The 72089-nt window shown below is 38.9% G+C and overlaps 1 protein-coding gene across 2 annotated transcripts; it reads right to left on the bottom strand.

Annotated features, from left to right (window-relative positions):
- Positions 1-32901: 32901 nt before the first annotated feature.
- Positions 32902-66963, bottom strand: GXYLT1 (glucoside xylosyltransferase 1). Of its 2 annotated transcripts, XM_064655891.1 has the most exons (8): positions 66678-66963; positions 57017-57109; positions 46898-47072; positions 45796-45921; positions 44688-44939; positions 37161-37284; positions 36668-36840; positions 32902-34792 (listed from the first exon to the last, which is right to left on the bottom strand). In XM_064655891.1, the coding sequence occupies exons 1-8, from the start codon at positions 66875-66877 to the stop codon at positions 34631-34633; spliced, it is 1305 nt and encodes a 434-aa protein (XP_064511961.1). In that variant the 5' UTR covers positions 66878-66963; the 3' UTR covers positions 32902-34630. The 2 variants fall into 2 exon arrangements, with proteins under 2 accessions (XP_064511961.1, XP_064511962.1); XM_064655892.1 differs by lacking the exon at positions 57017-57109 and having other exon boundaries at positions 66678-66962.
- Positions 66964-72089: the final 5126 nt, after the last annotated feature.

The following is a 72089-nucleotide window of genomic DNA, read 5'->3' as shown; positions in this document are numbered from 1 at the left end:
GGTCTTGCTGCTGCACCAAATACATCATAGGACTGTTTGGAGAAAGAAATTACAAAGAAAAACATTTAATTGGAATTTGCCAAAAATTCCCCAGTATAACAATTTTTCATAGAATTACTCAAAACCAACAGATTACTGAAGGTTTGAAAGGCATGTGCTCCTGGACAATGGTATTAGTGCATCGCATTGGCAGCTGCTGTGTTAGAGCAGCTGGTTTATCACTTCTCTTGCCCCGTGTCAGTTCAGTGTACATGAAGAAAGAGATTTTTGAAGGACATTTTCTTTTAAGTTACTGCTCATCAGAGGCTCCAGAATAGGAAACTTGCATTGCAAATAGAGATCACACTGCTGGAGATCCATCCTTTCCACCATGTCTTCCACTGCGATGTTCCCTCAGCCTACACACTTACTGTTCATCTCTTCTATTTGCTAATTTGCCTGCCAGCCTGAGAGTCATAAAAATTTCATTTGCACTCTTTGAAACATGCACATTCAGAGTTTTCTTCTTGCTGGGCAATGAAGTTCTCTTCCTAAGCTAAGTACACGCAAGCCTTTTTGTTCTGGGTCAGTGATCATATCTGTGACAGAGAGATCAGAAATCTTATCACTCAACCTTCTAACTCTTGCATTGCACCAAAAGGACAGTCAGCAATCTTTTCGACAGTGGATTAAGAAGTAAGAACCTGAAGAGAGTCTCAGAACATAAATTTCAGTGCCCTGCTAGTATGCTTTGAAATAGGTCTCAGTGTATGTTTTCAGTCATATATTTTTAAAAATTCAATACACATGGAGTGGTCTCTTTGCCCTTTCCTTACACACACGTGTTTATCTTCTGCTAATGGAAGTAGCAGAGGCATGAACAACATCTGTGCTGCAGGCACTAGGACTGTTCAGAGTCCTCAGCACTCCCAGCTGCATTACCGTTTTAGCACACTGCCAACAAAACCTCAGAGAATATTTCCACTTCATTCTGCACTTTTGCTTCAGAGGTGTAACGAACCTTCTTTCAGTCAAAGCCAAATATTTTACTGTGGATGCAAATTTTTTGCTAATGAATGAATAGCAGACATATATTTTTCATTTGATAAAGACATGCACTTAGTATTGTCATTTAAAAAATGTATATTCATATAGCCTTTTAAAAATAAGTGGCACCATTGTCATAGTTATCTTTTCATATGTTCAGCAGTGCCAGCAATTAACTATGAATGTAAATGTAATCAAGCACACTACACACTTCTAATAAATAAGGCAGCTTCTGTAACTCTATTGTGCTGAGAATGCTCTGTGGCTTGCTCCTAAAGAAGGTAAGGGGAGCCTTTTCCCAGCTAACAAGTGTGTTGATTCACTAGTGTACCACATTGTACTGTCTGCTGAAACTCATGGGGCAGATTGGCTCTAAAAAAAGGCATCCAACTACAACTACTGGAAGAAAAATGAGTATTTGTATGCATCCTCTCTCACAGACTTGGGGAGTAGAGGAATGTCTGAAAAGAGTGTGCAAGAATGGATTTCTTATTGCAACCTTTTATCTAGACGTCCCTTTCCCTGACCTCCTTGGTTCAGCCTTCACCTGTCAGATGAGACAGACTTTTGCTAATGATCTACGTGCTTAAGAAAAAGCCCTCATAACCATGTGCACAATAGGAAACAGGACATACAAGCAAACCACAACTGACCATGTCTTGATGATTTCACTTTGATCTCGCCCCAGTTTCCACCTCTCCTCATCTCACAGTGCCTCTTGCTTCTCTCAGGTTCTCACCTCCAGGGAGGAGACCACAGGTCTTCTCAAAACCCCTGAGACTGTATATTGGCAAAAAGATACCAGAAATATACAAGGTGAATTGCATAAAGGTAATATGATGTTGTTTCCTTACTATGTGTTGGAAAAATAAAAATATTTTCTTTCAAAATCTATTCAGCGCTCTCACGAAATGCCCCATTGAGAGTCCTATTGTCCTTCGGAAAAGGCATAACACAAACAAGATTTGGGCACACAGGCCCCTGCCTCAGACAAAACATGCTATGGAAGGACTTGCATTGGGTTTAAACTAGCAATTTACTTTCCAGAGTTGCTTAGGTATTCCATATTTTTGCTGTGACAAGAGGATCAGTTAGCAGCCATGTGAGCACCTTGCCACCAGAAAAGGACTGATACAACTGACTCATTAAAACCAGGCCACCAGACACCTGTCACTTGGTAACAGTCTTTGGAGCAGAATAGGACTGGAAACTATGCTGGATTTTATCCAGTGGCCTGAGGGTAGAAGCACCAGTGTCCTAGTATTAGGTATTATTTTTCATTGATTTGACAGGAAGTCTGCTCTCTGTTCTGGCATATTGAAAAGCAAAGACTACACGAAAAGTTTCACCCTTGAATACATCCAACAGGGGTCTAAAGACCCAAGGTACTTGATTAGGCATGGCCAGCCAGCACATTCAAGTAACATAAATCACTGTAAGGAGCAAGTTATGCAAAATAGTTAAGTCCTTTATTATGAACTCTGTCTGTGAGGTCAAGATCATCACTGATTAAATTGTTCTTTTTTTTTTTGGTCAGCAGGTTTTGTTTTTTCAGGTATATTCTCTATATCTCCCACAGCTCCCAGGGGTCATCAACAAGGTCACTGGCAGGTGATGAGAAGACTTCTCAGCTGGGAGAAAGGGAGCTGGAGACAGATACTAGAGTTCCTCATAAGACTCTTCATGCAAATTCACTTAACAGTTTTCTCATGAGGGATTTTTGTTTGTGTCTGATGAAAACTTCACTGTCAGTACCACCCGGACCAAAGACTTCAACTCATTTTTTATTTATCTGTGACCACAGAATGGAGGAATGCTTTTATGCACCTCTGCACCTCCTATTTTCAATCAGCTCTGGAACACAATGAACACAACTTCTCCACTGCCATCTCTCCATTTCGGGAAGAGGACACATAATGACACATGAAAGAAATTCAGGCAGATTTTCAAACTGAATCCTATGCTTTTGAGGCACTAGCAGTAAAGAACATCTTCTCAATACTGCCATACACAAAAACAGTACAGGAATGATACCTTTTCTGTCTCTTTAGAAAAGAGAAAGAAAGAAAAAAGAAAAAAAGATAGTAACCCACAAATACTGGCTCCACAACAGAGTTTCTTGTTTGATAAAAGAAAATGCCTAGAGAAATAGTGAAGTGCACAGTATCTTCTTTCCTTTAAACTTAGGGCATTGCAAAATATCATTAATATTATTTTTCGTTAATGGTTTTACATCATTAGTTGTCATCATACTAGATTGCAGTAACCAGTTATGCACCTAAATGTACGTAACTGGAAGCATGATCAGTAAATTTAAATTACTGCTTCCCTAATGAGCTCATCTATGTCTTCAGCTTGGTGAAATCAGTATTAACAGTCAGCTCAGATTGTTTCCTTGGACTCCAAGAAATTTGAGTTAGTTCTATGCAGCATGTCCATTGACAGATGTAAAAACACTTTACTAAAATACGAAAATTCATTACTCAGAGATGTCTTGGTGGATACATATGTGTACACATGCCATGGTGTATTTTGTATGTATCAGCCAGTAATTTTACTTTCTTAAAGAGGTATGAAGATAAAAAATAGTTTCAATGTCTGAGTTTATATGTGTGCATAAAATGAATTGCTGGCAGTGCAATAGAAATTATGATAAGGTGTGTTTCCACATGTAATGGGATTTATACCATGTAATGGTATAAATTTTATGATTGTGCATTCTGGGACATAAATAATATATATTGTCCAAAGAGCCCTTGCAGATATCAGGTAATACTTCTCTGGTTTTGTAGCTTCCAGACTGCTGTTGGATTGATGCTACTGTTGGAAAAACAGAAAACACTGCAAGAGCTGTTTTACTCTTTTCACTATTTTGCCTTTTGTAGTAAAAAGACAGAGTGTGTGCGGAAACATTCAACTCTAGAGGATGAACCAAATGCATCATAATTTGTCACTTTTTTCAGTGATGATGGCTTAGAACTCTTCTCTGTCCAGAAATACACATTAGAAATGTAGCAGTTCTTTAAATAAAAAGTTTTGCACAGATTATCACTACTGAAGAAATGTAATCTGCTTGATATGCAATATATATTTTCTCATGACAGTTTTATGGTACAATTAAATTTCATACTTTTTTTCTACCACTCTGAATATGCATTAGAAAGCCAAGCATCATAATTCTAAATGAATTGGCTTGATTTGCTTGTTGAAATTCAGTTACTGCTTCTTTCTGTGCATTTCAAAGAAAGGCCATGGACTGTAACAGTATATTTAGAGTCAACACAGCACATGGTCACTGAAGATCTAGGGCGCATCAAAATTGTATTTCTAAGTCCAAGTTATACACTTCACATGGAAAATGAAATAATGTAGTTCTAAAATGGTTTATTGGAGTAACAAACTGTAGAGGAACAATAGAGCTAATAGAAGGTAAGGGAGAGAGGCAGATTATGGAACACATTGTGTATTACCTGAAAATTATACTGATATTTAGATGGACATAATAACTTAGTGAGACTCATTTGAATGCAAAAGAATGAACATTGAATTGATATTAACTTTTAATGCTTGTCATTTTATGTTAATTTATATTTTCAAATTATAGTCAATTTTTTTGTAATCAGACTGGCTAATTATACCTCAAACATGTAAATTTGACATGATAGTAAAACCAAATTAAAAAAAATTCAACAAGGCACTTGGTTATAAAGACCTATAATTCACTAAACTGGATTCTGGCTTGAGTTTCTCCATCTACACAAAGCTTTATGCTGTGCACTAGCAAAATCATTCCATTTCTCTGAGATGATTTCTTTAGTTGGTTCACCAAGGCAACGCTGCTAGCACACTCTATTTGTACGACCTTTTCCTGATCACTGCTTTGATAATTTTTTGAGAAAGCCTTCATCTAACCTTGATATCCGCAAATGCAGTTTTCAAACATTTCCTCGTTATGAAAGCATCATTAACAAAAACATATTTTTCTAGCACTGAAATGGTCTCAACTTGGGACTGTGAGCTCTGTTCCTAAACAGTTCTTAGCAAGTTATTTTTGCCAATCCTAAACATCTACTCACCTTCCAAAATCAAAATGGAGAACTAGAGCCTTATATTTTATATATCTAATTCCCTTCAGGGCAATTATTTTCCAATACATATTAAACAAAGTTACTGTGTCTAAGCATGCCAAATAGACAGGAGCTGATATGGAAGATGAGTTTTTTCTTTTCATAATTTACACTTTGGAGTTAGAGTTTATTTCTTTTCTTTTGTTTCCAGAATTGAAATAATAAATTCCTTCTGTCAGCTCTGTACAGATAGTCTTTAAGTGATCATAACTCAAATGTCCTTACAAAACAAAAGTATTCTAGCTTGAATGACCTTCAAATTGGGAAATGCTGTGCGCAAAGCTGTACGTACAGTGTTGAGCTGATAACCTTGTTGCACCAGCCCCCTACTCATTTGAAGTTATTTGGTTTTTTAGCAAGTATTCGTGTAATGGAACTCAAACATTTCATGAAATATTTTTTCCTTGTGCATGAGTGAGCAGATAAGATGATTAACATACACAGCAAATTGAAAATCCTTACTCCTTCATTAGGCCATTCTTTCTCCTCCTTCCACCTTTCTTTAGGGTCAGGACTTTATTCATGTTGTCTTTCACAACACAGATTGCAATGAAATCAGTAAGCTACATTTGAACATGGAAAATATTCACTCAAGCAAAACTCTGGTTGATTCAAGAGGGAGATTTCTGCTAAATAGGAATCGAAAGTTGAACTGTGGCTTTGTTGGTAAAAAATGTAGTTACTGCAAATAGCTAGGTTAGGTGAAATTTCTACCTCTGCTTCTGCAGAAATGCTGAAGCCAGAGTCTGCTCACGCATTTATGAAGTATTTTACAATGCCATCATAATTCATCCTTACTCATCTGTACCTACAAGTCATTCAAAGCCTTGAATGCACTAAATCGTAGATGGTGTCTCCTACAATGTTGAGAAAGCAGAAATTCTTCATTCTGCCTACCTATGAGAGCTTTCCAGGACAGCTTTCAGCAGTAGGATGTTACAGTACTACCCTTGCTAAGGCACTGCAGAGCTGAGGCAGACATGCTACAAGGTCAGTGGTCCTATGAGTTCACCAACTGTAGCCAAGAGCTGCAGGGGGAGCGCTTCATCGGTGGGTTTCTACCAGTGCCCAGCAGGACAGCAGTAAAGCCGTGAGCAGCCTAAAAGCAATTCTCTTTCCCATCGGTAGCAAAACTGTCAGTCTGTGGTAGGAGCTTGGTCTGCCATATTTTCTTTAATCTTTTTATGTGTGTAGGTGGCCAAACTCACAATTGCAGCTAGATAATGATTACTGTCTCATTCAATAGAGATTGTCCAAGAATCTGTATAAATGGCTCTGCTCTAGCATCTTTTATCTGCTCTCCAACTGGACCCATGAAATGCATGTAATCACACTTACAGAGCACCCAGAAGGTTTACTTGCCCCCAGTGCAAAGCAGTGAAAATAGAATAATTTTGAAATTTGCAGATCATCCTTAAGAACAGAGCTTTTCAGCGGCTCAGAACTGATTTTTTTTATTAAAGAATCTTCCGTAATAGCTAGTGCATACTTACAATGCTAGTTACTTTTTTGCAATTATGTTATTCAGAAATAATTGGATTTCTGAGGTTTAATTGGGCTCTAAATTAGCCATAGCTTTCATAAAAGCTATTACAGAGATTTCTAATAGCAGCTTTTCCTGCTATTTAAGCACAGAGTATTTCAATGAGAATGATTCACCAGTGTAAAAAGTCTTGGCTGTTGTGAACTCTAGCACAGGTTCAGATTAATTATGACAATTTAGGCACCATCCTTTTGTAATTAAACATTTGCTCAAAACAGTACCCAAAGTGCACAACTCTGTCAGACAACTGTTTGCCTTTTAGAAAAATACAATTTTGTTTTCCAACTCTTTGGAAGATTAAGAAGATTTATGGCAGGTTGGCTCCCGATGACCGAGTTCAGAGGCAGGGTCAGCACCTGTTTGCTCTCACAGGTCTTTTCACCAGCCTACTTGGGAGGAGGCTGTGTGAGGTGTGCTGCTGATGTCCCTTCCCACCCGAGGGGTCCTATGCTCCACGTGCTGACCACTTCTGCACACGTGTGCTTGCATGCTACCATCCCACTGCTGGAAAAAACAGAGAAGTAAAAATGCAGTCAGCTTTTTTGGAGAATATCCTGGGGCAATTCCTTTGACTTTGTTGCAGATGACTGAGAGGTGATGATGAGGTGATTCAGGGTTAAGAGAAACAGACCTGACCTTTGTGCTTTCCTCTGGTTTGTGTCAGTGGCACCACTACTCCAGTGCAGCAGTATCTGGGATCCACACAATCTTCACCATAACCTGTAGGCTAGGCTATATTTTAGGCATCACTTTGATTAAGGAAAGGTGTGTTGCCTTATCCTACCAGACAACATAACTCCTGGACCACAATGATGCCTTCCCCACTTATGTCCTAGCCTGGGGAGGGATACTGGATAAGGACAGCAATCAAGCCACTGTCCACTAATTCCTGCTTTCTGCCTCACCCATGCATGCCACGCTTGCTACACTACCTGGTTGAGAGAGGCTGAAGTTTTGCTCAGTCCTTCCCTATTTAGTCTAAGGTGAAAAACTAATGTTCTCCCAGATCCACAACTCAAGACTATGTTAATTGTCTAACACTGGACTTGAGGATGGAGTGTGACCTACCATGGGAAAACTCAGAAGGTTTGGGAAGGCAGACTGACTGGGCTTTGTTTTTTAGCGAACAAGTTAGCAAGTCTTTACCTGTTGGTTTTTTCTTTGGAAAAAGGTTAATCTAAGAAAATTAAAAATGCATTGTGGTAAATTTGGCTCATTCTCTGAGCCACTCACTCTTCTGATGAAGCCCACTCCTTTCCAGAGTGCCAAGGGAGACCAACCCTATATTTTTTAAATTATCACAGATAAACCAGAATACTCTTCCAGTGATTCATATAAGTCTGAAAAATATTTGCCCACATAACAAAGGTTGGGATTCAGTCTCAGATTAAAACATGAGGATCTGGATGTCTACAAATACATATTTACAGGTGAACTAGAGGGCAAAGCTTCCATCATATCTCTGCAGTTTTGGTCAATACACTCAAATGAGAAAAGGAGGATTCAGCCCACTCTAATATAGACACCTTAGGGCTCAGCCCTGTGTCTGAATGCAGGTGCTCAGAGCTACCTGAGGAGCCCTGGGGGATCCCAGCTGCCTTTTGGGTGTTGAAACTGAGTGGAGCATATCTCCCAGGGTTCAAGTGTCACAACTGTGATCCCATGTCCAAGTCTGAGGCACTTGAAGTTGCACAAGAATCCTGCATTTACACAGCTGAATTGATATCAAAAAGTCAAAACACTGAAAGAACTTTGGACACTTATGGACTTCATAGGTCATCATAAAATGCCATCATCAACTTAATTTACTATATTACTATGAAGTTCAAACAATTTTTGATCTGAAAGACATGACACAAATCCAAAATCTGCCAAAATTAAATATGAAAGTTGAAACAATGCAATTAAACCTTTTACTCTCACATATTTTTTCCTTTTCCTCTGAAATGCTAGACTTTGCATTTTCTGGCAAAGAAGTCCCCTAGTGATAGGGAGTCCCCTTCACGGGTATACTTCAGGCAAATGGTGAGTGATAACATTTCAGTATCTTGCAGCAGATGCTTTTTGGCTTTATGTGTAATAACTTGGAGGATTCTTTGAGATCTACTTCAAGGCTGAGAATGCCTTTTGGAAATTCATTGAAAAAGCACATTTTTTTCAACTGCCTGAGAAAATTCAAGGTTCTTTTGTGTAAATAGGGAAAAACAGTATCAAGGCATGAGTGAACTCTCAATCCTTTTCTAGACAACTGGAGTTTCACAATTGACTTCAACAGAAGCAAACTTAAACCTTCTAAATCAACATTCCAGTTTGCCATGCACTAAGTACAAATAAAACCTTACTAAATTGCAAGAGGAACTTGGTGAATTGAGTCAATTCACTAAGGTAAATGATAAAAACAAATGTAATCGGAAGAGATATTAAAAACATTATTTCAGTATATGAACTTCTTTTGGTGCCTGTTTCATATAAGCAAAGATTTATCAATATTCATCAATAATATATTCACCTATGATGACTGTGAATAATGTGATGTTTAATATTCCCTAAATTTTCTAGATAACCTTAGTGAAAAGTCATTAATTATAATATTTATCTGTTACTCAAAAAATAACATGATATAAAAGGACACCTCAATTTTCCTCTTTGATGTTTCAAATACAACTAGGTCACATTAATCAATCAACAATGTGCTTATCATACACTGTAGTCAATTATGTCCCAACTATCAGTGACAGTTTTCTGGCTTGCAATCTGGACACATATACTGTCATGATAACTACGTTCTTTTCAGCTCTTTCGTATTTTACAACCAGTGCTATTTCTTGAGCACATCAAAAATGTACAAAAAGGGCGTCAGGTACTTCATAAGCCCAATTCCTTTCTGTGCTATTAGTGTATTTCCAAAGAATAAACTTTCAGTGCACTGAAATCCAAAAAAAATAGGATAAACTCCCTTTCTCTGAAGAGAAAGTTACACATTAAATAAAACTGGCAGTACTACAAATAGAACATTTGCATTTGCTGATTGCAAGGCTGCAATTATAGTTCACCATTTTAATGAAGTCATAAACTATTTGAGCTTACTTCTTTGGTTTATTGCACCATGATAACCTTTTTATTTTGAATTGTAGACATATAAACTACAAATATTAATGATATCTCTGTGAAAGACATTATTATTACTGTTTGCCAGGACATGATTTATATTCTGGGCTATTGGTAAAGATGAGTCAGTATCTCCCAAATGAACTTTGACACAGTTTTAAATAGAACTTCTCACCTTCAGACAAATCATATCAATCTTCACCTTCCTGTTTTTATTAAAATTACTCTGAATGAATGATACACTCATAGATCTTATAATGAAGTATTTCTCCATTGGAAAATGCTGATTGGTGAGTGGTGCAATTGCTTATTTCAACAATACCTCACTCTAATTCCCCTTGAAAAATATTTTTTATAAGAACAACTGAACATTTTCGATTTTGTGAAGGACAATATTTAATCTTTCTTTATAAAACAAACTTATTTTCAAATACCGAAAGTGAATTATTAACACAATATAAAGCAAAATTATGGGATAAACACTCCAAAAATAATTACCCAGAATTTTTATTTTAAGTTAATTTCCTGTTAATGAAATCTGAAAACATTTTTTAATATATTTGCTCAAAATAGGAATTTGTTTTAGATTGTGGAGTTTCCCACGAAATAGAATAGGCAGGTTCTGTGAGGTCACAAGCTCAGCCAGGCTAAGGACACAAGCACTGACTGAAGAACCTTCTTCCTCCCACAGAGGTGATAGCTTCTGCAGTACCATGCTCCAAGACTTCTTGAAAATGAGAGAATATGACATTCTCTATATATTTTTTTCATCTTTCTTGGGTAAAGTTTGCTCCAACTGGCTCATAGATGGAGACTTGAGAAGGAAGAAGCTGTGTGAGTTCTCAGCCCTTCCAAGTGCATGATGAGACACATTTTACATCTTCCTTTTTAAGTGCCAGCAGCAGAATATGGAAACGAGAGTGAATTTGAATATCAAAAGTCATTCTCCAGTTTAACCACTCTTAAAACCTGTCACATAACATTCCCAGTAGTAATTAGCTACCCTGTTGCAACTCAGAAGCACAAGTACCACAGAGGTGGTTGAATGACCCTATCTGTTGCAAATTGTTAATTTACTCGGGATAAAAATAAAGAGAAAGGAATTTTTAAAAATGTTGTACACAACTAACAGTTCAATAATAGCTGTTTGCTCGGTTTTATTGTTTTTACATCATATTTTGATGCTCAAATACTCATTGGGATATTCAGAAGGTAATGCAGTAATAATTTATGAAATAAGAGGATCAGATATGCAACTGTTTTCCTAGTGGTGCATTTCCTATCATATTAGCAGTATAAAAATTGTAAAAAGCTGATGGTGGCAGTGGGTTCCCACTGAGACATACTCTATTACAGTGGTATCCATGTCAGCTTTTTGCTTTTTAATCACAGCTTTGACATTCAGTCAAAGTGGTTTTCAGTGTTTTTCTTTTAAAAATCATATAAGTTTTCACGCAGGAGCCCGAATAATTTAGATGGCATTCCTTCTCCTACATTAAAGACAATTAATGAAAGGAGTGCAGCTAACTTCCACTTTGGATCTCCTACATTAAAGACAATTAATGAAAGGAGTGCAGCTAACTTCCACTGAGGAAGATGCATGTACCAACACTATTTGTGTGTGCAGGCTGTAAAGAAAAAGTCCTTTCTTAAAGCATAGCTTGAGCCCTAGTAGGTGCTGTGACGGGACATGAGAGGCTGTGAAGTATTCCTAATGGAGTTTGAAGGTACATTTCTTTTGCCTTCACAAACATTGTTTTGCTATCAGTGCAGGAATACACATAAAAACTGCTAATAAAACCTGACCTTTTGATATTTAGTTAATGTAGTATACCCAAAACAAAGACAGGCAAGACCCAGAAATTCTGACCTATCCTTACAAAGGTAAGGTTAAAATGTTGCTGAGAGAGATATGCTGATATGTTGGTCAGCTCAAATAACTGGACTTGGTGAAAAGTGGTCTTTCAATACCTTGAAAAAAAATCCTAATAGTTCGATATTTTTCTTATCAATTGTAAGAGATCTTTCTCTCAGACCTTTGCCATTGCCAACTGCCAGCAATGGCTCTTGCTCCAGAGTGGGCAGAAAGCTTCCTGTATAAAGCCTTGTTTGGACTGTAGTCATGCTCTGAAAGACATTGCATGCCCATAGGAGCAAAGAGTAGGAGGGGGGCTTTGACAGAGTGGTGGTGTGAAGTGGCATAGGAACTGATTTAGAATTTCCTTATTTTCCACAATAATGCCTTTCAAGTTGAATCATCCTGGTTCTACAAAATCATTGGCTCTATTCTTCAACCTTTAGTTTCCTTTTTTTTAAACCATTCCCAGATATCTATTATATTACTACCTCCCATCAGAGACATCATCTTTCTTAGAGTAAACTGAAAATCACTGGTTATGACAAAAAGGAATTCCCATTAACAAGTCATCATCTAATCATTTTAGGATCTTTGTATCCTATTATCAGCTTTCTTATGAAGTACCATTTCTTAATGACAGGGATTTGACTAATACCGTGTGAACTCTGCTAATAAAATTTGAAAGTTAGTAGCAAGTGTGTACTTATGGAATAAGGTATCATCTTTTTCATGCTTGCACATAATTTTAGCTTGTGATTTGATCAGATGCGAATGTTGAAAATTAATTTTCATGAAATCAACTGAGGAAGAAATAATAGAGTTACCAGCACTTTCTGCTGGATTAAAATGTACTGGCATTGAATTCCATAGGGCCTCAAAAGGAGTCAGATTTCTCTTCTCTGTGTCCACAAAATTTCTTTTGTGGGTGACAGAGGCAATCCATCCATTTAGTATTTTCTTTGAGGGCGACGGTACAGCTTGGATATGAAACATGTAACGCTTACTGTATTTCAGCTGGTTTCAATGAAGGCCAAGCAGAGGGGAGAGTCCAGGTCCCTTCAGTCCTGGTCTTAAACCCCATGTAATGAACTCAATGCCTGACTAATTTCTGCCACCTCCCTCATTCTGAAATGCCATGTTTCTTTCCCCATGTTCCATCTGTTGCCAATCCAGGTTGACTTTACCTTAACCTGAGTTGCCTAAGACATCTGCCCAGGCTTTTCAGAGCGTAGAACTTACACACTAGTGTAACACATCACTTCATAATTAGAAGTCTACATGAAACCATGTTAAAATAAAGAAGAAATTTATCTCCTCTCTTTATTTTTGTTCCATATGGATTCCTCCTTGTATCTCTAATTCAGGGACAAACCATGACAAAACACATTTATATTTAATAGCTCATCTTCCATTAATCTGAAGACACATTTCTTATGTAATAACTTGTGGAAAATACTTTCCAAGCCAGAAAAATTTAGCAATTTTTTTTCATAGTCTTGAAAAGACAAATATAGCTTTTGATCCCTTTCTCATTGATGATCTTCATACCACCCTTCCTCCCACCTTTAAGGAAAAAAGGCATCCATTTATTTTTAGAAAATAAAACCTTCTGTGGGAAACAGTCACTTTGAATCTATTTAAGAGATACATACTCCTCTAAAGAGTAGATATGAACTCACAGAAATAAAGTTTTGCTTTATCTTTTCATAGGTAGAGTGACTCCAAGATTCTGAATGAAGAAAACCATTAATAAATTTTAAGGGGTTTTTTTCTGATCAAATGACAGACCTAGAGATCCCTATCTGAAATACTATACATAGAATCACAGAACTTCACAGACAAAAATTACTGTTGACAGACTGTTCATAAGACAGCCTCACAGTGGCACAGTGCCAGGCACTAAGGTCAGGGACTGTCCTTTCAGTTTGTGTTTATACAGCATCTACCATTGGCTCAGACGAATGACTGATGTTCTTAGATCTGCTACCACGTAAAGAGCCATACATTTTTTATCAAGTACAATGTCACTGAGTGCAATAGGTAGTATCACAAATGACAGCAAGTAGAGCAAAATTGTCCAAATGGGCAAGTTACTTATCGTCTTTCAGTATTCTTGGTATCTTTGCTACGGAAATCCATGTAAGGGGATAAAATAAGCACAGTAATGCTAATGGAAGTCTTTACTTTGATTTCCATAAGCCTCACATCATGCTTTTACTTCCTAATTTGCAACATCTGATAGTTCATAATACAGCCCTTATAGTTGTTAATTTGAATTAGTGACATTCTCCTACCTGATTGATTTTAAACCAATTTATATAGACCTGTCTGTTTAAGCTGTAAATGCTGTTGAAGATTACAATGGTATTACTGCAGTCTGCACTATTTCAAAGCTTATGGTGCTGTATATTACCAAATCCTTGAAAAGGATTTGACATCTTCAACACCACTTCTAGTCGCCTAAGAGCTATCACTTGTGAAACAAGGCCCTGAAAGCCTGGGCTAACTCTGCTAAGTGTCAGAAAACAGCATTCACTCTGCCAAAAAAGCTAGAGCAGGAATTTCAAATATTCAGCATAAAAACAGAGAACACTTTTTTATTTCACTGACTTTCAGGTAGCTGGATTTCAGTTAATTACACTGAGAAATTATTTTCCTGATTTACAGATTCTGATAGTTTCACTGATCCATTGCTTAAACTCAACCTGTACTTGCCATTGTGATTCATGCATTTTAGTAAAGAATTACCTGTTTGAAACAAATACTGGTTTTGCGCACAGGAAAAAAATCCCTTGATAAATATAAGTCACTGTTCTGCTCTAACTGCACTAGGAAGATAGATTAGTGCTGTAAATTAACCCACAAGCAGACTTTATGCTTTCTTGCTCCTTAAAACAAAATCAGTGCATGGCTAAGTAAACCATCTCTGAAAATACGTAGCTCCAATTGCTCAGCCAGGACAGAAAACATTATTAATAATCCCCAGCCTTGGTTTGAAAAGTTTAGCTAATGGCAATAGTCTATAGAAGAAAGGGAAGCAGAGCACCATCTGCTGTACAGCCCTGCAAATGTTTCAGTACAAAAACTGCAAGAAAACCATCCCTACCTTGAGCTTTCCAAATAGTTAGGATGATGATGAGCTTTAGATGGACACCGACTAAAATTAGAGAGACACATGAAGACCCAGGGTTCAGAGTAAATCATCAAAAGCTACAGGAAGAAAACAAAGTGTGAAGTGTTGTTTCGTGGAAGGGACAGTCACGGCTGTGATTTTTAAAAGTACAGAATTTGACAGCCTGTATATGTATATCTATATGCTACTATATTGACATGTCATTTGGCTCAGGCTAAAATGCTGTTTTGAAAAAACACTCAGAAATTGTGTTAATATGCCTACATTTCAAGAAAAAGGAAAATTAATAGGCTTAGGGGCCACCGACAACATCTTTGTGCAAATCCTCATCATTTATAAGGGGTCAGTAGCCATTTGAAAATGAGCCTTTTGATGAGAAAGTTCTTTGTTGGAATCTCAAAAATCAGATCAAGCTTGGGCATGCCTGTCACATGCTGGAGAGAATGCAAGAGTTAGGAAAAGCAATGCCAGTGACTCCTGAAGCACCTAGCAAGCCTGAGGGTAACCTGTCATCAGACACATTCAACAACAACAACAACAACAAAAAACAAACAAACAAAAGAGCCACTGATCAGTACAAGAGTGATGGAAAGTGATTGATTTCTGCCTTGCGAATAGAAAAGAAACTTCACGTCAGACTTTCAGCTGCCCAAATCAACATCAAGACCATCATCCCTAACAGATGAGGAAAAGCTACTTTTAAAGACTATAGACTTCAAAGCCAACTGAAAGAGCAAATAAGGTGTGTTATGGCTCCTTCTCAGTCCCAAAGAGAATGAGGGACTGTCCATAAGGCTGACATCCCAAGACACACACTGTCTTTTGCTCAGAAAAGCCACTGAGGCTCACCCACTAAACAAAGGGTAATACAAATGAGCAATAATGATGCTATCCACAACAGCTATAAGACCAAGAACTGGCTGTGAAACTGAGTCACAAGCTTAGAAGGTGTTGCAGCCCTTGTCTTTGCAAGAAAATGCCCGAATGGGAACAGGAGCATTCTGGGGATCAGCACATGATTGTGCTAATTCCATAGTATTACCAAAGAGGCTTTGGTTCTTTGCTGTGTGAGAAGACTATCACAAAGATGAGGCATCTTCCCTGAGCTAGATGATGGGGATGGGGAGCAGAACGAAGTCCCCATAATCCAGGAAGGAATGATTGGCAAACTACTACACCACTTAGATGCACACAAGTCTATGGAGCCAGAGAACTCACCCAAGGGTACTGAGGGAGCTGGCGGAACTGCCCAACGAGTCACTTCCCATCATTTACCAGCAGTCCTGGTCAACATGCAGGTACCAAGGGACTGAAAGACGATAACTGTGATGCCCATCTACAAAAGGGGCTGGAAGGAGGATCTGGGGAACTACAGGCTTGTCAGCCTGACCTTCATGGTGGGGAAGGTCATGGAGCAGATCATCTTGAGTGCCATCATGCATCACACACGAGACAACCAGGGGATCAGGCCCAGCCAGTATGGGTTTAGGAAAGGTAGGTCCTGCTTGACCAACCCAAGCTTCTATGACAAGGTGACATGCTTAGTGAATGAGGGAAAGACTGTGGATGTTGCCTACCTGGAGTTCAGTAAAGTTTTGACACTGTTTTCCACAACATTCTCCTGGAGAAACTGGCTGCTCATGGCTTGGACAGGTGCATTATTCATTGGGTCAAAAACTGGCTGGATGGCCGGGGCCATCGACTAGTGGGGAATGGTGTTACATCCAGTTGGCAGCTGGTCCCCACTGGTGTTCTTCAGGGCTCAGTACTGGGGTCTGTCCTGTTTAATATCTTCACTGAGAACCTAGACAAGGGGATCCAGTGCACGCTCAGTCAGTTCACAGACAACATCAAGCTGGGTGGGAGCATTGATCTGTTGGAGGGTAGGAAGGGTCTGCAGAGGGATCTGGACAGGCTGGATCAGTGGACTGAGGAAAATTGTATGAGGTTCAACAAGGCAAAGTGCCAGGTCCTGCATTTGGGTCACACCAACTCTATGCAGAGCTACAGGCTTGGAGCAGTGGCTGGAAATCTGCTCAGCAGAAAAGGACCTGGAGGTGCTGGTCAACAGCCAGCTGAACATAAGCCAGCAGTGCACTCATGTGGCCAAGAAGGCCAATGGCATCCTGGCCTGTGTCAGAAATAGGGTGGCCAGCAGAACTAGGCAACACTAGTACTCGGCACTGGTGAGGCCATACCTTGAATTCTTGTGTTCAAAAAGGTAGTTGGAGATGCTACCTTCAGGTGCTGAAGGTATGTCCATTGTGGTGCTGCATCAAGTCCAAAGAAGGGCAACAAGTGATAGTTGCACAAAACCTGCAAAAAAACCCTAAAACCAACACCAACCTGACAGTGTGATATAAATAAAGAGGGGCTATGTATTTATTATAGCATCACAAGGGTAGCAAGAATGAAGAGGACCATCTGAGGAGCCTGTCAGGTAGATGGATACCAATGAATGCAGAAGGTGGAAGCACAGTGACTAAACATCTCTGTGACCTGGTGGAAAAGGCTGGCGATGTTCTGCTCACTTCAGCCCCGCAGCTCACTTAGTGTGGTTTCAGCGATGCTAGGAGAAAGGCTGACTCAACACTTCCCTATTTCTAAAAGCAGTAGAAATGTTTTGATTTTTTTCCTTGAGCACTAAATAATGCCCATGATGGGTAAGGATAGTTTATTGCATTGACCAGCCAGAAGAAACACAAGGGGTTTCTAACTCCTTCTCTTAAGAGGAAAAAGTTGTACTTTGTCACTGTCCATGCCCTTCTACAGGCCTCTGTAAATGAGAAATTAGAGTTCCTTGCATAACTTACTTTACATCAACCATTACCAAGTCAGGCAGCTCTAATAATAGCCTGCAGAAATCTCCAATCCACTGTTTGGTCCAGTTTATAGAAGCATCTGGTAAGACCCCAGAATGAAAAGGTAGTCACGGTCTGGTCAGTAGGGAATCCTTATCAGAATGGAGCTGCCACTATCATCCTAATTTGGACAGAGCTGCCTTTGTGTCATTGCCATTTTGTTTGGACTTTGTAGGCTGTTCCTGTGTCAAGATACTGTTCATATGATGATTGTTTGTTCTCAGAATTGATGCCCAGCAGCTGAAATTGTACAAAGCAGTAAAGAGCTGTTTTTTGCCATGAAGAACTAGTGAGCTAGGCTGACAGCAATGTGTGAGAAGAAGTTGAAACAAATGAAGAGCAGAGGGGAGGGCAGCAGTCAGGTTTGCAGCCTCCATCACAGACTCCCAGACTACGAGCAAGCAGACTGGGCAGCAGTGGAAACGTTCCCATCAGGGTGACTCTAGGGATGGGATGGTGGGTCTGGGGCCCATGCTGGGTGCAGCCATGCACAGACCACACTGGGGGAGGCACAGGTGTACGGTGAAGGTGTGAGGCAGGTAGCGAGAACTGAGGATGTGGCAGGGAAGGGAACACATCCACAAGTCCCAGGAAGAGCAGTCTACTCTGGAAGAGGCTTGGTCAGCAGTACCCATTAGCCAGGGGGACAAGGGAATACACAGTCAAATGCAGAGAGGAGATTAAAAAGAATGATAGTCAAGGGAGACTAACAACTGGATTTTACTTTAACAGTTAAGCTGTCAGTGATTGTAGAGAACACTAGTCAAAAAGAAGACCACCAAAAGGAGTCAGATTTCACCCTAAAACTGAGACCTCAACATATGAAGGAAGCAGAACATTTCAGCACCCTTCTGTCTCTCCCCCTTCATAGGACACTTTCACAGAGTTCATTAAGTCCAAGACAGAATACAGGAAAAGCCAGTCTCCTTGCCTGGAGAAATGCAGTACTGTGATCTTTCACACCAGTCTGGCGTGAAAACCATTTTTTTCTTCTGTTCAGGTAACAAAATCAAAATATCATCATTCAGTTTATTCTGCAGCTATGAGAGGGCTAGGAACTTCTTATTTCTCACAGCTGTTGAATTGCAAGTTTTTTCACTTAGTTTTTATCACTTCACTGAAGTGAGTGACCAGTTGAAACTGTACACTATTAGACCAATTGTTTTCCAAAACAAACACAGCGTGAAAACAAAGAAGAAAAAAAAAAAGAAAGAAGGCTTTGGGCATCAAAAACATGGCCATGCTCCTTCTATTATACTCCAGACCACAGGAGTGTGTTAAATTCACCAAAAAATAAAACTATTGATATGTTAAATTAATATGTTTTCTTACAAAACTTAGTTTTGCACCAGGTAACTCCTATCAAAAATATACACGAAAAAGAAGTTCAAAGAACACAGCTCGTAGCAGTACTCTTAATACAAGTTTAGAAAGCAAACTAAAAAACCTGAGTTAAACACACATCTGATACTATTAAAGTTGCACTGTTGTGCTCTCTTTCCCCTGAGATTCTGCTGAATCTAGGGCTGATAGATGACTGTAAGCAGTAATGGTCTCTTAAAATCAAGACCAAATGGTGAAAGAAATGCAAAGCAGTTCATGAACTCTTCCTGTCCACGGAACCAATTACATTATTAAAGACTGCCAAAACATTCTGTATTTTAATTGCTGTTTGAGATATCACTGCATCCTGAAAAATAAAGTTGTTTCTTTTCAATTAGTGCCCAAGAGATATTTAAGAACAAAATTGCATGAAAACAACAAGAGTTACCAGAGGTTTTATAGAGAAGAGTGCCACAATTACCTTAATTTCATGCATTTCCCAAAAGAGTAGAATGTCAAATTCTTCACCTATCTCATGTTCTCTACAATTCACAAACGTACCCCATTGATTTTCAGTCCATAGAGTGCAGGGTGAAGACAAATAATAATTTTATAGAGGAAATATTGATTTAAAACCATTGATTCAAAGCCCTAGGGTATCAAAAGATTAGTTACTTGTAAGGAATGTACTAAAGGTGGCTTTCAGCTACTTCATTATTGAAAAACACAAAGCAAATAAACCCTGCTATTCAAAGCAGCAAGATACCAATGCAGAGGCTGTTACAAAGTAAGCCGATTCGACCAGCAGAAAGAAACCCAAACAGGCATTGACAACAACTGTTTCAGTGACAAAACATAAGTGCTACATCTTCCAGAGGAAAAAACCTGACTCACACCAGCATGACTATGTGACCCCCCTGTCATCAGAGCTGGGTGGACTGGGGGATGCTGCAGGCTGATCCCGCATGCAATGTGGAGAGGAGTGGGCATGAGGCATGTTGGATGTGCAGAGCTGCACGGTGAGGCATGGCCATGGGACAGGGAATTGCCAGCTGGTGTCTGCTCTGCTGGTGAAGGCAGTGGGTGCCAATACACAGCTCTGAATTCATTGGAGCTGGCCCTGTGGAAAACAAATTACCTGACAGTACCAAATTTAATCCACTCATAAACTACTTCCACAACCTCCTTATAAAACTCAGGACTGGAAATAGTGAGGGAGGGTTACCATCACTAGACCTTGTGTTTTTCTTTAACAGAGTGTAGTGGCATGACCCTGGCTGGACAGCAGGTACCCACTAAAAGCCTCTATCACTCCCTCCTCAGCTGGATAGGAGAGAGAAAATAGAACAAAAGGCTTGTGGGTCAGGATATGGACAGGGAGAGATGACTCATCAGTCACCGTCATGGGCAAAACAGACTTCACTTGGGGAAAAATTAATTTATTACCAATCAAATCAGGGTAATGAGAAATAAAATCAAATCTTAACCACACCTTCCTCCCACCCTTCCATCCTTCCCAGGCTCAAGGTCACTCCCAAATTCTCTCCCTCCTCTCCCCTGGTGCAAGGAGATGGGGAACGGGGGCTGGAGTCAGTTCGTCACATGTCTCTGCTGCTCCTTCCTCCTGTGGGGGAACTGGACACGGTACTTGAGGTATGGCCTCACCAGTGTCAAGTACAGGAAGACAATCACTGCCCTAGTTCTGCTGGCCACACTATTTCCGATAAAGGCCAGGATGCCATTGGCCTTCTTGGCCACCTGGGCACACTGCTGGCTCATGTTCAGCAGCTGTCAACCAGCACCCCCATGTCCTTTTCCACTGGGCAGCTTTCCAGCCACTCTTTCCCCAGCCTGTAGTGCTGCATGGGGTTGTTGTGACCCAAGTGCAGGATACAGCACTTTGCCTTGTTGAGTCTCATGCAATTGTCCTCAGTCCACTGATCCAGCCCGTCCAGATCCCCCCGCAGATCAACACTCCCTCCCAACTTAGTGTCATCTGCAAAACTTACTGAGGGTGCACTGAATCTCCTCGTTCAAATCATCAATAAAGATACCAAATAGGACTGGCCACAAAACAGAGCCGTGGGAAACACCACTGGTGACCAGCTGCCAACTGGATGTAGCACCACTCACCACCACTCTCAGGGGCTGGCCAGTCAGCCAGTTTTTTACCCAGTAAAGATGGTACCCATCCAAGCCACGGGAAGTCAGTTTCTCCAGCAGAATGCCATGGCAAGCAGTATCAAAGACTTTACTGAAGCCCAGGTAAATGACATCCACAGCCTTTCCCTCATCCACTAAGTGGGTCACCTTGTCACAGAAGGAACCCAGGCTGGTCAAGCAGGACCTGCCTTTCCTAAACCTGTACTGGCTGGGCCTGATCCCCTGGTTGTCTTGTGTGTGATGCATGATGGCACTCAAGATGATCTGCTCCATGACCTTCCGTAGCACCGAGGTCAGGCTGGCAGGCCTGTAGTTCCCTGGAGTAATATTAGCAGTTATTTTTGGCCAGCAATTTAGTTACCTGGCCTTCTACATCTATTCAACCCTGGATCACAGTAGGTGGGAGGTAGCGAATACTGTTTCCAAATTGCTAAAAATGAATGCAGATCTTGAACGGGACTATTTGGCAGAGAGTTGTTCAAGCTGCTGTTAGCCAGTTCTTATGAGCATACAAAGACAGTAACTTTTGGAAATTTTCTATTTAGCTTTGTTGGCATAGATGGATTCCTTTCCAGAAATGAAAGGCAGAAGGGCCTTCTATCAGTCCCAGAAGTTGAACATTCTTTATTTTTATCATGCATTACCTACACAAAGGCCTTCTTTTCTGATCAAAATTATCTTGGCAAACTGAAACTGGCAGCCAGAACTAGAAATGCTGACTGAGGAGCAGAAGTAGAGGTTACCATAATTCACATATCAGCCCAAACTCTCAGATTGACAATACTATACAGATTTAATGTGTACATGCTGTAACAGTCAGTTGACCTGAAGCTAATTTGCTTTAGAATCACAGAAAATCTCAAGTTGTAAGGGACCCATAAGGATCATCGTGTTCAACTTCCTGCTCCTCAGAGGACTAACTAAATCAAATGGCTAAAAGCATCATTCAGATTCTCCCCGTACTCTGGCAAGATTAGCACTGTGACCACTTCCCTGGGGAGCCTGCTCCAGTGACTGACCACCTCATCAGTGAAGAACCTTTTTCTAATGTCCAATCTGAATTTCTTTGATCATTATTAGATCACCTTAGAGGTTACTAACAGGAGTAACTAACACAGAGTGGATTTTTCAGATATACTAACTCGGAGGAAAAAAAAATAGAATTACATTAATATTTGCATCAGAAACCCTATTACAAGATGTTTTCCTGCCAAGTCAGGAAACAGAACACATATCACTTACTATCTACTGATTTCTCTTTAACCAGAGACCAACACTTAGCATTTAAATAATTTTTAAAAATATGTTTCAGGAAAAAAAAAAGTGTTCTTTCCTGGACATTTTTGCAAATACTTGGAATGCCAAGGAATAGATCATAAATGGATCCAGCTTTGTCTGGGATTCCCCTTAGTCCACATTAGGAGTCTGCATTGTGGCACTTGCTTCCAAGCTAACCTCCTAGTCTCTATCAACAGGGAAAATCCAACTACTTTTAGAGTAAAATTTCCTTATATGTCTACCTTAGGATGAGCTGAATCATGTTGCAGAATTCTGCACCATATTTACCTCCTTTAATTTAGAAGTGGCCCAGAATCATCAATTCAGATAAGTTTGATGTTATGAATCCAACATATGCTTTCAGTAAAGGAACTATAACATTTCCTGATGCACAGACTCCATTAGGTAGTGTGAGAGCCTGAAATGTTAAAGGTTAATGGCTCAAACAATCGGACATTTGCAAAAGCAGCAGGTGCTTTGCTCTAATCTGCCCCCAGGGATCTACTAACAAGAACTTCAGGGAAGGATCATAACAGGTAGCACCAAAGAATATTTGAAAAGCAGCACCTGGCATATTGTATAAATAACAGCCAAAAATCCTTCTCTTCCATTACAAAGTTATGAGGTTCAATATCATTGCAGTGAAAAAAAAGAACTGAGTTGTACCTACATTTTAGCTGAAAACAACAGAAATAACTATGGGCTACTTCAGAAAAAGTTATCCAGGATAACTATACATAAGACCATTAGGAATAACAACATATTTCTGTATCAATATCAGTTTGTAACTCAAAGGATTGCCATATAAAAGGTAATCTACAGGCCAGTTCAAGGACACCGCAGACAAAAGTTAGAACACTCTGATGGAAGTAACACTGACTGTACTATCATTAGGATTTTTTCCTTCACTGAAGCAGAAATGTTTGCATGGAAAGAACATCTCAATTCTTTTAAAGTTCATCATCTGTTTATTTCCTAGTAATTTGATGAGATAACTAGACTGCTAACTTTAGGGAGAAAATAAACTGCAAGAAACAAACTCTGTTCTAAAGCAGGTACTAGCCTAGCCAGCAAGATTTATCCTTGGTGCAATCTGAAGGGAATGGGCATTATGTACATTCTCTGAAGATTTGGTTTTCAACAATTTTAACAACATGAGCACAAACTGACTTGCAGAAGGTTCCCTCTGAACATTGGAAAACACTTTTTTTACTGTGAGGGTGACCAAGCTCTGGCACAGGTTGCCCATGGAGGTTGTGGAGATATTCGAAGATATCCTTGGAGATATTCAAAAGCCAACTGGACATAGTCGTGGGCAAACAGCTTTATGTGGCCCTGCCTATGCAGTGGGGCTGGATCAAATGACCTCCACAGATCCCTTCCAGCCTCAATTCTTTTGTGATTCTGAGATTTTTTAGAAGTTCTAGGAGCTACTCTGAATTTGGGTTCTGCTGTTGAGGCTCTAAAAGGCATTTCCTATTCAGTTTACCAGCTATTTCACATCCATGAAAAGTTGGTGCACCATCCCATCATTCAAGTCTCAGAAGTCACTTTTTTCTCTGTCATGTCTATGTTCAATCATGATATTAAAAAATTAGAATATGGGGGACAGTATTCTTCTTTCCTGTGTGTTTGTACTACACATGTACAGGCAACTTTGTGCACAAAATAAAGAACAAAAGAAAAAGATAGATAGGGGTAGGGCATTCATTTTTTGTTTGATTTAATACTGAAATCATAGCCTCTGTGAACCTTGTAGCACGACCCCGAAGGGAACAAATGACTAGGGTATCTCCTCTTTTTGACAAGACATCAGACACCTCTCCAAGATATTAACTCTAAAATGAAATTATAGTATTTGTGCTTACCAAGGAGCTGATTTGAAAAGAAACCCTTCTTTCCACCACCCTCTCCCCAATTCAGGGGGATGCAATGCTGTAATTTCTGGAATATATTAAGAACAAAAGCAATTAAAACTGTTTTCACTACTAATTACATTGTTGATAATGTGAAGGTGTTCAATTAATTCTTCTCCATTCAGAAATAAAATACATTTGCATCACATAAGGATGTTGAAATACTTTCTTGTCCATTAGCAAATGAGAAGAAAGTTAAACAAATATTGACTAGGTATAAACATTTCAAAATCAGCAGATCTAGACAATTTACAGCAGAACCATGAAATAATTTCCTGAAGAATGCTCCTGTTAATAGGTGCAATAAATCTTAGCATTCCCAGAAAATTCCAGAAGACAACCTAAAAAATATTATTCAAAATACTGAGTTTTCTGTAGTTAGACTGCTACAAGAGTATTGTCACACAAAAAATATTGTAAAAGTTACAACACAATTAACTGGAAAATAATTAAAAGAAAATACTACAATCAGAAGTAATTAATGTGGTTTCCACAAAAATAAAACTTGTCAAACAAATATATTTATTCCTGAATATATTTTTTTCCACGAAGCTGAAATTATGCTATGCAGAGAAGAACCAGGAACATCAAAAACCTGCAAGATTACCTGGCCACTCTCAACAAATAAGCTTTGATAGAAAATCATTATCAAAGAGCTGTTTCCAGTGATGTTATAAAGGACAACATTATTAAAAGCTTTCACTGGTAATTTGGAAGTAAATATAAAATCATGGCTGGTGAAGTTTGCAGATGACAATAACCGGTAAGATGATAAACAGTGATAAGAACACAAATTCCACAGATGAATCTGCATTACTGTCGTGAAACGGTATCAGGCTGAGCTCATTTTAACAAAGACAAATGCCCCCACAGCAAGGAATGAAGATACAAGCCCAAGAACAGAAAGTACGCTAACATCAGCATTCAATGTACAAATCTCAGAAACTACTGAAATTTCAGAAATTACTAGGAAAATTTTATCTATGTATTAAAACTACCAAGTCCTTAACTATACTGAAATCCATATTTTATCCTATGCCCATAGTTTAAGGAGGCCCTTGGAAAACTCATGAAGGTATAAAAGAGCCAGAGAACCTAAATGATGAGTTTGAGTGAAAGAGAGTTCATGAGCACAATTTGTTTGGCTTATCCAAAATGAAACTGAGAAGTGATTTGATTACTTCATTCAAGTATCACCCCAAGAAGAAACTGCAGGATATTAAGGACCTCTTTATCCTACTGGGGAGAAGCATAAAAAGAATCCATGTCTGAAACTCAATGCCAGAAAAAATTCAAATGAGACACAAGGCACACACAGTGAGAACAATGAACCATTGCAACAAACGGGCAAAGGGAAGCATTTTGCTTCTTCGTGCCTTCAGACCAGGACTGGACATTTCTCTGAAAGGCATGGGTTAGCTGGACACAAGGTACGCTTTGGTCAAACAAATTAATGGGTTTGTTACTGCTGTAAAAAGGAGAAATTTGATGGCTTGTAATATAGGACAGAGGAGACTAGATGAACTAACATACCCCCAAAGGCTAAACTCTATTACTTGATTTATCAGTTTTTTATGCTGCCATTCATTGCTAGGGTATCTGAGCACTTTCATACTAAATCAATAGCAAAATCCCTAATGGACTTCAAGTAGCTCCTGGAACTTCTGCTTTTAGGAGTAAAACTAATTAGGGGAGGACTTTTGAGGAGGTCAGAAGGTCTGTATTTATCCTTCTTGTTCTAGACTGTGCATTACTGTATTACCTTTGTGCTTATATAGGATTTTGAAGCAGTGAGGTAGTGATTTCAGTTAGGCACAGTACTGCTAAATGGTTCTGTTCAGAAAACACAGTTACGTTTGTCTCTTCTAATTGCCAAGGTGCCAGTGGGTATCATGTCAGAACTGTCTCCGATCTCCAGTGCTCTTTAGGGTAATGGATGCATCCTCAGAAAGTCACAACTTAGATGAAGAGTGGTGATAGGCTCAAGGCACCATATAATCTATTTCTTAAAAATTACATCTTTTCAGAGACACGATACCACTCTAAGAGAACAAGCACTTTTACATCTAAGTTATTATAAAGTTATGGTACAGGATGTGGTGTTCTTAAAAGATACGTATTTTGCAAAAAGGTATTAATTCAAACAGACTCTGCAAATTATAAAAATACAGAAGTATTTTTGTACAAAAATATGAAACTTCATCCCAATGTATTCTTTGACAAATGTACATTAATAAAGTGACTTCTAATTAATTTAGGGACTGCTTGACATCTAGAACATCAAAAATAAAGCATATTTGCTAACTGTTTCATTTTTCTTACAATAACAAACTGTTGATGCTTTATTCTTCAAGTTAAATCAATTTTCATTAATTTCACCCTATCCTTCTGGGCAAAGAAAAATCAGAATAGGCAAACTAGATTACTGCAAATATAAGATATTGATCTAGTTTTTGAGCGATATCCTAACATCACTAATTTTTGCTTAGTTTATTCATTGTTTTTATGGACCAGTGAAGAAGGTACTTCTCAAAAACCTGTGTGTTTCAATTGCCTATTTGCAGCTGTTAATTTTTCAGCCAGAATCATTTTACATACTATGCACACTCTTGCATTCTGCAATTCCTCTAAAACTTTGTTTGGGCCTTTTGAAGTCATAAATCAATTTTCTCTCTTTGTACCTGCACAGAAAGAAGAGTTCATTGAAGACTGCTTTTTCTTCAGAGGTTGTCTAGCACCTACAGGAACAGGGCAGAGACCAAGCCCCTTGCTGCACACCCGGTGCCCTGGCACTTGTGTTTGCTCACTGTTCTCTGAAGCCCTGCTGAGCCTGTCTGCCTCAGGCACTCAGAATGGCTCAGATCATCTCCTTTTAATTGTAATGGCTTCAACAGCCAAGCTTTCTTCCTGAAAGCATGCCTCTAGTAAAAAGCCCTTTATCTCTACAGAAAAATAAAGACAATTAAAATTTTGTAATAGTCTACACAAAGCTGAAAGGGAAACTAAATTTATTCCCCGAGCTACAGCAAAGAAACACACAGCACTGCTTATGAACTGTGCTGGGTAAAGAATATGCTTAGGTGCCCAGCCACGCTCCTTCAGTAGCACTGTGGAGAAAGCAGCACGCCTGCTCCAGGGTACCCTTTTGGCTGGGAATACAGTTACCTTATTACAGCCAACAGTTCTGGAAGCATGTACCTGGTGGCAGAAGCCTTACTGACTAATGGGCATAACAGCTACCGAGATCCAGAAAGATCATGAGGAGTGACACCAACTCCTGAAACAGACATGCAGCAAGGAGACTGAAGGGGTAGTGGAGAAAGGAGGCAAACCAGGAAAAACAAGCAGAAAAGATCAGCACCCATGAGAGGCAGTAAACCCCCAATACACCACGTTTACCCACAAGACTAGTGAAAAATATCAAATTGAAAAAGAACCATATAACACACTTTGGGTAGCAAAATTGGGGTTTTTTATTTCTTGGGCTTAGACTCGCAATCCAAATTCACCTTGAATAATACTATCCATGGCACAAAAATGTAAAACCAAACAATAAAGTAAAACATAGCAGGTATGTTAAAATGAAAAAAAAATAGCAATAGCAGTGACTAGTCAGAACTGCATGAAATACTTGACAAGAGTTTCATGATATCCAACAGGCAAGCAGTTTCCTAGGCACCAGCTGCTCAGTGAGACATAGTAGGTCAGCATTATAAGGCTAAAGCATCAGCTTTAATTAAATCTAATTTCCTAGTCTTAAATCAGGAGTTAAAACTGATTATATTGCTTTCATTTTCTTGGAAGCCTAAAAAAACCGTGTCCTAAATACTCATTAATTCAACCACAAAGATTTGCAGTTTAGGATACCTTCTACATCTACTTTTGTATTTCAAAGCAGTTCTTATGAACATTACAGACTGATTTAATGTGAATTGCTCTAGTAAAATGTGTGCAGAAATGACTGGCAGAACATAAACATTCATAAGACATAGACATAAAAGAAAAAGTGGACCTATTGTACCCAGATTATAATTCTGAAAATGAGGGCATGATATTAAATTACCCAAAGGAAGAACAGGAGAGAAAGTGACCTCCCAGAATATGAAGGTGGTAGCAAATGCTAATAAATTGCTCATCTCAGTTTAATAATTTAATATGAACTGCATAAAATAGAAAGGCCACTTAGGAAGGCACACAAAGCATTTTTAGCTATCAGTATTCAATGCTAGTAATGAGAAAATTAAAGACAGCGCAACCCAGCAGCACTTCTCCAAGCAGTGAGGAAGCCACAGGTAAGATCCACATTTGTACTCCATGGCCTTAGAGAAGTCTGAAGAGCAGAAATGATATCTAGCAAACAAATTTCACAGTCTCTTTCCTCTCCTTGTAAAATTCTGTTTGGTTTCAAGCGGACATTAAGGCAAACTCCCAAAATTTTGCTTTGCTCTAAAGAAGCAAACAAATCAATAAATTATATGTGGAAAACAGCACAGAGGGAAGGAAGGGGAATTTGAGAGAGGACATTAATAGGTATCTTGAAAAGCAGGCATAACACATAAAGACTATAGGCTTAGATTATATGATTAAAGGTTTAGATTATATGCTTAAAGGCTTCTAATGGACTTACTTTGGGAATATAATAAGCCTTTCTTTTACTAGTTTGGCACTCTTAAAACAGCAACAAACTATATCAAACCTGAGAAGTCCTGCTTTTGCAGATCTGTTCTGATAAAATAGTGCAAGGAAACTGTCCTGTCATCTAATCTATGAATAAGGCCCATGATCAGCGAAAACATTCCTAAATGAGGGTGTTAATGTGCTATTCTCCTCCAGCTTTGACTCAGGAAGTTGGGTTTTGGTTGTTGGCTTTTAAGTGTCATGTGGAATTCTAAAGACAGCAGCCCAGGAACTAACAAGGAGAACAAAATAACCATGTCATTTCCCCTCCCCTTTTAGCATGGGGAAACAGAAAACAAGCAGAACCAGTACCACCATACAGAAGCAACTGGGCAGTTATTACTAGTTTCAAAGAGTTTAGATAGGGTGATACTAAAAATCTACAGTGATAACTTACAGTTCCTTTCCTTGAAATTCACAGTAAACAAGGAATCGTTCTTTTAGGAGTTATCTGCCCATCCTTCCACATAAGGGGCTAACACAGGAAAAGTCAAATATTTGATGGAACCAAGATGCAACCCTTACATCTACCAAACTGGAAATTAGATTCAAAGATAGAATGCTATTTTAAAATTGCTAATTATATTTCAGAAATCTGTAGTTCTCTGGTTTCTGTTGTGAAAAATTCTGCATTCCTTGGTATCTCACTATTTTTTTCCTATGGGTACAGCTGGAAACTAAAACAAGAAAATTGAATCAAATATGGACACCTTAGAGCAGCCTTCCAGTACCTGAAGAGAGGCTACAAGAGAGCTGGAGAGGGACTTTGTAAAAAGGCATGTAGTGACAGGACAAGGAGGAAATGGCTTTAAACTGGAATAGGAAAGGTTTAGATTAGAAATCGGATAAAAATACTTTACTATGAGGGTGGTGAGGCCCTGGAACAGTTTGCCCAGAGCAGTTGTGGATGCCTCATCCCTGGCAATGTTCAAGGCCAGGTTGGATGGGGCTTTGAACAACCAGGTCTACTGGGAGGTGTTGGAATTAGATGAGGTTTAAGGCTTTTCCAACTCAAGTCATCTCTAAGTGGAAACAGACTAGGTTTGTGCAACTAAGGTGGCACCCAGGTATGGGATAGGCATTTAAAATACAGATTTAGAAGAACTGACAGTCACTGCTTTGATTAAAGGAACTTGGAATCATATAGATCAAGTAGGCAGACTGCAGCCATGCATCTAGCATAAGAAAGAACAGAGACACCGATTCAGGGAAGAAACTACCAGATGATTCCTCAAGGAACATAATGACTTTTCTAAATGCTCAGAAATTCCTCTTATCCAAACATCACCAAATAGCAATATGAAGAAAAAGAAAAACTAAAACCCAACCACAGTAGGAATACAGGTCCTTCTTTAATTACAGGTTTCTGCAAAGAGACCGGTAGTAATACCTCCTGTAATTTTTATAAGCATTCAAGAGAAAGAAGAGCTTTTTGCTTATCTTTTAAAAGCAGTGCAGGGAAAAGGGGGAGAAGAGCAGAAAGAAGCGCTGCAGAAATCTGCCAGCAAATATACAGGAAGATGCACATTCATAAGTTTAAACAAGGACTCTCTAAAGAATTGACTGCAGCTGTGCATAAAACACCCGCAAAACTCAAGAGACAATTGAACTTCAGCTTAAGAATTTCCACTTACTTCATATTCCTTCAAGAAACTTAGAATTTTAACAGGTCCACAAAGGTGTAAAAAGGCATTGGAGAGCTACAAATCTTAAATTTCATTATAGCCTTGGAGGACAAGCTGTTCTTACATAGCTCCACTAAATGGTTAGAAGGGAGAGATTTTGAGAACTACCTTAAAAAGAGATTTTCTCCTCACTTCCTAGAGTGAAAAATTTGCTATTACCTCTGCAAACATCTTCTGTTTTTAAACCTGAGTAATAGTTTCGAGCAGACTACTAGGACTACAAAGCAACTGCGAGGCAACTTGCCTTTCTACAGAAAATTATCCTGCATTATTTAAGATTTGGCAGTTAAATACAGAAAGCAAGTTGTATTTCTCTGTACAGTTAAACTTAGATCAAAAAACATTCTTCTTTTTTCTAAGGGAACCTAAAGCATACACACTCGTGGTTAATTTTTTAATTTTTTACTTGCTGGGTTCATGCTTTGCCCAACTTGAGCAATAACTTGGCTGTTATTTGTGCAAAACTCTGTAGGAATTTCAGTTATTTTTCTCAAATATGCAGAACAATGTAGCTGGACGGAACCAAACCTCCAAAAAAAGAAACAGAAGATATTCAAAGAGATTAGATATAGATCATAAAAATACTTAAGGTTCCTTTTGAACAATGCAAGTTATGACATCACTTCTGAGTGTCTGTCCACAGAAAAATGCTCAGATTGACAGCAACAGCCCCACAAGACAGATCTAAGATCTGTTCCAAGATCCATGGTGATGAGAAGTATCTTCTCATTACTTCATACTTCTACTGTCTCTTTGTATTCGTGCTTAATTATATGCTGCTACTTTGGTCTGTGTTTGGCCCAGCCATCTGTGAGAGTCTATTCTTTTCCTGCCAAGTTATAAGAAAACAAGCACTGATAAATGGGAACTTTGTCTTTGAAGGAAGCGTTTTGTATAAACTATAATTAATTGGTACCTCACTATTGGCTGATGGCCCTTCAAGGGCATTTGACGGAGAAAGTGAAGAGGAGGAGGATGAAGTAAGCCACATTTTCATTTAGGAAAGACCCCCCGAGGTGTAGCACGCAGGTACAGGGAAATTCCAAGGTACCCACGCATGGGCAGAAGAGATGCCACCTGGATAACGGGGGGAGGGACCAAAGGCCTCCAGCTGGGCGGTGCTGACCACACCTGCCCAGGTAGATGTCACCACTTAATTGTATAAAAAGCAGATCACTTGTGCTGGGAGTGGAACTCAAGCTTCACATTGAAGGACCACATTGCCTTTTGCAGGGATGGCCGCCATCCTGTGAGCCTGCTGACGCTCCAAGAATGCAGCTGCTGCTATGGGCATTCCGGGGTTGGTGAGAGAAGCTTCGTACACAACACCTGAGTGAGTGGGGGGTCGTACTGAGGGCTTATTTTCCTCCTCCTTCCTCTCTCTCAGGTTCTTGTTTTGTTGGCCACCTCTTGGTAATAAATATTGTTCTTGTTGAGCTTTCAATGGTGTATGGTTTCAATTCCAGCATCCTCCCTGCTACACTCTTACAGAAGAATCCACTTCCTCTAATAAAATAAAAGTCTTACATTCACATTATAGTTCTCTGCAACTTATTTTAACACACAAAATTACTGGAGCAGTTCCAAATACCATTCATTCACAAAGTAGTGAAGTGGGCAGGGAAGCTATGATAATTATCATAATCACCTTAGATACCACAGGAGAGAATGTTAAAAAATAACTATTCAAAATTGGTAATTTATTAGGACAAAATGGGACAAAGAGCCTACACATTCATTTAAATTATACATGAGCATTCCACTTAATCGAGTAGAAAAAAAAAACATACTATCAGTAAATTGATATTGTTAAACCTGTTCGATAGTTAAAAATCTTTAAATTTGAAACAGAAAACAGACAATGAAAAAAAACTCAAGACTTCTAAGAAGTGGAAATATCTGTGTCTATGCATTTGGAGACACCTTTATAAACCAGGTAGAGGAAACTGGGAAGTCTAGTGTTTTCCTACAGATAAGCTAAAGAAGTAGCTTACCCCTTAGTTTCACCTAATTTAATCTGTCACAAATACCATCACAGTCATAAATGTGAGTAAATAGGCAGTGTTTCATTGTAATTTTCACTCAAAAAAAGAGAGCCAAATAATGCAGCATATATGTCTGCAAAGACAAATAAAAAACAACTCAAAGATTTTTTTTTAAATACAAGCACACAGTACAAGTAAAAAAGAAAGCTGAAGACAAATTGATATAAAAATCAGTATTTATGTAAAAAAATAATGCACTGCATACTGTAAAATCAGTCAGTCACAGTATTCACCTTCACACAGATTTCTCCATTTTCAGTCTTCAAAAGGTTACACAGCAAGGAAAAGAGATCTACATGCAAGGCAGACTGCTTCCTAGTTTTCATCCCAGAAATTTACGCCCTGAGCCCGCAGGGAGATTAGAAACAGAATATAAACTCTGCTTACAGTGTAGTGCGTTTTTGTACTGCTAAAGTATTTGCTCAACTCACATGAATCTGGAAATCAGAGGCATCCTACTTTTGACATGGAAACAGTCACAAAAATTAAGCTTCTAAAATGGGGTTGGGATGAAGGTGCAAGTCAGTGAGTGGATCCTCCATGTTCAACACACAGGAACTTTTCTGGAATCCAAAACCTCACTTTATGAAGACTTCATCTCACTTAGACAGGTTATCTAAGTTCAAATACACTTTACAAATACATTTTATACCATGTAAGCTTAAATATTTTACTGTAACACTAGAGTTCTGTCTTTTTCTTCATCATTTTCTCTGGGAAAAAAGTTTGTATTGCATAAACAGTACTTCTTTTTTCACTAAGACAGTTGAAGAAAGCCTAATCCTTACCTGTTGCAAATCACTATCACCCTATTGACAGTAATGCATTCATTGCATTAAGAGTCTGCCCCAAAGCTATTTTAAAGCCATGTTATTCAAAAATATATGGTAACAGGATATATTCTCTAAGAAACCTATCCACTACACAGTCTGATGAAGCATCAGAACTCTTACTACAGCTCTTCACTTTTAGGTCCTACATATTCTATAACAATCATTAGGTAATAATTCCTAGCATGGAAATACAACAGCAACAGATTTCCACTGTTGGGTTTTTCTTGGCTTCCCAAATGCCCTATTAAAGCTGCAAAACCATGAATTTTTTAAAAAGTATCATAAGACAAGCAACTTCAAACTGAATTTTTACTTAAAACCCCCTCAACTCTGCTCTACCTTTTAGAGCTAATGGCTCTACAATGTTCAAACAAATGCTTTTTAATATAAAGTCTCCGTATTTACCAATGGAGAAAACTAGTATCACATACTAGTTATCACCTTCTCAGAAAATCCTATTTATATCGTGCAGTTCACATCTGAGATAAACAAGATTGTCAAAACAGTACTTCAACATGTAAGAGATGAACGTGTAAAGGCACATACAGATTGTCGATAATTACAACCCATTTTGTTGAAAACGGAGTATTTTCTGCACTTGTAAACAACTTTGTTTACATAAAGGCTCACACCTTTAAAGTGAGGTTAGTGCTGCTGACTCAGTTATTGCTACATTCACAGTTTTAACATAATTTTAGACAATATATGAGGTACACTCTCAAACAGAGCCATCTTCATTTCTTCCTTGTTTGTTTGATCATTAGATAACTGAATTACGGTCAGACTAAAAGTACTGACCATAGAAGCCAGTAACACCCAAATCATCAGAACCAAGATAAACATTAGCAGTGATTAAACTTCAAAAGAGCAAAAAGTCACCTCTGCAGAAAAAAGTTCCTGTTCTTCATTACATGAATATTTTCTTCATTTTCATGTATGCTAGTAAACTTCTGGCTGGGCACATTAAGAGCCCATTCAAGCTGTATTAAAATTCTTGCATCTTTTGACCAGTATATTACTTCAGTCTCTTGATATAACAGCTAGGAGTCAAAAGTCACCTTCCCTTTGATCTTCTGGCATACAAGTCTTTTATGCTTTTTGTTAGTTGTTTTATGAATACTTTGTAAACTCTTCCACAGTATGTATGCATGGTTTTCTGTAATTCCAGTTCTAGGGGCTGCAGCAGTGAGTGAACCAGATCATCTCCAAATGAATACTGTAAAGAGGTTAAGAAAAGAAAATTTAAGGTCTATATGGAAGATTGTCATTGTTCAGAGGATTAGAGTTTTATAAAAATGTTTCTGAGCATCGTATTTGCTTTTTGTAGGTTTATTAAATGTTTTCAAGTATTCAGAGTGCTTCTGAATGCAATAATTGCAAAACACCTCCAAAGTATAGAAATATTCTCTAGTGCTTTCAATAAGCATAACATGGAAGACTTTATTATTTTTAAATGTAAGCAAATGAACATATTCAGATAGTCTAGGAAGAAATTTAAAATTACCTTTCAAATTAAAAATTTACAGATCTAAAATGATTTCTGGTTATTTTTCTGGTTCTATGGTAACTTTCTCAAATGGCATATAACCTTTAAGTAACATAATTCTTATCAAATTATAACGAAAGCAGTATGAAAAGTGATAGATCTGAAGTTTAATTAAACTGAATGATGGTCAAACACATACTATGTTTAACATAGGCATGAAATAAAGCAGTCATTAATTCAACAGTGCTATATTTTTATAAACAAATGATAAGTTAAAACAGCACATTGAAGTAACATAATTTTGTTCATCGTATTACCATTGAATCAGCAGTGTTTTACATATTTTCTCTGACATGTTCATATACCAAATGGGATCATATATAACAGGAAATAATTTTTTCTTCTGTTTTTGACAATACTCAAAGGAAACAAAGAAAACATATTTTTATGGAAACACAATCACTTTCCCTGCAATGTATTCTCAGACCCCCAGAAGTACTTTTCTTCGTTTTTATATCTATATGACAACATGTAATAAAGCAACATTAAAATATACTATTGATTTTTGCAGGTTATACACACACAATAGCCTGCTACATTAAAACGTGCATCAGTGCTAAATTTTATGGCTCTTCAGTGAGTATACTGACGCAGGGATAAATAGTTTATTAGATGACTTATTTGCAGAATGAAAAGACGTCACTGTGCTTAGTATTTAGAGGAACAACAACATATTAATACACTGAATCTCTAGAAAAGGTCAAACACGGTATATAAAAAGTTTTTTACAATCCAAATCTAGATACAAGTATTAAAATGTTGCAATAAATACTTACGAACTTTGGGAGTATGAGGTTTTTCCTGCACTTTAAAATATCCAGAAAAATAAAGCTTCTGGTGATGGCTTGTTCAGCCTGGAGAAAAGGAGGCTGGGGAGAGACCTCATCGCGGTCTACATGTTCCTCACAAGAGGAAGAGGGGGAGCAGACACTGATCTCTTCTCTGTAGTGACCAGGGACAGCACCCGAGGGAATGGCCTGAAGTTGTGTCAGGGGAGGTTTAGGTTGGATATTAGAAAAAGGTTCTTCCCCCAAAGGGTGATTTGGCACTGGAACAGGCTCCCCAGGAAAGTGGTCCCAGCACCAAGCCTGTATGAGTTCAAGAAGCATTTGGACAGTGCTCTCAGGCCCATGGTGTGACTCTTGGGAATGATCCTACGCAGAGCCAGGAGTTGGACTTCAGTGATCCTTGTGGGTACCTTCCAGTTCAGATATTCTATGATCTCCAAATGCTCATGTAAGAAGTTTACCAGACGATTCATTAAATGAATGAGAATACAGCCTTTTAAATAAGCATTGACAACTATGGGCAATGCTTTAGAATCCTAACTTAAACATAGTCTGCACTATGTTTCCAAAGATGCTCATCACAACAGGAATATATTGGAACTCCATCCAAATAATAAAGAAGAAGCCGATGAAACAAAGTTGCTTAAAAGAGAAAAAAATTACTTTGTTGCAATAGGTGAGAATCAAACAAAACACATGCAGCACTACAGATAAAAATACTTTAAAAAATAATAAGTACAATGCTGAAAATACTTACATTTTTTATTGCTTCATAGACAGCCCTAAAAGTTGGTTGTTTATCATCGTGGTACACACCTCTGTTTCCATGAAGAATAAATATACCTTCTTCTTCAGCTGCCTTACAATTGCTTCCATAGATGCAGTGGTCAGGCCGATAATTCCATTGGCAAGGAAAGACATAAAGACTTTCTGTGTGGAAAAATGAGAGCTCTGGATTAAGTATCAAAATTGTCTCAGGAAATATACTAATCTCTTTGTTTTCTTAAGGCTGCTTCATAGATTTCTGTACAGTTGTTTTGAAATCTAACAGTTCATTGCACTCTAACAAGCTCCAGTGCTGTATCTCAACTTAAACTCTAGAAGTAAATACTTTCAGAGAACAAAAGGAGCACATAGTCCCTTGAATGCTTTCACAGAAAAGTCTGCTAAAAGAGTATTTTCCTAGATTTTTAAACATCATGGAAAAGATCAGCTTTCTACTGTTAGACTTAAAATCAATGTGGATTTACCTGGATTGTGAAAAAACATAATGTTCAATAGATCCTGATCACCCCATGTTATGTTCAACTTGTATTTCTTCAGTAGTGGCATAAGAATTTCTCCCCACTGTAACCGGACTGGTGTCATATCATTCTATGAAGCAAAAGGCAAAACAACACACATTCAAGAAAATTATACCTATAATATATAAGGAAATGCCTTACACAATCACAGTAATTTGCATTTCAAAGTCACAACTCAAATGTATAGATGATTTCTTCCTTTTAAACCAACAAACCCATCTAAGGAAAATAGTTATGGACACTTCCAATATGCTTTATTTCCCAATTATTAACTTAGAAGGAAAATTTGATGCATTTCCTACTTCTATTGCATTAGATTTTTGTCTTCAAGATTTTCTTCAAACATCTTAAGCCAAGAGTTCTAAGAAATGGCAAGGGTTTTTTACGCAGCAGTAGGATCTAACACCAAAACTTAATGAAGTGATGCAGCAAGTAGATGGGGAGTATTTAAATATCCACACTTCATGCACTTTCTCTCTTTATCACAGAGTGATAAATATACACAGGTTCTAATGTTAACTTCAAAAATTCAAACCAGTTCAATACAAAATTAATTCTTAAATAGTTCCAAACATACAGACAACAAATACAGGCTACAACATAGTGTACAAAAATACAAAGATCCTTCAAAGGTTTTCAAAAGAATTTTCATCCAGTTGAACTAATTTTTTTTAGTTACTAAACTTGAACTTCCACAGCAAAGGCATGACTTTTCACTAGTAAAAGTCAGTAAGATATTAAACCAACAGCTGTTACTAAATGCCAAATTTCTTGATTTAGCAGAATCGCTTCAAATTGAAAGAAGGAGTTCTTCTTCTAAGGTTCTGGTTACAAGGGTGCTACTTTTGGCCATATTACCAAAGAGATTAAAATGTGCAGTTTAACTGGTTACATATTCCAAAGGTAATTTCTTATCTTTACACCATATTTAAGGTCAACTAGAACAGAAAAGGAACAAGGCTGCTCACTCTCTACCTTGTACTTCAGTTGTGAGAGTGAGACGGAATAACAAAAAGTCCCAGAGAAAATTCCTAACAAGTACAGAATTGTACCCTTCCTTCTTTTTAACAGGTTGTCAAAAAAAATATTAAATTAGAACTCCAGTATAGTTTGAGATTTGCATACAGGAATATCATATTAAGAGACAGATTACTAGGAGCAGAAGACTCAGTTTTTGAATTACAGTATCAAAGACTTTCTTCTCTGAGCTTTACACTGACAAATTACAAAGTGCACAAATTAGCAGTTCAGTTTTTATTCTTTCCTCAAATCATTTCAGCCATCGAATATGAAGGGCTTTTAGAACTGAAGACTAAAACAAGAAATACTATCAGATTTCAGACAAGAATTACTAAAAAAAAAAAAAAAGATCTATAGCTTATATTGTGTAAGAAACCAAACAGAATATTACAGTCCCTTCTGTCCTAAAAAATTTATGATTATGATTGCCTGCAAGTATTCAATGAGAGCAGGCATAAGAAATGCACAAGAGAATTCTTCTCTAGTAAGAATTATCATTAGACTCAGTGAAATGTGATTAAACAAAATAAAACACAGGCTTAACACCAAGCTAAAATCTTCCAAAAAGCAAATAAATTGGACTGAATCACAGTGCATAAAGATTATTCCCTCACCTGAACTTTGCCATCCATAGAATATTGACCGAAATATAACTTTAAGTTATTAAAGTCATTATTTAATATAATTTTCATTTCACTTGTAGAGTTTTAATAGCAGTATATCCCAAGAAGACACAAAGCAGGAAACAGCATATATCACATAGCCAGACATCTAGAAACAACACTACTACACTACTACCGACAAATAATGCAGTCAGATTTAAGGACTGGAAACTGTAATATTTCAATAACCTTTGCATAAATAAAAAGGAGTTAAACATTAATTTATTAACAGAGATGTATAATGACATCAGCATAGGAGTCACAGAGCAAGAGAAACTTCTTGAAGTTATACGTTCTTTTTCTTTAAAATATTCTATTGTAACTTGTGGTGAGGTTAAACAGCTTGAGAAGTAGAATGCTGATAGAACTGCTTTTCAGAAGTCTGTCAAGTAAATTTCAGAAACAATTCTATGATAATTTAAGGATTTTCAGAATATAAGTCTTCTCTCCAATATTCAACAACAAGCAATGAATGTTAAAGAGATTTAAGAAAAAAACACACAACGGTAGCGGGCATTTCTGTGATGCCATCATAGCATCATAGAATCAGCCGGGTTGGAAGGGACCTTCGAGATCATCAAGTCCAACCCTTGATCCACTATCACTGTGATTACTAGACCATGGCACTAAGTGCCACATCCAGTCTCATCTTAAAAACCTCCAGGGACGGAGAATCCACTACTTCCCTGGGCAGCCCATTCCAATGCCTGATTACCCTCTCTGTAAAGAATTTCTTCCTAATATCTAACCTAAACCTCCCCTGGCACAGCTTAAGACCGTGCCCTCTTGTCTTGCTGATAGCTGCCTGGGAGAAGAGACCAACCCTCACCTGGCTATAACCCCCTTTCAGGGAGTTGTAGAGAGTGATGAGGTCTCCCCTGAGCCTCCTCTTCTCCAGGCTGAACAACCCCAGCTCCCTCAGCTTTTCCTCATAGGACTTGTGATCGAGTCCCTTCACCAGCCTTGTTGCTCTTCTCTGGACCTGCTCCAGCACCTCAATATCCTTCCTGAACTGAGGGGCCCAGAACTGGACACAGTACTCCAGGTGTGGCCTCACCAGCACTGAGTACAGGGGAAGAATCACTTCCCTGGACCTGTTGGCCACACTCTTCCTGATCCAGGCCAGGATGCCATTGGCCTTCTTGGCCACCTGGGCACACTGCTGGCTCATGTCCAGCTTCCTGTCAATCCACACTCCCAGGTCCCTTTCTGCCTGGCTGCTCTCCAGTCACTCTGTGCCCAGCCTGTAGCACTGCAGGGGGTTGTTGTGGCCAAAGTGCAGGACCCAGAACTTGGCCTTGTTGAACCTCATCCCATTGGAATCAGCCCAACTCTCCAGCCTGTCCAGGTCCCTTTGCAGAGCCCTCTTGTTTTCCAGCTGATCGACACTTCCCCCCAACTTAGTGTCATCTGCAAATTTGCTGATGGTGGACTCAAACCCCTAATCTAAATCATCAGTAAAGATATTAAACAGAACTGGGCCCAACACTGATCCCTGGGGGACACCACCAGTGACTGGCTGCCAACTGGATGCAGCACCATTCACCACCACTCTCTGGGCTCGGCCCTCCAGCCAGTTCCTAACCCAGCACAGAGTGCCCCTGTCCAAGCTGTGGGCTGCCAGCTTTTTCAGGAGTATGCTGTGGGAGACATATCTGTGGTATTTGCTACATCTCTCCCAGTTTAAAAAAATAACTACATCTATATGTATACAAATACAAAAGAAGTTACCTACTACTCTCTCTTCCATATCCTAAATACTCTTGCGTGTTTTACATTCCCATTTTATAACTGCTCCTTAGCAAAGACAACATGCAGGCACTAACCATCAGAAGCTCCATTATGGATTCTAGTCTCATGCCCAGTTATGCACTGTTTTATGACCACACTACATTCAATAACACATACATATGTGCATATGTATCTGTATAGATCAGAGAATACGCTGAGTTGGAAGGGACCCATAAGGATCATTGAGTCCCACTCCTGGCCCTTCCCAAGAGTCACACCATGTGCCCGAGAGTATTGTCCAAATAAATGCATACACACACGTGTGCGCACAGTGCATATATTTGTTTTGTGTATATACACAGACACTTAAAACAACAAGACGGATAACATAGTCAGGACCAGGAGTAACAACTTCCATTAGGCACCACAGATAGCCAAATAGCTGGGATACTTGTCTAAAATGACTAAACCTGACAGTCCTAAGAAGATTGAGGCTTTAATAAGTAAGTGGATAAAAGACGATTTAATGCTGGAGCAATACATGGAACTACAGGTTTATTGCTACCCAGACAAACACTGTAACCTTTAGCTGAAGTCTCTGATTCTACTTTTTATTTATCCATGTTCTGGCTCCTCCTGACTTTTACAAATCAATGTGACAAAGAAGAAAGATGCTCAGAGGCCTCAAGCAGCTCAGTTTGTAATTTTGGGCTGAAAAAACTACAATAGACAAAGAACCCACAGTTTTAAATCCACAGCATTAGAGAAATATCCTGATTCAAGACTTCCACTGTTTAGATAAATGCTCTAGCCACTACAGTGTCATATAAAAAAGATCTAGAGACAGCTTTTAAAAGATACAAAAATTCCTAGACATTATATACTCCTTGAAGAATTTGTTGAGCCTTCTGAATGAATATAAACAAATTCAGACATTCCTATAAAACAATGAAGCATTTTCTAGTTCTACTGTATTTGACTGGAATAGTTCACAGGACACAACATGGAACAGTTACCTGTAAGGTCCAAAAGCATCTGCAGTGTTGTTGGCAAGGGGTATTAGCCCCTACCCCTGAATTTAGGACAGACTCTACACCTACCCTCTCTCTTCCAAAGGGTTGAGATTAGTAGCTCCTTTGCTACTGTGTATAGACTCAACTACACTAAATCTTTTTCAAAGTTTTGCTGTGAGGTTGCAATTTTTCCTAATGACCAATCCTCCTTTTATTAAGCCATTCAAGGAACCTGAAGAAGAAAACAGTCTCTGCAAGTCTCCATGAACAGTAGAGTTTTTGTAATAAAGCTCGTGCACTTTTGGGGCCCTGTTACACTCTGCAAGCTTGTGGGACCACACTCTAGGTACTAAGGGAGAATAAACTAAATGGCTCCCCTGCTGAGTGCTCTCTAAAGCTCTCAATAATCAATATTGTATAACAACTCATTTCCTCCTTAGTCATTACCCAGGCTGCACTATCTCACTATCATAGAGGAGGAGAATGATCAAGCACTATCACTCCTAAATTTCAGGTAACCTAGTAGGTCTCTTGATTAGACATCCCCAAACTGTTCTGGCTGGACTGAAAATGCTACCACAAACCTGATACTACAGGACACTTTCCAAAAAGTAAAAGGACTAAGGCAGCAGTATGGTTTAGAAATCATGAGGTAATCTCCTGTCAGAGGCAATTCTGAGCCTATTTTACTTTTTACAATCAAGCAAGAGTGAAAGAATATTTCTTTAGGTGCACCACTAGTCCTAAATGTTTGAGGAACAGCCACAGCACACACAAAAGCACTCCTGGACAAATATGAGGTTCAGAAGACATATGAAAGCAAGGAACAGAAGTACATATGCATCCCACATGGAAGCAGAAGTCTAAGTTTGAAGTGACAGTAATGCTCTAGAAAGGATGTCAAAGAATTATGACTAACTATTATGAGCAGAAAATGATGTATTTCTAACATTTAAAACAACTGAGCATGGGAATGGGTTGTCTTTTTTATTATTTTTGTTAACTAAATTCATCAAAAAGGGCTTTGAATCATGTGCTTTGCTATTAGGAAGCTTTGCTTTGTTCCTGCCTCCCTTTCTCAAGTGCTGTTTCATAATTCTGCATATTTAGTGTAGTAGCACTGGGTAGCTAACTCCAGTCTCAGTTCCTTTCCCTTAATTGTATGATTGCTTAGCCTGCAACTCATCAAGCAGACTTGTTTTTAGTACAGCACATACTGAACAATCTGAGCATTAAGATGAATGTTTTCAGAACAATTCAAGAATTGTTTTTGTTCTGATTCCCCATGAGAGTTATGACACACTATCTTCCTCACTACAGAAAGAAGTTCAGTGGCCCACTTAGCCAGAAACTGTCCATCATGTTAGGTATACTGAAGTTTGCCAGCAAGATCATGAGAAAAGCATACGGATGTATGCCTTGCCTTTCTGTGAGGTCTTACAAATCAGATATTCACTCCTGTAATAAAGAGCAATTATAAAAAATTCACTTTCTCCAAGGCTGGTTTTCATTGAACAGTCTGACATGTTTCATTGCATAATAAATACACATGGCAATACCAGGAATACGTAGCAGATATTTTTAGGACTTGGAAAATATTCCAGCCCTCTAGAGCCAAGGGAAAGTGCCAATGTTCCATTTTGAATTTCAAAATACTCATTAATTATTTCACCTACATAAATCTGTATATATAAACCTAAATTTGAAGAAAACACCACTTTTAGGTGTTAAGGAGAAAGGACTTCATATTATTTTCTAGAAAACAATAGTTAATTTTATTGACAATTTTATTAGCCTACATAATATGCATACTTCTGAAAATTTTAACCCAAATTTTAGTAAAGACACATCAAGTTTCCAATGAATTGATAATCTAAGCTGTACTGAGAAGCCCAACTAGAATTTTGGTACAGTATGAATAAAAGACCAACTTTTTTTTTTGGTTTGCTAAACACTACAATAACTCACTACGCAGAACTGCATTGTCAGAGGTTAAGATACACGCAGTTTTCAGTCCCATGTTTTTCTCATTATACTTTTCAGTATTTTCATTTCTCCATATGCTATAATCAGTAAAACAAACAAATAGAGTAGACAATGCAAGATTTCACTGATGACATATACAGAGAAGTTTTCTTGGAGAAAATACAGCTATATACTATAGCTATCTACTTTAACTGCAACTGAGATAATTCATTCCCCATTTTTCTTAAATTCTCTGAATTTTCCTAGCAACAATACATAACAAGATTTTGAAGATGAAAGCTGTTTATTAAATTGAAAACAGGGGAGAAGTAATGTCTATTGGAAGTTTATACTGTCCCTCTTACGGATGCACTTCCAAAAGTTTTTGACTGCATGACTATTTTTCCCTAATCAAACTTCTCTTAAGCAGAGATACACTGTTCCCCTAAGCATAACCACATAGCACTGTTTTTGTCCTTGTGTTTCAAGTATGTAAGAAAAAAACTTCCCATTTAAGAAGCAATGTCCATTTCTACTGCTGCATGTACTGCTTTCATGCATGTAGTAGTAAATACTATCATGATGAACTAAATTGTCTACAAAACTATGACTTCATAGTAAATAAAAAGATACTTCCGGTGATAACCACCTGGTTACAATGTAAAAGATCAAAATTTGGAAACCTTCGTTTTAAACACCTTACTAAATGTTTTAGCACCACCTCCTGGTCACACAACTACACATGGTACAAGTTTATTTTAACTTTTTTCTGGGATTGCTACACTGAAGTAAAAATGCTGGCATATCTACTGGCAAATGTAATTTAAAACAAATTCTACCAAGTCAAGGATCTCTCAGAACTAATAAAAATTAAAACAATCAAGCACACTTGACATTCGAGAACTCCAAGTCTTACAGTGAATGACATTTAAAAATAGTTATATTCTATTTTAAACAGTGTACTTTGAGAAGATTATTACAATTACAGGAAAAAGATTTTGAAAAATACACATGAATTTGAAACAGGATTAGAATTAAAATACTTAAGTCCACAGAAAATGCAATAAAGCCAACACACATACCTTGAAATATTTTCTTCTAATACGTGTCATATTCATTAACATGACTCCAGAATTAATTCCAGTTACTCCATAATAGGGATGTCTAGCAAAGCGATTATACCACCCAATACGAGGCTCTTCGTGTTCTGGTGCCATTGCAGCGATTTGTGTGGAGTTGAACTTTCCCAGAAAAGACCAAATATCATCAACAGGCCTCAAAAACAGGATGTCGGTATCAACATACAGTAGTGAATCCACATTTTTGAGGATTAACTGTGAGAGAAAGAAATTTAAAACCAAACTTTTTAGTTTTATTGAACTTCTCATCATAAAACAGAAGTTGCTGCCATTACACAATAAAGTTTAACACATTTTTGCCATATGCAAATAAACTCATTTTAGGCTGACAGTTTGCAGTCAATGAATTTGCCATCACTCCTCTCATTTTAAAGAATTTTTGTAAAGGAAACAGAGGTTTTATACAGAATAGTAACGCAAAGGCACTCAGTCTACATTTTATATGCCAGGGCTCCTCAGGAGTAGGTTTGCAGGCCAGGTGAAACATTACTCTAACAGGAGCTCCTATCTTGCTCCCGTTCCCTTGCTGTCCCATGCAGATAACCAAAAAAGGGAGAGATGTAAAAGCCCCAGAAGAGACAGTGTTTGGGAGACAGCTGCTACTGCTCTAATTCATCAAACCTGAAGAATGATTTCTGAAGTGTCTTAGACGAGCAAAATAAAAAAAGGCTGCACAAAACACTGGCAACAATAGCCCATTTCTTGTTTCATTTTCTCTAACACTTCTCAGACCCACATATGTAGGAAACTTTTCAAACAAATGAGCAGATGAGGCGTGATAAATCCTTCTTACCTCTGAGAGGATGACATGACCTATACCTCTCTCTGAGGATACTGTGCCATAATGCAGCAAGTGAGAAAAGGACTTTTATTCCATAGGGTATTAGTGCCACAGAAGGTGGTTAAATTCACAGGATTTTTTAGGATGTCATAAAAGTAACTTTCAGGAGTAGTAGTAGTCCTTCATTTTAAACCAAGCAGATATCAGATTAACAAGGACAGCTTGATCCTTCATAAACAGACTTCATTGTCCTATTACAGAGTAACTTACTGGCAAAAATAGCCTTTGTGAAGCACATGGTTTAAACAATTTCTTCCATTCTGCTGCACTCTCAGTTGGAAATGTTATTGGATATAACGTGTAATTAACTTTTCCTTCATAGGGGAATTCGTCAAGCTATATGAAAAGAAGAAATCACAGAAATTACTTCCATTCAATTCTATTACAAAAAATAAATCAATCCCTATTCAAATTCATAATTGAACACAACTACAACATCTCTTTTTCATAACAGAAATGCTTCTTGAACTACAAAAATCTGTCAACTAATCAAAATAATCAAAAAAAAGGGCACCTGCAGGCCACTATGAAGAAAACACATCATATCACATCATATGCAAAAGGAAGAGGACGTAAAATAAATTAGCATTTACAAAAAGTAAGTACATTAAATAAAACTCCTCCCCTTGACTAGTTTCCACAGGAGAAATAACAGGAAGTCTTTCTAAATTTAAAATAACTTACTCCATTTTTGCCAGTTACTGCTTGCATAACATTAGCAAATACACATAAGCATGTATAACATTCACGTCACAGTTAATATGACATTTTAAGCACAAAAATAAAGCCTTCCACAGTTATATCCTAGTCCACTTCTAAAACTGTTACTACAGTCATAATGTTATATTCATTAACTACAATTTACTAAAATCAGACATAACCATATCTACCATTTTCAAAAACTGATCTTTCAGTTTGTCTCAACAATTCAAGGCTGACTCATGCTGTAAGCAGAGGGACAAAAAAGGACAGATCTCTAATTTTTTCTTGTAAAGCCAACTTTAAATAAGCTCGCACAAGATAACAGATAACTGGTTTGTATTCAGAACACAGGTTTGTATTTAACAGATTTAAGGTGACAAATCAGGAAGATTTGGTCTATCTCTAGGAGGAACTTTGATATCAGCAACTGGCACTCTTCCACAGGAAAAAAACTCAAAAATCTCCATTCAACATTACAAATGTCTTATTTTATTTCTAGACCCCTGCATTTCTGTCACTGTATCAAACAACTACTATCCAAGTAGAGAAATTGCAATATATTACTCAAATTGTGCTACGAATTGATTGAATTCGTTCTTCGAATACTTACTATGTCTTTGAAACGCTCATGTAATTGGTCCTCAGCAAAAATATGAAAGTGGAGAGGTCTGATGCTGAAAATAATGGCTGATCTCAACATAGTAACAGTTTCTTCCAGTCTTTCACCACAGGCCACCACTGCTAGATGCATTTTCTCAGAAGGATGTGTTTTCATATAATCATATCTGATACAAAAATATTTTTTCATTTGACATTATTTCTAGCACACGCTTAAAGAAAAGCACTACTATTTACTGCAGGAAGTAACTTAACAAAATACCCTTTATCATACTTAAACCAGCAAAATATAACTCAAAGAGAACATGCAAACTTCAGCATTATACCTCATATAGATTACGTTAACCTCAACCACTCTCGTATTCACTCCCACTATCCCAGCCTACAACGGAAAAAACAGGCATAGAAGAGCTATACAGAAACTACACAAACATTTACTTTCTTAGTTCTTAGTAACTTTACTATCCATTAATAGCAGGGAATTTCATCAAAATAGCTATTTCAAAGGAAAGACTACATGAAGTTACATTGAAACGTGTAAGGGTGATAGCATATTCAGTCTATACATGAGTTAATTTTTTTTCCCTTTCCCTGGGATAAAAATGACAAATACAGCAGAGTTAAACTCAACAGCAGAAGTGAGATAACCTCTACTTTCAGGAAGTTCTGTTAAGAACATTTTTGACTGATGTAGGCGTTTATCCATTTTCTGCTCCAGTAAGTCCTTCTTTGCCAAACCCATGCTTCAGCACTTCATCTAAGCACTGACAAAACACAAAACGTTTTCTCCTATACTTCCATCTTGCAGGAGTGTAACTTGGATTGGAAGAGGCAGCAGACTAATAGCTCAGGTGGCTTTGTATTGTGGAATGCCCTCATGCTCCCAGTGGTTCTGGAAAATCCCTCAGGTACACTGACCACATGCACTGCCCATGTCCTTGAGGCTAAACCACTGCAAGGTGTAGGGACTGGGAAATCCTTTACTCCTGAAGATACCTGTGCAACAGTTATGGTGCGTATTGGAATGTCTTTTACAATGTACATTTTGAAGTTATTTCATTACTTTAATACAATAGGCTAAAATTATCATCAGGTAAATGTCATTAACTTGGTGACAAACAGTGGGCATACTAAACCTAAAACCATATTATCCTGGATTTCATATATTTAATTAGTCAGAAAAGCTCAAAGGCCATCTTCAAAACAATATGCATTGAGCTATTTGCACAGACTATGGGAAGAGGGGGGCTAACAGAACTAAAAGTATGTGAAGGTTTAAATTGCAAGTTTAATGCCAAATTATGCAGACAAAACCAATACTGAAGTTAGAAAATGCTTTCCTAAACTAGTAACAATAGAGAAATGCTTGACAAACCACCTATTCTTAGAAACTTGTCAGACAGAGACACTTCAAAACAGAAATTAACAGATGTGACTCTTAGCACAATCTCCATCCAATTTATGTAACTGTGTACATATAAGTTTTCCTTTAAATTGACAATAGATAGTATATAAATATGCCTTTTTTTCTTTAAGGCATAGAAGAGCAATACACATTATTTTCAGTTACATGAGGCAAAATATAGGCAAAGTTATCACTGTAAAACTACTGAATTTTAGTGCCATAAATAATTGCTACATTTAAAAAACATTCTGAGGTTTGAAAGAATTTAATGCTATGGAACAAAAAAAATACAGTATTCCAGGGATTTAAGATTAATAAAATTTTAACTAAAACATGCAGCCAATCTTAAGTCAAGGCTTAGGGTATTATTAAAAATCCCATGGATGAAAAACCTCATAGGTCAGATTCAGATCCAAAGCAGGGGACATAAATGAAGATGCTAACATATGAGACTGTGTCCCAAGTCTCGTTAAAGTCAACAGAGATCTAGTGAGCAGGTTATGGAGTATAGACAGTAATTCATCTTATTTCAAAGTAAACACTTAAGGCTTGAATCAATTTTTAACATAGGTGTAGTGCCATTTAATAAGCTCTAGAATATTGCACCTGATCTCCAGGTGCCATTCCAAAAAGACTGAGTGTTTCAAAGATGATATTGTATCTACTAGTCCTAATGAGATTTCTAGGATACCCAAGTGCTCCTCGATTAACACTAACCATTTACTTCTCAGCAACCAAATGGCTAGTCACCTGGATCACCCTCTATGCCCTTTAATTCTAATGACTGTTTAAGACCCACTTGACATAGACACCAATACGCAGACATCTATATTCAGACTGTTTAATCTGCAGACTGAAACCTTTTGTAAGTCTTGCAGCAAAATCTGGAAAATTAGTTTAGATTAACACACACACAAAATATCCTGAAATGTAACCAAGGCATGCCCATTCAGACTTTTATACATAAAGCTAATTTAAACATTACACCATGTAGTAAGTAGTAATGTAAAAAACACAATGCAAGCTGAATATGATGAGGGCAGTTGAAACCCACAAGTAAGTACACTGCTACAGTGTGAACAAGCTGCAAGCAGCAGATTAGCCTCATCACTAATCCACTGACAAGGGAATTACAATAATTAAGCCCTGAAGTCATGAAAGCCTACAGTGATATTACAAGGTCATGTTATAAATAAGGGCAAAATGAACACAAACTGCACAGCTGCAAGCCAAGCTCCTGAACCACATGTAACACATGGCTTTCCATGAATAAGGTATGGCAAAGATTATGCCAAAGCAATTCCAAAATGTACTGAGATTCAAAGACTGTATTTTATTATTTCTACATCTAGTGACATCTGTGAATAAAAGAACATTTCAAACCACACAACAAAAAAATGACTGATTGTATTAAAATGCTTTTACAGTTGCTTTGTTCATACAATCTCTGCTACATGAATTTCTGACTCAATTTTTTAAATCTGTGCTTAAAAATAATTCTTAAAGGCAAAAAAAAAAAAATAGAAAGAACTAACAACTGAATTTCAGCGTGTACGACACAGGGAACAGCTGGACTCAAATCCATAAGTTCACAACAAAGTTTTATCCCTGTAACAGATGGAGCAAGAAACTGTTGGAAAGAACAGGCCGCCATCCCCTCTGGGGACTGTCCACTACGAAGGGATTGAGACGTATTAGATCTCAGAAATATATTAAGGCAGAAGTTACGAGACTCCAGAATTGTGGTTCTTACTGCAGACTTTTAGTGAGAAGAGACATTTTTTAGTGATTATAAGTTGCATTTGGCTTCCCTGCATAGAGACCACTGAGAACTAGAGCCTCCTTTTCAGTAATCAGGCCTCAGTGCTGCTCCTCTCCCTGCATATACTCCCAGAGGGAAAGCCTATCCTTCATCCAAAGACACTAACTACTTACTGCTAACCCTCAGTTGGCTCAGCTGGGAGCGTCTTTCATCACTTTTTCCTCTTCCTGACACTAGAGGCAGCATAAAATGTAAATTGTCCAGCAGAGCTTATCAACTTGAGCTCTATAGTCTTACCTTTAATATGAACGTGTCCCACCCACAGAGACAATTATCTATCCTATGACTTGTCTCACTCCCTTCTTTAATATTATGTCTACATGGCTTTGGTCTTTCCCCTAATTCCTTTCAAAATTATCTGCCTTCAACTGCTCCCTTCTCTACTTCTCCTTTCTGAATTTTCCAGCCTCTGTAATCCTTCTCCCCATCTTTCTCCACTCCAGTTAGGCATGTAACTACCTCACCAGTAGCCTGGGAAAGGAGAAATATGCTCATTTAGACATCCCGGTGCTGGTATGACCAAGTGACATAAGATCTTTTAGCAATAAAATTTTCTTAGCAGTTCAGTAGCTGACTTGACAATGAGCAAAATAAAATTTATTTTACAAGAACAGTAACTTTTCTGAACCTGAGCCAGTTTGGTATCAGAGTATCACAGCTCTGGTATGAACCCTTATTGAACCTCAAATACAGGTTCTGAAAGGGTTAAGACACTTTCAAAAGTGAGATACTTTCAAAAAAAATTGTTGAGAGGCAACGTGGAAAACACAAAAATACAAATGTAGATTTTTATATGCACATTTCTAATTACTAACAGCCTGTTCTTTTGGTATGGGAGAACTTAGTGGAGAAGTCAGAAGAAGCAATAGAGTGAAATACAAAGTGTATTTTAGTAAGTATTTTGGATAGACTCACAAAGAAAACTTGACAGCCCTACTTCCTAGAGAAAAAAAGATCTCCAGTAATGTGGGAGTCCTAGCTCCTGCAGGGAAAGAAAAACTTCTGGTAACTAAAATGCAAAAGAAAGAATGCAGCTGTAACCCAGTAGAAGATACTGATCTGGATGCCATGACAGGATTTCAGTCTCTAGGGACAAATAAGAGAACTTCATTTGTCTGGGGGTGCTAATTACACATGAGGGGTAGGGATAGTAAAAATAAATGAAATAAAGCACTTGAGACAGAGGTCCACCCATACTCCCATGTGTTTAGAAAACATTTAAAACAATTTACTTGGACACCATATACTTTAAAACATGCTGCTCAGCAGCAGCATAAAGTGAGGTACAAGCTTTGCCCTGAAGTATTTCTGTGTCAAGTGGAGACCTTCATTCTATATTGATTAATTCTGCTGTGGGGTTAATAACCTCTGAGAGGACCATAGCTGGATATGCTCAATAAACTTGCTACAAGGTTTTCCAGAGCCTATCTGTCAAGACACTGCCTGCTATTTAAACATGTTTACTATGATGCATTGTATATTAAATTAGCTTTTCTAAGTCAATTAAAATTATGAAGCTATACTTTGGTAGTAAGCTACAAAGGTATGTTTTGACAGGTTACTCTTCTAGAACCTTCACTGCATCCCAGCTGGACTTATTGGAAAAAACAAACAACTCAAATTTTATTGTCACTAAAATACCCACCAGCTCCATGAAAATCTTAGCTCTGTCCTCCAAACTTGACACAAGGTACCACAGTGGGAGTCACTTGCATTTGTTTAAGGTAGGGTTCTCCTATTCTCACATAACAAATGAATACAGGTGAGAGGGTACCAAACCCTCAGGAACACCTTGTATACAACTGAATCTGATTTGTGATCATTAAGCCTATCCCAATCCCATTCTGCTTTAGTGAGGTCACAGTACATCACCTGCTTCTGCCGCATACATACACTGCTGCCTTCCAGGCTCCACACCTTCCAGGGCAGCCACATTGTTACAGCATGATCTGGGTACCTTCAAAGAAGTGTCAGTGCGAACAGGGCAACTTTTTCCCCTTTTCTTAAGCTACATTCAAGTATAGACACACTGTTATTATGTAAAGGCACAAAGTAGCCACAGTCCACCTTACTACTTTGTTACAAACTTGGTGCACTAGGGTTCCTGTTTTCCTCATGTGCTGATGTACTACCAAGAACATTCCTGGGGGTCAACATGAAGCTCCCTACACAAACACGGTGGTAATCAAGCTGTCCTCTCCTATTGCCTTAACATGTCTGGGGGAGCCAAGGAAGGAAAGGTGAACATCCAGAGCAGAGTTGTATAAAGAACTGAAGCAATAAATTGACCTCAGTTGACCTTTTAAATTTTACTCTGGTCCATTCATTGAGGAATTATCATTTTGAATCTAATTGCATGAGTTTTGAACTATGTAAAAAAATTTGTCACTTTCTGAGAAAATTGCCATCATCCCAACTTGCACCACTAGTTGTTATGTACCCCCACTGTGTTACATACCAGTAATTCAAAAAAGTAAGAATTATTTCATAGGTTACACAAGACATTTTAAAAATTATTCTACATCAAGTTTTCCTACACTTGTTCTGAAAAAGCTACAGCAGCCTTGCTTTTCTTTGATCTTTTTTCTGAATCGTCTATAACATGTGAGGTATCCAGTACTCAGCTTCCTAAACGAGGTCGCTTAATAAAGTCTCTCAGTCCTTCCATAACACCATTAAACAATGTTTCCTTGATATTATAACCCAATTAACTAGGTTGTCAGGCTCAGCTGTGTTAAAGTTGTTTACACTTACTAAAAGAACAAACAGAAGCCTCCTGCAAATGTGTTTTCTTCTTCGGTATAAAGAGCCAATCACATTATCAGTGCAAATATTTTACCCATAGAGGTGTTTTCTACAATTAGCATGGAAGTAAGAAGGTCGCAAAGCCTACAGTGATTAAAATGCAGCTGTTAAATCATTCCTACACTTATTAGAAGTAGGATGAAGGTAACTACAGACATTATCTGGAGTTTAAAGTGATGAAAGTTCTAGTTTTTACTCAGCTTAACTTTCTACTACTGCACTGAATTAAAAACATGTTATAATCAGAGCTTATTTTGTAAAAGTATGCTAATGATACCACTGCATATGACATCCAAATGTAATCTATTCAATTGCCAACTCAGTAGATTAGGTTTGAAGTTACAATATATTAATAATTTTAAATTGACTACAAGTCTGAAATCTTATCCTCTAATGAGCTAGCTAGTTTAGAGAAGTCCCTTTTTTCAGAACTATCACAATTCATCTCACTATATCCACACCACAAGAACCTCAATATACTCAAAAATTAGTAAAACTTTCTTTTTTAGTAAGCAACACAAGTTAAAACCCACTTAGAGTCAACATGTAACAACTGAAATCAGGCTGGTCAGATAGCCATAGTAATAACCCTAAGAATTTCTTCTTAATCAGTCCCAGTAGGAAATAAGCAGCCATTCCAGCTAGATGACACTGAACACCTTGAAAGGTGAGATATGCATCATCTAGACCATGCAAAACCTGAGCCTGTTACCTTTATCAGCATTTTTAAAATTTTTATAAAATCCATACTACTGTATGTAAAAGCGATCTCATGCTTCCTGTGTCAATGTGAAAGCTAACAAACACTCTGTGTCAGAAGCACAACACAAGACATTCTCTCCCAATAAAGTTGATAATCAGAATGGTGGTAAAAAATGTGGGGGCAGAATAGCTACAAAATTCTTCCCACATACAGAATAAGCAATTGATCTTATACTGATTAACTGAGAGACAAGATCCTTATTATCCATTATTACAATCAGCACCTGCTCAGAGCTCATTGATTTCAAATGAACTATCACGAGTTATACTGAAGTCTATATATACACCTCTCTCCTAAAAATTGTCCAGATTCCTCTATATGTCTCCAACACTTCTAGCATATGTACTTGAATCTTACAAATCCAAAAAACATTAGTTTTCACTTTATACACTTGGAGCTACTCAGAGCAAATGATGTAGCAAGCTTCATTTCAAAAATGTCTGTGCCAAGTTCTTTCTCTCATGGACTAACAAATCCCTGTGGTTCTGATATCCAGGAAAAAAAAAGCTCACTGGAATTTCAAGTTAGAAACAGAGAGGTAACAAGCTAAGTTCTTTTTGACAAAAATGCTTAAAAATGAAAAAGCTGAAGGACTACCTCCCAACATATTAAAAACTTCATTGGAAAATGGAAAGGAGACATTCTAACACTGAGATAGATTTTATGACTGTACTATTGGCAAAGATATTCTAGCTGTATGATCTGCTTTTCTCATTTGGTTAATTTATTGAAACAGCAAGAATAGAACATTAGAAACTCCATTCACAAACTGATTTATGGTCTGGTTAAACAGTGCTGTTCTCTTCTCATGGATTAAATCAGGCCAAATAGATTAAAGATATGTGCTAGTGCATTTCAGTGACCAGGCTCTGCCATTTCTATTACAAGAAAATTCATTGGGATTCCCATTATCTTGTTGGCATGTTTATAAGCAGTGGAGTTAGCTATCCTAGATTTCGATCAGATATGTAACTCTCAGGTTTTTCTCATATCCCTCTCCCTACCATAGTCTCTTCATAGTCCAGCTTTATTCTGTACCTCACTACAACAATCACACCTATGATGAACACAAAGGTTTAGTCAACCCAGGATGAAATTATTTGGAATAAAGACATTATTATGGTAGGACAATCATTTCATTCAAAAGATACCCAATCTAGAACCACAATGTTGACTCTTCACAGACAAAGCTTTCAAAGATTCTTCATGAAGAATCTTCTAGTGGCCCTACACATACAATCTCAGAAAAAAGAATGCTAGACTTCACTTGCTGTGGTTAATAAATTTGCATGCAAGTACGTTCATTCCTCTTCCTCCAAAAATCCTACTGCAAACCTGAGAACAACTACTAAGTATCACATTTGAAGTACCTCTCAGCTTCTCAGTGCACCTAGTACAATACACATTCTTCCTCTGAGAGTCAAACAAAACTCTTTCTCCTCCTCTCTGCCATCTTTCCCACTACTTCTCTTACACAAACTCACTGCATCTCTCCAACATCAACTGAACTCATTAAACAGAGTAAGAATAAGCTTGGGGTAAGCATGCTGGCCCACTCTGAAGTTAGAGCATCTCACTGAGGAATTCAACAAGCACCAGAGTCAGCACAATATATGGGGATTAATTTAATAGTAATATATTGATAAAATAATCCAATTCAATCTGAAATTATTAATCTGAACACCACACCCCCTTTACTCATTTAAGTAGCTTTTTTTCTTTCAATTTCAAAATGAAATGTTGAACACAAAATTCTGCAAATATTAGGAGTTCGCCATAGCAATTGTTTCATCATGGAAGTGGACTCATCCAGTAATGCCATATCAATGCATACTTTGACTTGTCTTCACAGCCACATGTGGCATTCTTAATAGGAGAATACAAGTTACAACTTAAGGTATGTGTAAAAAAACTGCATGGGGTCTTCCACTTCTGGTTCCAAGGTCCCACTTGTCTCAAGCCTGACAGAAAATCCAGAAAGGAAGTTTTCTGCTATTTTAGTGCATTACATGGAATGTATTGTGGAGAATTCATGGACATCAACATGGTCAATAGGATCAGAAGACAGCAAGGCCCTGTCCTCTTTCAGGAACAGACAAGACTTAGACTGGCTCAGATCTCCAAGGATTAAATGAAGCTTACAATCACATCCTGTCCCTCCATTAAGCATAAAATAAGCCCCAACATCCTCAACCACAAGAGCACTGATATTTGTTTTATCCCACTATGCTAAACTTCATAAAGCCAGACTCCCAAAAGCTAACCTTTGAGGAAAAAAGAAGTTAATTAAGTCCATTCAGACAGCTAAATCTGCCTAACGAAGTCAGGTGAATCACTACGGATTGACACACTGGCTACCAAGGGCAGTGAGAAAAACTCGCAGTCCCAAATTACAGGTACAGTTCACTAACAGACTAAAAATCAATCTAAGCAATCTCTTTAAGGAACTTCTTGGCAACTGATGATCTTAAAAAGCACTGACAACACACAAGCAGAGAAGAATATGGGAATAGGTGATCTAAAGTCTTTCCCACAATCAAAATTTTCAAAAGCACATTAAGTCTTGTGAAGCTTAACTTTTTTCCCCTTTGCTTCCCCAGAAATATTCAAGCTTCACACTAAGAAGAAAAGGTAGATCTGCTGATCTGAAAGGATTATCAGCAAAATTTTAAATATAAGAAAAATTGACTTAAATTTTAGTTATACACTGAAGAGAGCTATGCAGGTTAGAGAATGTCAGGGAGCTTGTTTCTTTTCAAGATACTTCTGTAATCTGGCAGCCTAAAGCATATGAACCATCAATCACATCAAGACATTTAAACTTATTTTCAAAGATGCAACTTTAAGGACACAATCTATGCTTTAACATAATGTATCTTAAAGAAGATTCTAAAATGTTGTTTCAGTGCTTTTGGATGAAGTACCCTCCTCAAATTCTAAATCGGAATTTAACTACTAAGTGTATCTGCCAGTTTTTATTGCAAGTTACATCATGGGTATTACTGTGCAAGTTTTATTTTAGGAAAATAATTTATCATTAACTTTTCAGACTCTATTCAGGCAGGTTTTTAATAGATGTTAGCAAGTTTCTATTTAATGAAGCAACACAATTGAAAAAAAACTACTCTGTAGTAACACTTGGGTCTACAATTTTAAAACATAATGTACCAGGAAAAACCAAGCTAAAGGAAACCACAACATCAGTAGGTGAAATGAATGTGAAGCAATCAAAATATTTTGCTTTGTCATCTTGCTAAAAAGCAGCTACACCTGTCTGCAATCAAATAATAAAGTACTATTTAATAACAGATCCTACCTAAAAGCAGCTTCCCAAAAGCAGTTCATTCCACAAACATCAGAGGGCAGCATCCAATAGGAATTCCAGACAGATACAGACAAATTCTTACACCTAACAGAATAAGACAAAAATAACCTATATAAATGTTACTGATTTTATGGCAAAGTTAAATGTATTATCTTCTAGGTCAAATACAACTTGAACAGCTAATTACTTGACAGAAAACTGGCTGTGCAATGCAACTTGAATACAAAGGAGGAGGTATTAGGTGCCAACCAGGAGGATTTTCTAAGGAAGAATGGTCCCATCCTTTAGCCTTTCCTCTTCACATATTTTCACAGAGAAAAAAAACAGAGGGGCTGTGATTTTTGAGGGTCCTTCTCTGTTCTTGGCTTAAATTAAGTCCCATAGGTAACAGAGCAAATTGCAACACTTAACTGCTAGGAAGAACTCCTTCACCTCTTCAATATCTTTGTCTACTCAAAGCAGAGGAGCAACTATATCTTTTCATTTTTAAAGTTACATGTCCATTTAACACAATTCGTATTCATCCATGACTCTATTCAATGCAAACCTGCAAGTTTGATTTTTAATAAAAAATAGGGCTTTGCAGCACCAAGGAATTCCACTGTTTCAGAACAAAAGGTTAATGCAATACAGAAATGATCACCACACTTGGCAAGTTTTTTCCTCCATACTAATAGCAAGACTAATAATTTATTGACTTGTGCTACACTAACAACTAAAAAAACATGTTTTACTAGTTCACCATTACATTTATGCAACAGCAATATAGGAAATATTTAAAAATAGAAACAGCAGCATATTGACAAAGGTTCTGGTGAGAAAATCAACATCAAGATTGCAGATCTGCAATGAGCAAGCAGAATATTGTAAAGCAAGGGATATACTCTTGTGTGCCCTTCTCTGCTCCCTGCTCTGGTGACACAAAGCCAGTAGTGCTTATTCTCCCTTGAAAGTTAATATCTGTGAATGAAAGACGTGCTAGAAGAAAACCAACACAAAACCAACACAAAGCCAATGAAAAGGTATTTAAGGACTATAGCTCAGACCTCTTCTGGAAGGTGGCTTTGCAAGTTTGAAATGAATCAACATCATCTTGGTAGCATCATCTGGAATCTGTAAAGGCCAATGTTTTGCAAATAATAGCACCAAAAAATGGCAAGCTGTGTAATTTCTTCTTTTTATAACACATGAGAAAAACGATTTGATAAACACAGAGTTTCACAAAGCCTCATTATGTGTTGGGGGGGAGGTGTGATGCAGTTCTTTGGTAGAGATCGCAGGAAATCCTTGTATTCTGTAGATACATGTTTTCAAGTAATTTTATGTCATGACTTAAGAACGCTCACCACAAATAAATAGTGAGGTACAAAAAATGAAAATAGACTGTGACTAAGATATCTGCACTCATCTTTACTAAAGTAAATGGTATAAAACCACAATGGCATACAACCACTCTGCTATATTCTTTCTTGTATCAATCTTTGTAGCTTTTGAAGTTTTTTAAAAACTTCAAGGCACATTAGGACCTTGTACTTATCTGAAGAGCAATCTTTACAATCTCTACTGTGTAGCTTTTTAAAGTAACTGTTTCTCAATACTTTTAGGATACATTAATAGACAATCTCTCAAAAACAGTTTTCTGGTTTGGAAGATTATTGTCTTCTTAGAATCATAGAATCATAGAATCAGCTGGGTTGGAAGGGACCTTCGAGATCATCAAGTCCAACCCTTGATCCACTACCACCATGGTTACTAGACCATGGCACTAAGTGCCACATCCAGTCTCATCTTAAAAACCTCCAGGGACGGAGAATCCACTACTTCCCTGGGCAGCCCATTCCAATGCCTGATTACCCTTTCTGTAAAGAAATTCTTTCTAATATCTAACCTAAACCTCCCCTGGCACAACTTGAGACCATGCCCTCTTGTCTTGCTGACAGCTGCCTGGGAGAAGAGACCAACCCTCACCCGGCTACAACCTCCTTTCAGGGAGTTGTAGAGAGTGATGAGGCCTCCCCTGAGCCTCCTCTTCTCCAGGCTGAACAGCCCCAGCTCCCTCAGCTTTTCCTCATAGGACTTGTGATCGAGTCCCTTCACCAGCCTTGTTGCTCTTCTCTGGACCTGCTCCAGCACCTCAATATCCTTCCTGAACTGAGGGGCCCAGAACTGGACACAGTACTCCAGGTGTGGCCTCACCAGCGCTGAGTACAGGGGAAGAATCACTTCCCTGGACCTGTTGGCCACACTCTTCCTGATCCAGGCCAGGATGCCATTGGCCTTCTTGGCCACCTGGGCACACTGCTGGCTCATGTCCAGCTTCCTGTCAATCCAAACTCCCAGGTCCCTTTCTGCCTGGCTGCTCTCCAGCCATTTTGTCCCCAGCCTGTAGTGCTGCACGGGGTTGTTGTGGCCAAAGTGCAGGACTCAGCACTTGGCCTTGCTGAACCTCATCCCATTGGAATCAGCCCAACTCTCCAACCTATCCAGGGCTCTGCAGAGCCCTCCTGTCTTCCAGCTGATCGACACTTCCCCCCAGCTTGGTGTCATCTGCAAATTTGCTGATGATGGACTCAATCCCCTCATCTAAATCATCAATAAAGATATTAAACAGAACTGGGCCCAACACTGATCCCTGGGGGACACCACTAGTGACCAGCCACCAACTGGATGCAGCACCGTTCACCACCACTCTCTGGGCTCGGCCCTCCAGCCAGTTCCTAACCCAACACAGAGTGCCCCTGTCCAAGCTGTGGGCTGCCAGCTTTTCCAGGAGTATGCTGTGGGAGATGGTGACAAAGGCCTTGCTGAAGTCCAGATAGACCACATCCACAGCCTTCCCCTCATCCACCAGGTGGGTCACCTGATCATAAAAGGAGATCAGGTTGGTCAGACAGGACCTGCCCTTCCTAAACGCATGCTAGCTGGGTCTGATTCCTTGTCTTTGTCTTATTATTACAGGGTATTCCTCTTCCAGTTGTCAACAACAGTTTTCTTAGCTGTCTTGAGCTATTATCCTATCCAAACTACCAAGGCAAGAGACAGGGTTGAAGTAATGCCTAAGTCATTTTTCTGACACATTAGGCCTCTCCAATATTCCGTTCAGCACAACAACATTATCAGCATGGGATTCGAGTCATACATTTCACATTTAAAACATTACTAAGATATGTATGTTTGTAACTTACTTCATGTTAGACTGAGACTATTTTCCTTTCAACAGAAGTCTCTCAATTGACCATAGGTTTTTGCATACAAAGAATTAAGAGACTGGAATCATTGGACAGCATTTTCTTCTTGTTATTCACAATAAGATCATTTCAAATGCAATTCATGAAGATATTTTCTTATTTTTAATAAAATCTGAGGAAAGCTTAGACTACAAACAATTACTTTACAAAGTTAGGGAAATGTATTATATCTGTTCATCAAACAGGCACAGTCATTGTCACTTCAGCAAGGTTACTAACTAGTCAGACAGGAATGGTCACTTTCACCACTAGGGAGGGATATTTTGTTCTCATCTATTATAGTTATGTGATTAAAGGACAGTCTCCACAAAGAGAAAGCAGAAAATAATGTCAGGTGAAAGAAACACAGCAATCTAACCCAGGCACATGGAGCACCCTGACCCAGCCCCAGTTCAGGGGAGCATGAACCCATGCCCAGTGAGCCCATGAACCAGGCAGAAGTTCCACCAGATGAGACAACAGGAAAGACTCTCCAGAGCACCTCACCAACTGCCTAATGGGAGCACGGCCTGCAGGGGTGTGGGGCTCACTGTGGGATCAAGGTGAACTAGGGAGGAATGAGAACACAAAAAACAGTGAGAAAATAAGAGGGTCCAGTCACATGTGAACAGGTTGCCAGTCAATATGATTGGCCATGTTGTGTGCCTGATCACCAGCCTTCTTATTAAACTCAGTTTCTGTTTTCCTGGGTGATAGGAGTGGCTCTGTTCCATGTGCATGTACACAGGTCAAAGTGCCCACAAATGAAAAGATGGCCAGAGATCATAGGGGCCAACAAGCCTGCAGTGCCAGGAACTGGAGAGACATGTGCAAGTAGCATGTAGGTGTGTGCACGCTGGTGCATGTAACCACTAGCAACCAGACAAGCCTACCAGTAGAGCAAGAAGCTTGGGAGACAGCTATCAGATGAGCCATAAGACTGGGCCAGGCTCTAATAGAGAACAGAGGGTCTGAGCTACTTAAAGAACCTCTCTCTTACACAGCCACAAGAGATTAGGGTCTGAGGGATGGCTACTGGAAGTACCAGAAGGTCTAAGCCAGCCACCTGGGGTTTGAGGATTGGCTAAGTTTAAGGCTATAGGTCAGGGCCAGCTATCTGAAAGACCCCTTTGCACGAGGCAATCCTGTGGCCAGCTGCCGCAAGGCTAAAGACAGTAACTGGAAAGATCCATAGTGTATTCATCTTTACATGTGTGTGCACATCCAAAAGGATGTGAGTACCAGCAATTGAATTGGGTCTGCAAGGCTCATGGGTTTGCACACCCAGGTTAGCAGCAGTGGAAAAGAGAGGACCAGGAGGCAGTTCCTGAACAGAATGAGTGTCTAAGATCAGTTACTGGAGGGATCCACATTATAAACCTTAATATATTTTTCACCAAAGCCTTTCACCCTCATCAGCCAGAGAAGGGAACAGGATCAGGACTTGTCTTGTGTAAGTGCTGTTTTCTCTGCACTGATCTCTGTGGCCAACCATGTGTGTATGCACTAAGAGCATATGTTCCTATTAAGAATAAATGCTCAGCTGGCTGGACCCAGGAATATAGAAATGCAGCAGCCTTGCCTCCATCACACTACTGAAGTGGACAACTCCTAACATCTACCATTGTCAAACATATAAAAATGAAGAAATATGAAGTTTCAAAAATCACTGGTGTCACAGACATTGATCTGTTTGCCAATTCAAGGTACCTCTTCTTTAAGAAATGAGGCATTTCATAACTGCCTTTATCAGGTAATTTAGCTTCAACATCACTGGATAGTAAAAATTTTACTACTGCAGACATAGAAAAGGTGTCTGTATTATGATTTGAAAACTTTTCAGAATTAAAGGGAAATTTTAAATTATTGTGCAAAATACACTGCACAAGTTGCAGTCATGAAGACTGAGGCCCTGTGCTCAGGTAAGTCAAGTTTTAACCATAAGGAATTCCACAACAATCAACAGTAATCTCTTAATGAAGATCACAGTTTAAAGAATACTTTTTAATCCACGTGGCATCTTTTATACCACTGTAACTTCACAGCAATTTTAGCAGAATGTCCAAATGGTGAGGGTTGCAGCCATGTGTACTGTGTTCTTGTCAGCACTGCATTAACAACCCAGGTCTGATCAACTGCATTAATCAATCAAGAGAGACAGCCTGGTGTCTTTCCTATGGCATAAGCCACAACATGCAGCAAAACAGGTAAGCAGCATTTTTTAGTTCCTTCCTGTTCATAATCACTCAGGAATAAAAATTTGAGATGATGAAATGCTCAGTGCAACTCCCAAACACACTGAGAATTTCTGATTCTTCTCAATAGCTTTTCCTGAACATTTGCAGCAATATCACAAATTTGTCATGACATACTTTGTCATAGAGGCAATGGCTTTATTACACAGGAGACAGTAAAAGCAATGTTAGATGTCTGACAGATGCCAAACTTTTTTACTGGAAAAATCTCAATAATGTTTCATTAATTTAAAATATTTCTATGTAAAATAACATTTGCTAGTCAACTGCTTGACAAATTCAGCAGATTTTTAAAATGTATTTTCAATTTAAAAGGATGAAACACTCAATGATTTGAAGTTTAACTCATTTTTGCAATTCTTAGACAGCTTCTGGACCAATTTCTCAAGAATAGCTGAGAAGCAGACTAGTGAAACTGCTGGTTAAGCTCTGATAGAGACAAAACCAGCTCTGTACAGGCCAAGGAAAGAACCAACTACCTGTCACAGCCACCCTCCTCTGCTAAGCTCATGGATATACTTCCTACACTTTTCCATGCACTATAATCCACTTTACTCTCCCCTTGCCAGGATAGTTAAGAGAGCAAGAGACTGATACAGTCAGATATATTTGTGTCACACACAGCAAAACAGTGTGGCCAGCTGCAAAAATGCTAAATTACAGCACAGTGGAAAAATGTTTCATTTGAATAGAGTCAAATTCATTGACCTCGCTAACATCGCAGAACCGACAACAGATTGATTCTTTCTCTGTTTCTCAAACTTGCCATTAGAATAGCACTTTTTTGGCCCTGAATAGATGAACATTATCTGCCTAACTGAAGTGGCAATATTGATAAAATTAACTGAAGGTTCACTTCTCAGTCTGCTAATTAACTCATCTGAAAGCATGTGGAAAAAGACTGACTTGAATGGATACTCCACAGACAGCAGATTACAGCACTATTTAATAACATACTGTAGCAAGTATATGTTTATGTACTCTGGTTTTGATTTTTTTTAATTTAATTTCATTTTTTTTCTTAGCCACCTTCTTCATCCATAAATCATACTAGCAAAGAAAAAAAGGCTGACTACATATACTGCCTTTTGATTGATTTTGTATTTTCTGAAAGTAGAAACATCAATATGCTTTCATTTTTTCCAAGTTCAGATCCACTGCTCACTTAGCTATTATTTATGACAGTACTGACTATTCATTACTCCTTTTCTCACTAAAATGAATAATCAATAGGACAATTTACCTTCACTGCACAGCTAAAACCCAACCTTAATTTAGTTATTAAATTCTTAAAAGGTTTTTCAGCTGTTTAGACCAAGTTTCAAGATACAAGCCTTTAGTTTTCAGTCCTCTTGTTCCTCAGGCTAGATTACCATTTGAAACAAACAACTCCTTAACAAACTGATTACCCAAAAAGTTCCCCTGAATTATTATGCTTATTGGAGGATCGTGCCTCAAGCTGTAACTCTAGTTTCAATATGGTATTTCCTTTTCAATTATTTTCTACTTAAATGTGTCATCAATATTGCTAAATTCTTCCAGGTATAGTATTTCAAAGCCTTATTCAAAGCTTGCAGTTTTCATGTTTGCATGTTCTGAAAACTAACAGAAAATTCAACTTCCCCATCCCAGAGCATGATCGAGTTCTTTCTGCCCTTATGGGATATACTAAACCAGATTATTCAGAAAAAGAAAACCCTTCTTGGCTAAAGAGAAGAGAAAAACATTGCTGAGTGCATAAATGCCTTCAGATGATAGACTTGCTTTGCTGAAGTGTATTTTAAAGCTGTCAGAGAAAACAGCTGAAGAAACCCATTTATAAAAGTTACTATTAATGCATATAAAACATTAAGAAGGATTAGATGGTTATCTGAACACATTTTTTTCTATAAGGTTATGGACCCTTCAGAATATTACACAATCACAAGATAGTTAGAAGTGGGCATATAACAGCCATGTGGCCATTGTGCTCAGTCTCCACTGAAGGAACAGCTGAAGCATAAAAACTGAAAGACACCAATATATTCACTAAGATGTGCATGTATCACTTACACAAGTGAACGTAATGCAGTTTTAATACTTTAGAATAACTGAAACATGCATCTAAGGGAATATTCAGTGGGGTATTTCTTAACTGTCACAGGACAGAATTTTTCCTTAAACAAAAGCCTTTAAGGGACTGTTCTAAGGGACTGACTCGCCACTAGATTTTGCACACACTGTTTGCACAAACAGCATGTTTCAATAACTTACAACAGGGGATGTTCTTCCTGAGCCTTCAGTTTGACAGCAGTCTACAGGCAAAGAAATCCCACAGAGGTGACAACAGACACTGATTTTGCAAGGAGATATGCCTCCATGACACTATACACAGGAATTATTTGTGGCACTTGAGACCTTTAGAAAAGAACTTTCTCAGTTTGTAAAACTTTTGTACTTTGCAACACAGTGCAGATTTATATTTCATCTGACATCACTCCAGCAAGAAGCTTCTTGCACATTGCTGGGGTTCTTCCCCACTCATATCTTTGATTTAAAAACTACACTTCGGTACAAATACTGAAAGAGTACAGCTTTTAAAATGAACTTGGTTCTTCTTTTGCTAACCAGGAGCATGATGCACTTGAAAGTCATTTCAATGTTTAGTAAAATTATTTAGATTATCATCTTTTATTGACTTAATACAATTTTTCTTTGTGTAAACTGCATGTTTCCTTAGTAAAACAAATATCATACATACGTTTTTTCCTCACATTTCTATTAAAAACTGATTTATTAAACCAATAAAATCTTATATAAAACTGTTAAAGGTAACTCTTTTATTTCAGTTAGTGTTCCTTAGAACCAGTAGATTTCAACTGTTCATGAGTTTTTAATCATGAACTAGAAATGAGAAACAATCATCCTCACATTTTTTTCAAGTCATAATCTGTATTAATTTGAACTAAAGCAAAAGCACAGGGAAAAAAATTCTCTGAAGTAGTTACACCAGTCAAAAGCTGGGTTTCGCGTTTCAGCTGACTCCACCCCTAGTAACTAAGAATGCTGTTTCATAGTATTTTAAGATTATTAAGTCACAGCTTGTCATCCTACCATCCTCCATAGTTCCTTTGCACCAGCACTGACACTTTCATAATTACATGATGAAGCAATTCAAAGCGCTGAGCTGGCAAAAAACTAGATGGTTTTCAGGCCGGTCAACATGCCAGATCAACTCATTTGTGTGCTCAGACAAGCAAAAGCAGTGTAAGTAGTGGGGGACGCCACAGCTTGTGCAGCATTAGAAAGGAGTGACCATCTCCAAACCATTAAACTCACATTCTTTTAAATTGCTTTAGAATCTTAGCAGAGCTAGAGGTAGGCTGGCTCAGAAAGGTCTGGCCTGAATTTCTCCTCCAGTTTCAGTAACAGATTCCTTGTCACTTTTCTTTTCCTGGCATTAGGATTCCCATTGCCACTAGTGAACAGTATTAGGAAAATAAAACCCAAAGGAAAACTACTAATTTTCATTCCATAATCTCACTCACTGCTTGACCACATAAAAATTTCTGGTGATAGGAGGCAGGCAACAGAACAATGTGGCTCTGCAGAGTGTGAGATGCTCAGACTTACATCCCTTTAACTGCAGAACTGAACTCGCCAGTCTCTGTGAGAAGACTGGCTGTATTAAGGTACCCCATAAAAAGTTTTGCTTCAATGAAGTTATATTTGATAACTCTATAGTTACCAAATTTCAGAGTTGAACGAGCACCCTGAAATTTTCTTCGCTTGGAAAAAAGAAATGCACCCTCCCGCCCCGTCCTACCAGGAGCGGCCAGGGACGCGCTCTGAGCCGCGGGGACGCGCACGGGGGCGGCATTGGCCGACGGCAACGCCACTTCGGAAAGTTTGCCTGGTCTGTTCCAGGCTTCTCCAGCCGCTGTCCTCCGGTGTCCGGCCCGCGGGGCGCCGAGAGGGAGCGCACGGAGACACCGCCCGGAGACACCGCCGCCCGCCCCGCCAGAGCGCCTCCCAGGCCCCGGCCCCGGACAGCCAGGGGCGCCGCGGCCCCGCTCCGCCCGCGGCAGGGACGGCGCCCGGCGCTCCCGCCTCCCGGCCCGCCCCGCAGGAATGCGGGGGGAACCACCGCCCGTGCCTCCCCCGCCCGGCCCCGGCCCCCGCGCACGGTACCTTCGGGCCCCCGCCTCGCCCCGGCCCGCGCTCCCCGCCTGCCGCCGGACGCCGAGCGCGGCGGGGTCTCGGGCCTGCCGCTCCCGGCCGCCGCCGCCGGGCTCCTGCTCCAGCGAGAGGGCGAGCTGGCTGAGGCCGTAGAGCAGCGAGCAGACGCCGCAGCCCAGACACAGCAGCGCCACCCGCGCGAGCCGCCGCATCCTCCGCCCGCCCGGCCGCGGCTCCTCCGGCAGCGCGAGCGCGACGGGCGCGGCGGCGGCGCGCGGGGGGCGGGGCGGGAGCGGCGGGGGCGGGGCCGGAGCCGGTCGGGCCGCGGGGCGGGGCCGTCGGGGAGGCCACAATTCGATTGTCCCCAAAGTAAAAAAAGCCTCTTCCTCTTCTTCCCCTGCCACCGCGGCCCCGCGCTCAGCCTGGGCTCGCCCCCGTTCAGGTCTCCGGAACACGTCCCTGGGCAGGAGTCGACAGAAGAAACGTCCCAGGCAGAGACAGCGGCAGCGCTGACGTACCAGAAGCCTGCAGGGACAGCGCACAGGCTCCTGTCTCGCCGTGTCTTCGTGAAGGGCAAAAGTGGGGCTAAAGTCCCCTCAAAATGACACTCTTTTCCCCTATGCTCAATGTTTCTGTTGCGATAACTTCGATTTTCCTGTATAAAAGCTTCACAGATGCCTGTCCACAAGGACAGGCATCTCCACAAGAGGAGGCTCAGAGGTGACCTCATCACCGTCTATAACTACCTGAAGGGAAGTTCTAGCCAGGTGGGGGTTGGTCTCTTCTCTCAGGCACTCAGCAATAGGACAAGGGGGCACGGGCTTAAGCTCTGCCAGGGGAAATTTAAGTTGGATATCAGGAGAAAATTCTTTACAGAGAGAGTGATCAGGCATTGGAATGGGCTGCCCAGAGAGGTGGTGGATTTTTTTAAACGCAGATTGGACGTGGCACTGAGTGCCATGATCTAGTAAATGGACTGGATTTGGACCAAGGATTGGACTCGATGATCTTGGAGGTCTTTTCCAACCTAATCGATTCTATGATTCGATTCTATGATTCTATATTCTATAAGTACAAATAGCTAAAGGGAGGGTGCCAAAAGGACGGAGCCAGGCTCTTCTTGATGGTGCCAAGCAATAGGACAAAAGACTACAGGCAGAAACTGATGCACAGGAAGTTCCATCTGAACATCAGGAAGAACTTATTTACCATGCAGGTGACCGCACACTGGAACAGGTTGCCCAGAGAGGTTGTGGAGTCTCCCTCATTGGAGACACTCAAGAACCATCTGGACAAAATCCTGTGCCATGTGCTCTAGGATGACCCTGCTTGAGCAGGGAGGTTGGACCAGACGACCTACTGTGGTCCCTTCCAACCTGACCCATTCTGTTAGTCTGTTATTCCCTCTCATTCCTTAGGCAGCCGTAGTTACACAAGTGTCCTTTCTCCTTGTACAGAAACAATAAGAGCATGCAAATCACTTTGGACTTCAGTGTCCTTCCCTCCTCTGGCCTTGGCACAGTACTCTGGCCTGGGGAGCAGCTGGGTGCTGCTGGGCCAGGAGGATGCTGGGCTGGAGAAGGTTGGTGAACTGAGCCTGCAGGATTTGTTTGTGGTCACTAGCAAAGAGAGGGTTATTTTGGCTCACCAAGTCATGCTTGTGGACAAGAAGATATAGGTCTGGGAAGTGGCAGAAGAAATAATAACTATACATCCTGCTAGACAGGGGGAATATTGGTTGGGTTTCAGCTGAATCCAGTACAGTAGTGCATCCCCCCTCACAGGCTCAGACCACTGAGCAAAGACCTTACAGCCTAACTACTATTGCCAAAGTAAGTATTTTAGAGCCATCACTCAGTGCTGCTCCCTCAGCTTTCAGGTTTAAAAAGAATACAAGTTTGGAATAATTCTGCTTCCTTCTTTGTCCTCACAGTGCATTTGGCTCACATTTTCTCTATGGACTGAAAACACCCTTTTTTAAAATAAGTGATGATATCCCCATTTAACTGCATGAATTCAGGACCCTGAATTTTAAGAAAAATGCCAACATGATTTACAATAAAGCATAAAAAAATAGTTCTGTTATAGACTGTGTGGCCTAAGGGTGAATGTCATACGTGAATGCCCATAAAACCTCAGCCATAGCTTACTGCTGCTCTTGGCTGTACTTAAAAGAAGGGAGAAAAAAGAATGCCAGCTGGCAACTCTGGTAGTTGGAAGAGAAGCAACACCAAAATTGTTCTGCCAAAATTATTCATTACCTCTTTCTCAAAATAAAAGAAGAAATGAGGAGAAAAGGTAGCCCTCAGAAAATACTGGATACTCAACTCTGTTTGCAGTGCAGATACCAGGATGATTACTAATAGATACAAGCAGGGAAGTTGGGACTGAGCAAAGAAGTAGAATTCAAGAGAAGTAAGGAACTAGGGGGCACGGGGATGATGAGAATTCAGCGCCAAAGATGGCGAGGTAGAGATGGGAGTCAGAGATGAAATGGGGAAGTATTTATGAAAAGAACTCTTTCTAGAGTTTGTTTAATGAAGTAAGGGAAATTTATGTCAGTGACATCCATGTGCTGGCTTCCACTAGAGAAAGAACCAGCTCCGAAAGTCCCACTCAAAGTCTTAGCTGGGCTTTCTGCCCCTCTGCTCTGTGTTCCTCATGGCTTTCTACCACAACTTGCCATTCAGCTTCCCTGATTTTGTGTTTGCACTCAAAATCTGGCTCATTGTTCTCATTGCATATCTACCTGCTGAATTTGTGCACTGTCCCACTTCACAGTCCCTTACATACACTACCAAGTCCATATGCCAGGGAATGAGTTACACAGAGTGTCAGAGTGGAGAGATACAACCCACTATTTACTGACAGCAAGCTTAAAAGCAGAGACCAGTTAGTCCCTACTGAGGTGTTACACTTGCCTTTTTCATGGAAGAGTGTTCCAGCCAGGGAAACTGAGGTCTGAAAGGTCTTATAAAGGCACAAAGAATGAACGTGGCAAATGGGCAGTAATAATGCTCTCATGCTTCAGAAGAAGAAAGTATACTCTTGGATGAGAAAAGAAGAAATAAGGAGTGCTAAAGAGAGGCAACACAGGGAGAATTTTTTAATTGTTATTATCAATCATGTCATTACCGAAATAGGAATTTCCAGGATTCTCTTCATTCAATGCTGTCCAATAATACATTAATAATTTATCAGTGGGAATGTATCTGCGGTGCTCTAAAAATATAATTAAGGTAAGGTCAGAGAGAAAGTTAGTATCTTGTGTTAAGCTCTGTCATGCTACTGGGAAGCAAAAAACAGCTAAACTTGCATGCACACAAGTCTTTTTTCACACTGCAAAATCTGTCCGTTTAATCAGTTGGTGTGATAAAGATAAAATGCTTCTAACTACAAACTCAGACCTCTGAGTAAGGAAGATAAGCAAAAGTGACTGAAATGCTGTACCTAGGTAGTATCACTGAGAAAAAAACACTGTCAGGTATCCAGTTACCTCATTCCACCTATAAATTCTTTAAAGATTAATAATTATGTATCTTTATTACTCACCATGAATAGTTAATGAACAATATGTAATATATTAAGCTATAACATTTGTTAATCTTTAGTAACTTAAAACATGAAGAGGTATAATCAGGTGTAAGATTCTCTCCTTTTAATAACAATTTTAAATCTTTAAATTCTTTCTTGACTGGAATTTAGTTACTTAGCTGTGGTAACTTTTGTATATTTAGAATTCAATTCTATTTACTACATTCAGAAATTAGTTGAAACTCAGAAAACAGCAAACTTATTAAACTACTGGTGCTATATAAGTAGTGAGAACAATCAATTTTTTAAAAGAATCAGCATCTTATACTTCTGCAAGCATGTTCCAGGGTCAGAAGGGCAGTTACTGTGTGCCAGAAAAGGAAAACAACATTCTAAAAATTCATTAGATCAAGATATAAATCAGATCAATTTCATTAAAAAACCCAGTCCTAATCAGACGCATCTGTATCATTCCCCCTGGTTTTGTTCTTTCAGGAAGTTAAACTATTAGTTAAGGTGGCAGAGCAATAAGATTTTCTGCTGACAGCTTTGTGTCAATGCTGCCTCGTGCAGAGCAGTTAAGAGTTTTTCAAAGGCAGCAACACTTTCTTTGATGTTCATGTGCCCTTTCATACAAGCTGCAGTGTCAACACTCGGCTATGATAGATTGTGAGGTTGGCTAAGTAAGAAGAAACTGCTTTGCTGCCATGTGTTGTACATATGGTATCATCGGACTTCTTGGGACAATGACCCTTTTCTGTTGCTGCCAGATATCATTGGTTTTTTCTTCCCTGTTACTTTTTAAGAAAAAGACTTAGCTTGGTACCACTGCCTTCCATTCTTACTGCATCTACTCTTCAAATTTCCCAATGTATAAAATTGCCCACAATGTATAAAAATATTGATAAAAATTCTCAAAATCAATTTTTATTGATGAGCAAAATATTATTAACTTCCCCCATTCCTTCCCTGTTTAGTTCTCATTGTTTAGCACTTGTGCTGGTTTAAAGGTAAACCAGCAGGGGAAATGAACACAACTCAAAAGAGAGATTATAAGTCAGAATAACAATTTAATAAAATAATACAATAAGTACGATTATACAGACAAACAATTGGTTTTAACCCACAAAACCCAAACGTATAACCCAGCACCCTGGGGCATGAACAGAGTGGTGTTCGTTGGGGCCCCTGAGTCCAAAGTAAAAGGAGAGGGGAAAACCTGTTGGTGAGAGTGCTGTTGCAGTCTGGTCAAAAGTGGTGATTGCAGTCTGGTCGAGGGTGGTGGTTGCAGTCTGGTTGAAAAGTGGGGTTGCAGTCCAGTCGAGAGTGGTGGTTGCAGTTTGGTTGAGAATGGTGGTCTGCAGTCAAATCTGGATCCCATGAGTGGTTAAAAAAGTCCCAAGACTCCAAGATTATATATCCTCCAGTTCAGGCAGGAATGCCCAGTACTTCCCTCAGGGTGGGGAGTTCCACAATGGGTGTGAGGGCAGGAGCACCCTCCTATCTCGCAGGCCTCCTAACACCCAGTTTATAGCCTGAGGAGTCAGGCTGCTCTGGGCAGATGGTATAAATGGTCTATTGATACCAGTTTGGCATGGAAGGCTATAGAACACACAGTTTTAGGTTACACCAATACAGTGATGAACTGGTCCCAGCTGTTCTAACTAGGACAGCATTGTAGTGTGTTTAACCTATTTAGACTCTAAGTAGGAGCTTAAAATATTTTGCAATTACTCTTGATAACCACAATAATACCCAAGGAGAACAGGAATAGGAAAAACACCTCAGGACATTTGTACACAAAATTAAGTAAGCTGCTTTGTAAACAGTTTGGGAAGGGGTATGATACTTTGCAAATTTCCTAGTTTCTTCTAATATGAATCAATTATT

This window comes from Pseudopipra pipra, chromosome 5 (genome assembly GCF_036250125.1).
Source record: "Pseudopipra pipra isolate bDixPip1 chromosome 5, bDixPip1.hap1, whole genome shotgun sequence".
Classification (NCBI taxonomy): domain Eukaryota; kingdom Metazoa; phylum Chordata; class Aves; order Passeriformes; family Pipridae; genus Pseudopipra; species Pseudopipra pipra.
This window is presented reverse-complemented; position numbering and strand designations above follow the sequence as displayed.

Bases quoted from the DNA above. Each gene is read 5' to 3' on its own strand.
- GXYLT1 (XM_064655891.1), bottom strand. From the start codon at position 66,877: ATGCGGCGGCTCGCGCGGGTGGCGCTGCTGTGTCTGGGCTGCGGCGTC. The intron at 47,073-57,016 runs GTAGGATCTGTT...TTTTTGTATCAG, and splicing joins TTTTGGGAAGCTGCTTTTAG to ATATGATTATATGAAAACAC. The intron at 34,793-36,667 runs GTAAGTATTTTC...ACCTCTTTACAG, and splicing joins TCTATGAAGCAATAAAAAAT to TATTCATTTGGAGATGATCT.